We start from the raw sequence: 72,089 nt of genomic DNA, 5'->3' as shown, positions 1-72,089 counted from the left end.
TTTTCACAGCATAGAAAAAAAACACCTATGGGAAGGCAAGGGAAAGACAGGACATTAAGCAAAGTTAAGAAAAGTACAATCATAAATAGGAACCTGGCAGGGAACACAGTAGAATAACTGAGTTATTGTGCTGATGCCAGAGAAAAATAGCAATCAAAGAAGAGCTGAAGAGATCAAGAGCCAAATCCTGCCAATCCTTATTTATTGGTGAGAGTGATATCATTGGCAGTGGGGCTGCCATCCGAAGAAAGGGCTGGTGGGGTATTAAAGTACAACCCCATTCTCACCTGATTCCCATTATGCAAACATGCAATCTTAAGTGATGTGAAGGGGCCTGGAAGAGAATCTAATACTGAGAAAGCAATACAGTGTGTAATGACTTACCATGTTATTAAAATAGCTATGTGCTGAGAGAAAGTAGAAAGTCTGGCAAGTAGTTTAAATGCACATTTTAACTTGGTCCTATGTTGAGGGTTACTTTGGTCAAGATTTAGTCCAAAGGAAAGTTTCACAATTCAATTATAATACCTTGAAAAAAAAGTTCCTAGGGGAAATGTTGACATAAACGTGCCTATTATAACATAAAGACTGCTGCTGTAACCTCTGACTGATATATAGCACAGGAGTCTAGACTGTGATGTATGATGAAACTGCTCATAAATTAGTACCTATTAAAAAATTAAATCTGCCAATTGAGCAGTGTTGTTGGTGTTGTTTAATTATTCATTTATTTCATTTTCTGGCAGTCATCACCATTGTGTCTGAGTACCTGTGTCTAGATCCTCAAAGGTATTAAGGCTCCTAACCCAGTGGAATTGCTGTGTCATGGGTACCTAAACACCTCTCTAATTCACCAAAGTTATGAAATCAATACTTCTGTACTATCTCCTCCAAAGAACTGATTTTCCTATTAAGGCTACTGTTTCCTTTTTTTTTTCTTTCACAGTACTAGCACCACTTTAATAATGGATGCTGATAGATAAGCATTATTGAGAATTATTTCCAATGTAAGAGAGAATTTTTTCCTCCAAAACAGCTTTTTTGCTATAAGCTAGACATTACTTTCAAATTATTTACCTCAACAAATGTTATTTATGGCAATTATCTTTTCTCAAGGGATGCTGACCTAGATTTATCATCAAGTGCTAAGGGGTTATGTCCTTGGTGATAGGAAAGGTTACTTTACTTCCCTTGTGAGGGAAAGAGAAACAGTCTGTGCAATGTCTTCTATCCTATTGCATAACCTGCTGCTAATCACAGAGCAGCTTAATTGTCACAGTGAGAAAGCTGATGCTTTTAACCCTAGCATCATGGACTCTTTGCTGTCTGGAAAAGCTTAGGCAAAGGATTTCTAGAGATTTAAAACGATTACATTATAAGGAAGCTATAACACACTTTTAAAAATCAATGTTACCTTTTCACTGTGCAAAAATACATCTATACAGAGGGGAAGTCGTTCATAACAAACTGGAAAATAACTCATGTTCTAAATTCACTTAGACTATGAATCCTGGAAATAAAGGACATCAGCACTGAACTTCCTCCCTTTGATTGTGGGTGGAGATTACATAAACAGATTGAGAGGTAGATAGATGTCTATGAAGATTTAGCGCAACACAAGTATTTTCTGCAATTAGGAGTTACTTTTAGTTTTAGAAAGGACTTGGCATAATAGTGGAGAAATCTAGCCCTTCACCACTTGAATCATAACTTAATCTGTTTAAGGCCCTATGGCCTCAAACCTGTTCTTAGCAAAGATAATGCTAAATAACTTTCTTTCAAAGCTTTTAACTGATCTCATTGGGCCAATAGCTGGAGACAGTAGATTGGGGCACAGTGCTGTATGAATTATGTCTCTAGTAAATATTGACAATCTCTTTTAAAACCAGTCTTTTAAATATTGAGGGCCTGATTCTGCTCTCATGCTGGTTTTACACTAATGTAATTCCAAGAGCTTTTGTGGAGTTTCTCTGCGTTTATCTCAGTTTTAGCAAGATCAAATTGATGACATTTTACTCACAGTTCAGAGGGGAATATTTGAGTCTTCACCAAAAGAAAGAGAAATCAAATTATTTCTCCAATTATTTTGGATTGAACTTTTGCCTTGGAATAAGTAGTAAGGGCCACACATGAAGGGTTTACAAGATAATCTATAGAGCAGTTTTGTCACTAAAGCCCCAGTCTCATAAAGAATTACAGATGGGTTTCATATTACGCACATGAAAATTGCTTCTGATTTCAATAGGGTTTCCTACATATGTAAAATGAAGCATATGTATATCTCTTTTCAAGTCTGAGGCACCAAATTGCCTATTTGAACAACTTCTTTAAAAGGAAAGAAGTTGTCCCAAATCCTCCAGATTGCTACATGGCTCTTTTCATTTCTCAGAAATGTTCTGAGTTATTTTTAAGAAAAGATAAAATTATGAATGTTGTGCCATATCTTGATTATTTATCCTGCCCTTGAATTCTCTTGACACAAGGAATTCAAAAACCTTTAAATGGCTCTTGGAAGATTCTGATTAAATATCACATATTTTGTTACAGGACCTGAGGGGACGAATCATGCAATTCCGTGGAAAATAAAAACATATAAAACATGAAACTGAGATTCAGAATTGTTTTTATTTTAATGTTTATTAAGGTGGTGCTGAGTCAAAACGGCTCTGAAAAATATTTTCCCAACTGAGAAGGATGTACATCTTTTTGTGTTTCTGCTTTCTGCCAGCCACACTATAGCTGATAGCTGATTAAATCAGCTTTAGTGAAAAGGTCCAAAAAGCCCTGCTGAAGTGCCTGAACTTTACAGATGCTGCAGAGCTGGGTTGAAGTAATGCCTTGCTTCTTCCAGTAAAGCATGTTTTATTTTGTTTTTTCACATCTGCAAACATAAAATGGCTGTGGTTTGTGGGTGCTGATCACCTACTAATTTTTTTTGGTGGGTTCTTGTGCCCCAGAGCACCCACGGAGTCAGCGCCTATGGAAGGCAGGGCGTAATTAAGATGCACAAGGACTCTGTAAGGGGGTGGTTAGAAGGCTGAACATTGTAAACAGAGCCATTTGCTACATGCCTTGTTTAAATGTGGTGCAATGGCTATACATCCTGAAATGCCATGAAAAAAAGTGTCAGTAGTATACAGTTTCACTGGCTTCTGAGGAGCTCATTCTCAGCTGGTTAACTCCATGCATGTAGAGGTAGTTTGCAACTCATTCAGGGTGGTAAGAACAGGGTAGGTAAAAATTAACTCTTTGTAGATCTGACCTAAAAATTTATGGAGAAGTCCTTTGGAGTGGAATACACCCAATACCAATATGAAGGCAATAGTGAAATTTAAAAGGATTCTAATTAAATAATTGAAGGAACCTACAGAATTTAATAGAACGAATATATTTTCCTAACAATCCTACAGGATTCGATGGAGAATGGCCCAAAGAATAGCCCAAACATGTTCAGACATTAATGGTTTTTATAGATTTATAATGAAGGAGTGCTGAGCATGGGAAATTTTCATCCAAGATTTGGATTATGAAAAATCATATACAGTTATACCTGTACTTTGCCTACAACTTTTCCTCTGTATACACAGTGGCAAAACTGCCATTAACTTTGATTGGTAAGGATTACACCCTACCAGCATACAATAGACTGGACAGATAATTTGCTTCTGATGCAAATTTGAAGACTTCTCTCCTCACCAAAGCCTGAGACCACTATATTTTGTCTGAAGTATAGACATATTTGGCATAATAAAAATATTCATTTATGGTTCCATGTAGAGGATGGCAGACTGGGCAGAAAATACTTCTGTAAATGGATAGGGGAATCATCTAAAATGTATTATTTTGAAACTCTTGCTGTCCAGTATGACTACTTCAGGATAAACCACGCTTCTCCAAAAATATTTGTTCTTACATGTAATAAATTAAGTTGTTTGAACTAAATATGTCCCTGGAGTAACTCCATTGATTTAGGTGGAATTAGAATAAGCATGAGCTTGGGCCCCTATGCCATATAAATCCAACCCATATTTGGAAATATCTAATATATGTCAGCATCAGCTGAATTGTATACTGTAAAAAGGCATAAGACCATTTGGCAGATAACCAAATTACAACTCCACCAATGAAATTTAATTAGAAAACAGATTGTTTTCTAATCTATCTGCAGTGATGCACTAAAAAACTGACACTTCCTTTAGGCTTTAACAATGTCTAAATTATAAGTTTTTTATTATTGTTGTTATAGTAACAGCTTTAACGGATACATCTGAATGGGGAATTAATTATTATCATTGTGTCACTGGCTTGAAATTCTGTTAATTCTCTAGGAAGGATCAGTTTTGACACTTGCTGTACCACTGGCTAGGTAGCGTGTGTTCAGTCTGAAGACAGACAATGTTCTTTGGGTAAATCCGATATCTTTTATTAAACCAACTTGGTCTACGTCCTTAGACCAACATCCCTGAAACAATCTGAAGACAGTCACCTATCATTTAAAATAAGATTAATCTGTTGACTAGCAATACATGAGTTCAGGGTCAGGGATCTGAATTAAATGATTCTGATGCAAAATCATAATACAATTCATTTCCAGTTAATTTTTCAAGAGGCTAAAATGATAAGTAGGCTTTGTTGTCAGACTTGACATTTTATTTAATTGGTTTTAAATAAAAAGTTACCTCGCATAAGTAGACAAACTAGCTAGCAGCTTTGAATTTGTACCGGTTTTATCAGTGAGTGCAAGTGAATGCCTACAAGTGAGTACATTATTGGAGGATGCCAGATGAAGAGGGAAAGAGAATAAATGTCTTGAAGGAGATATACAGATCTGGAGGTTAATTTTCAAGAACAGATTTTAACACCTGCTTTCTGATACAGTTTAGCCCATTAAAAGACTAAATATTTGAGGTGAACGCCTAGGTCCTATAAAATTAATAGCCACATTTCCCAGAATTTCACCTTTGCTCTTTAGAAATATTTTTAGGACAATTCTGTAACCACCCTGGATGTGGTGACTATGCTCAATGATTCCCAAAGCTATGTTTGTGGTATAGATCAGGTGACTGGCATACATTGTGACTTCAGTGGGAGCTGAGGATGCTCTGTACCTCAGACAGGCGCTTTATACAGTCAGTCAAGCCTATCCAGGATTCCTTAGGGATTACTAGTGAAGAGCCACTACAGACCAGAAAATCCCTTGGACTCCTCTCTCCAGTCCAAATGCTTATGTCTAGGAGCAATGGAAGTAACACTTTTTGCTCCCTGTCACATAACATTTTCTTTAAAGCTCCTTTTTTGAATTTCTCATTCATTAAAAGGAAAATGAACCAAACAAAACATTTACTTGGTTGGTTACTGGTCTGCTAATGGAAAAGATCATAGGACAGCAGCACAGTGAGAAACAAGGAAATAAAGCAGCCCTGCAAGGAATAACAAGCAATAAAATGTTCCTATTGATTTCGTAAAACAGTCCTGATTGTTCTTGGAACCTGATTCGGGGTCGATGGTGAGTTATGGGAAAGGGCAAAAGGACACAGTCATAGTCACAGATAGACAAATGTTTTAAATACAGTCTTTAAAGCCTGGGAAAAGGCAGAATATATTCTGGAAGCTGAGCAAATATTATGCTCTTTTATATAAAGGAAAAATAGAGTGCACAGGACTCATTATTTGTTTACATCATCCAGAAAACAGTCCTCCAGATTTTTCAACTGGGACTGATCCAATAGGATTCTAGAGATGCTACTCTAAAAACATATACAATAGATATCTTTGGACTGGTTTATACTTCTATAGAAATCTTGTTATTCTGTGTTACCTTCTCACGGGCAACTTTTTTCAGATGTCCCCATCTGGAACAATTTTCATAATTGCTGTCCTTTTATTCTTCCTTTCCTAATGCCCTGTGCCATATATCTCTTTTAGGCTTTGTTTTTACTGACAAAAAGCAGGCATTTTTAATGCAGGACAATTATGGCTTGTTGTAAAATCCTAAGTAGTGATTACTATAAAGTAGTTAGATGAGGTCAAACTACACTGCCTACCTAAGGCTGATCTTGCATAGTTTATCTACAATGTAGTTACAATGTTTTGTCTCCATTATCTTTCCTTATGCATTAGTTATCTTGTGGTAAAAGCACACCATTCTGTCAGTAAAGACCTGGCCATTGGGTTTTGTCTACCGCTCCAATATCTGTGCATTTTCACCATGAGGTGATGCCTGTTCTCAGTGAACACCAAAGTTGTGATTAAAGTTCCTATGAGGTATCCAGTATATTTTATGACCTAAATGAGGTCTTCAAGAGGAGGCTGGATAGATATTTGGCTGGGGTGACATGATTTGGCTGGGATGATATGACTGTGGCACCCGCTTCTGCCCTGGGCAGGGGGTCGGACTGATGATCTGTTTAGGTCTCTTCCAACCCCAAGCACTATGAAACTATAATATCCAAAATAATTAGGCAGAAAAGACCCTTATCCACCTCTGTTGTATTCAAATCCCCTTATCTAAGAGGAAATATCAAAGCAATATCACTAACAAAATTCCTTGTGGACTTCACATAGCCTTTTCTCCTCCTCACTTTAAGTTTAGATTGGGCTTTCCTCCAAGTAAGGGCTGTCCTTTTACTAACTTTACCATGTATATGTGGCTACCTGTGCAGGAGATGTTGTTGCTCTATTCGGGCTACATGCTAAATCAGAAGCAGGTAGCTGCAGGTGGACTGATTAGCTTGGTGACAGCTAACGGGCTCTGTCATGCATCAGCGCTGATTAGCCTACCCAAGTCACTGTCTGGACATAGTTATCCTACTTCTGCTTTAGGAGGCAGTCTGCCTAGAGCAGCACAGCATGTTTGAGGGTTCTGCTGCTTGGCATAGCAAGTCTACTCCGTAAAAGCCTTTCTGTGATGACTTACATACTTCACAATGGCACCAGAATGTGCATCACCATTCAGATCACTGGAGCATAAAGCCCCATCACACAGGCTGCTGCAAAACATTTCTGAAGTAACCTTCAGTCTCTTCTGAAATCCATCTAGGTAACAGGGGAACTAATGCATTAGGATGTGCATCCCTGATTTTAAAAATAATTTCTAATGAAACTGTGAAAAATGTTTCCTGGATAGTGTTGCTATTATCCATGTCAATTCCTAACTCTATTGTGAATCTTACTAAACATTTTGTCTCTATTAGAAGCTAGATTTGTTTTTTTAAAAGAGGCAGAAGATTGGTAATATTAAATTCTATAGGAGCTTACCAAAAGGGTAAAGTCAAAATATTGCCTGTGCACTTTTTTTGCAAAACAGGCATATTTATGAAGATGAACACTTTATTCCCAACTCTGGGAAGGACTTCCAAACCAAATTTGTTCCAAGGACTGCTTAGCCATGTTTAAGCCATGCAGCTAGTTCATCTACTGTAAAAAATCTGAGTGTGGTGGTTATTACCTGGGGAGAAGTGGGCAGCGGAGTCCCCCAGGGCTCAGTCCTTGGGCCCACGTTGTTCAGTCTCTTTATCAGTGATTTGGATGATGAGGTGAAAAGCACCCTGTTTAAATTCACTGATGATACCAAAATTTGGGGTGGGGTGAAGTGAGCATGCTAGTAGGGAGGGAAAGACTGCAGCAAGACTTGGATAGGTTACAGGGATGGGCTAGCAAAAAGGATGTGCTTCAACACTGACAAGTGCAGGGTGCTGCACTTGGGCAGTAATAACCAGCAACACACTTATAAGATGGGAAACTCCCTTCTTGAGTGCATGGAGGCAGAAAGGGTTCTTGGAGTCATTACTGACTCCAAGATGAACATGGGCCGACAATGCGAGGTCACGGTTGGCAGGGCTAACCACACCTTGTTGTGCATCCACAGGTGCATCTCTAGCAGGGCCAAGGAGGTGATCCTCCCCCTCTATGCAACACTGGTCAGGCCACAGCTGGAGTACTGAGTCCAGTTCTGTGTGCCCCACTTCAGGAGAGATGTGGACAACATTGAGAGGGTCCAGAGAAGGGCCACCTGCATGATCTGGGGGGTACAGGGCAGACCCTACAATAAGAGACTGCAGGACCTGAACCTGTTCAACCTCCAGAAGAGAAGGCTCAGGGGGGACCTGGTGACTGTCTATAAACTCACTAGGGGGGACCAGAAGGGTTTGGGAGACACCTTGTTTCCCCTAGTGCCCCCTGCATAACAAGGAATAATGGCCACAAGTTGTTGGAGAGTAGGTTTAGATTAGACATCCATAAGAACTACTTCACAGTTAGGCCGGCTAGGATCTGGAACCGACTTCCAAGGGAAGTGGTGCTGGCTCCTACCCTGGGGGTCTTTAAGAGGAGGCTTGATGCCTACCTGGCTGGAGTCATTTGAGCCTAGTTTTTCTCCTGCCCAGGCAGGGGGTCGGACTTGAAGATCTATAAGGTCCCTTCCGACCCTACTTCTATGATTCTATGATTCTATGATTACATCGCTTGATCCTGGGAAGTGTTGAACACTTCCTCTTCAGTGCCAACCTCAAGTCTTTCAAACGGATTTCAGTCCCTTGAAATGCAGAATTTGGGGTTACCAGTAACAGTGAAGACTACTCTCACTTTCACCAGAATTCAATGTGACTGCTTCACTTCTGTTGGACCTCATGGAATGCCGCTCATTATATCATTCCATGAAAATAAAAACCAGGAGGCAGACTTTAGTAAAAACACTAACATTGATAAGAGGTAACAGTGTGTAAAATGGGACCAGAATCTAGCTAATATATTCATGCACATTTAAGACTTCTTGGCTAGGGACAGAAGTTACACATAAACTGGTTTAAATGATCAGAAATTGGTTTACACCTATAACAGAATAGAATTTCAGTGCTCATAAACCAGTTTCAAAATGGCTGAAACTGGTTTAAGCATAGGTGACTGGTAGAGGGTGCACAGGGGTGCATGTGCCCCCCCAGTGGAGCTGGTGCCCCCCGCAACAGCTGACATCAACACTGTCAGCAGGGCTAGTGCCCCCCCAGTGGGGCCACCACTGTCAGCAGCTTCTGCTGATGCCCCCAGAGATTCAGGAGGCACCAGTCACTCATGGGTTTAAGATAAACCTGGTTGAATGTAGTATCAGACTTAACTGATTTGGGTCAAACCAGTTTATGAAACTTGTGTCCCAGACCCCTTCCTGGTTGAAGTTAAATCACAGTCCCCCAGCATGCTTTCCAGCCCTGGGCTGGGCTATGCTTCTCCAGTAGAGAAGGGTTGAGGCAGGGAGGGGGAGGCAAAGACTACCTCCACACCCCCTCCCCAGAAAACCCTGGCTGGGGTTTGGGTCCAGGGAGGGGGGTTAAACTTCCCTTCCCCCAAGTACAGAGCTGCCTTGCCCTGCTAAAAATGTACTGCTGCCTGTGACTATGGACTACAAATCCCAGAGGTACCTGGAAGTAGGAAGAGAAAGTGATGAGCAACTCTGCAGTCTTGCTGATATGATTCTGGACTGCAAATCCTAGAGACTTTGGGGTAGTAGGAAGAGAAAGCAAACACACAGTCCATGCTGATTATGTGCCAGAGAGCTGTGTTGTAGTGCTCCCCCAACTTCTGGCGCGAGCCGCTGCAGATATTTGGCTGCATTTCCTGAATCAAAAGTGAAAGGCTGTCCAGATGTTTCTCAGTTTAATCTCTGCAGTTTAGACTAACCTGCAAAGACTAAATCGATTCAGAGGCGGGGTTGGGGGGAAGGTATGGAGTTTACTGATTAACCAAAAGTCTCCATGTTCTGTTTCAAAAAAGTGTATTTGCATTGCAGAAATACAGTAGAGAGTAGGGGTCTGAACCCCAGTATAACAGATTGTGCTCAACACAGGACTCAGGGAGGCATAGAAGATACCTATGAGTCATCGGACTGCTATCAGAACCCTGCTCTAAACAATAAGCCAAAAGATCCTCTCACCTACTTTAAGCCACTCTAAAGATTGCCCTCTGTTATACCAGCTTGAGCCATCCCCCCTGGCCTGCCCTCTTCAGTAGGCAACAGAACTGCCTTTACCTCTTCCTGCCCCTTTGTGAGCCAGGAATGTCTGCTGGGTGTGAAGTGAGAACAGGGGCACACAGCCTGCTGTACCCATATCAAAGATTTCCCCTGTGTAAGGTGAAACTGACTGTTTTTTCTTCTTGGCCCCTGTAGCACTGAGTTTGCATAAGAGTGAACCAAAACCATTTTAAATTACTCATTTCTCACTGCTCTATATTTATGTGCTAAAATACCCTATCTCATTACATGCCTGTTCAGATGCAAAATCCGATGCATTAAGAGTCAGCCATTTTCATCCCCCACGAAATGTAGCCTGGAAGGTCACATATCACTTTGTGTTCCACTGTCTTGTTTTGGTTTACAGCTTGACACAACAAATGGTAACTGAACATGCTGTCATTTAGCACAGAGCTGAGAAACCAAAAATAAATCTGCAAATCGGAGCAACCCAGGAAAGGAATATAAAGCTTCATTTCCAAGAAACAGCAAGGTAAACATGAATAGGGCCAATGAGTTGCTAAGTGCCCTTTGGCATGACTGTGCAAAATAGCTCTGCTTGCTGGCAGTGTGCAACTTGCACATGGGTCTGTTTGTTAATGATAATCCAGAAGTAATTATTGCAAGTTCCTGTATCATTCTGACTTTCAGTCTCATCCTAAAAGACTGTTCGCCCACACCTTCCACCAAGTTAATAGCAAGTATGGGTGTTGGGCACCTCTTCTGAATCAGGTACATCACCTTGATTACAGTAAAAAGGTTTCGGAAAAGATATCTTCATTTTAAAAAGAGCTTAAAATATATATGAAAAACTCAGTCTGCATCCTTAAAAATAATTTCCTACTTTTAAAGCACAATATTGCAATCTAGGGGCTGTTTTCCCTCTTCCCTTTGTCAGCATGCACCTGCCTTTCTGCTCTGGCTGACACAGATAGCCTTTGCTCTGTTTACTTTAAAGAATAAGCCTGTTTGATTTGGTTTTCCTTTTTAATATGCAAACCCTTTCTTGATCTTGCCTTCCAGCAGGAAAGGAACACAGTGTCTTTAAATATCAGGAAGGATGTCTTCAAAGCCAGAGTTGTAGATTCAGATCTCCCCAGCAATTTATATAACTGAGATTTATGGAATAACTATATGAGCACCACGCTGCAGTGGCAGCATCAATGTGACAGGTGTACTTCAGCCCAGCCAATCACTTTTCATTTTGCTGTCAGTCCACTTGTTTGGCGTTTCCAACTGCATTGCACCAGTACAGCTTTTTATGCTAAAGGTCAGTCACCCATGCAAGAGTTCAAAAAAACCCATTTTTTAAATTCAAAGGTAGCCTGGATCATAGCTGCCTTAACCCAGCACAGGGAGACAAGCTTCATTAATAAGCGGGTTCTATATTTTAAGAACAAACTGGCAAGTTCTCGCCTGGTGCATCTGAATTGCAAAGTGAACAAGATACAAAGAACAAAATTCTCCTCTCACCTCTCTGCAAACCACTGAATAGGGACGTACAAAGCAGAATTTAAAGTTATGGCTAGACAGAATTTGACTTACATATTCTCCTTAGGGAGAAAATAATTAAGGCCCTCCGTGCTGTTGGCAAAGATGGCAGGGAAAAGGTTTGAGTTTCTTTTTGGCTAGGGACAGACATTCAAAGTGCTGGAGCCTGAATTGAGTCAATCTTTGCAGGTCTAACTTGCCTAGATTGAACCAATTTGCAAGTGAATAGACATTCAGGAAATGCAGGCACATGCCTGCAGTGGCTCAGGCCAGAAGCTGGGAGACGCTAGAGCAGCCCGTAGCTGTAGGAAAGCTGTGCTGTGGGTTGTGGCCAGTCCAGGAAGCAGCATGGAGTGAGGTTGCCAGTGAGGGGTTTTCATTCCCCCCTCCCTCCTGTCCCACTGGCACAGACCTGAGCTGCGGCCCATGTGGCACTCCCCCCTTGCTGCTGCATTGGCAGGCCCAGGTCTGGCCAAATGCTGGCTGGCATGGCCCCTGAAGCAGAGGGAACAGGAAGGAGGGTTTTTTCCCCACTCTGGCCCCTCTGTCCCTGGAGGACTGCTGCCAGGGTCTGTCAGCCCTGACTATTGCCTTTGCTGATTGCTTTCTGTGTGGTGCGAGCAGCAGGATAAGCTTCTTCCCTGCCCCCTCCACCAGATGCTGGAGGAAGTGGGGAAATAACCCCCTCCCTTTCCCCTTGCCTAAGGTGGTTGTTCCAGCCAGCCTCTGGCTGCACCTCCACCCCTGCCACTGGAGCAGTGAGAGGTGAGGGACCATGATGGGGGTGGCAGCTGCTGTCACGGTTTCCCAGGGAGTGCAAGCCTCTTCCCGCTGGGGAGCCATGCTGCAAGCAGGAGTGGGGCGGTCAGAGCTGCCACAGACTGAGTGGGGTGAGTGGTGACACCGGAGCCATAACCCCCCAACCTTCCCCCAGTGCCACCACCACTTTCCCTGCACAGTCTGTGGCACCTCTAACCACCCCACCCCACTCTGCTTCTGCCTGCAGCGCAGTCCTCCACTGAGAAGAGGCTTGTGCTCTCCGGGAAACCATGATAGCAGCTGCCACACCCATCAGGGTCCCTCCTCCCTCACTGTTCCAGGGGCAAGAGTGGGGCTGCAGCCAGAGGCCGGCCAACATTGCCCCCTTAGGCAAGGGTGCAGGGAGGGGGTTATTTCCCCCACCCTCTGGCATCTGGCAGAAGGCACGTGGAAGGAGCTTATCCCCACACTTGCACTGTACAGAGAGCAGAGGCAGTGGTCAGGGCTGGCAGACCTCGGCTGCAGTCCCTGGGGCAGAGGGGGGGAATAACCCTCCTCCCTGCCCCCTCTGCCTCAGAGACCATGCCTGCTGGCCTCTGGCTACCCCCACTGGTGCAACAGCAAGTGGGGAGTGCCCAGTGGACCCTGGCTAAGGTCCATGTTGATGGGACAAGGAGGGGAGAATTAAACCCCACCCCTGGCTGGTTCAATTGAAGCTACTGCCAGGGCTGGCTATGCCACTGGGACAGCAAGTAGAGAAATGCCTGGCAGGTCCATGCTGGTGGAACAAGGGAGGGAGCAGGGAATAAACCTCTTCCCTGCCTCCTTCGCCTTAGAGGGGCCAGGGGCTGCCCACGCCCCTGCCTCTGCTTTGGCTAAGTATCGGAGGGGCGAGGCCAGCCCTGCTCCATTGCAGCAGAGAGTGCAGCCCTGCCCAGGGCTGCAGAGCATGCTGGGATGCTGGGGGACTCTGGTTTAACTTAAACGACGAAGGCGTCTAGGACACAAGTTCCATAAACCAGGATTGAGCTCAATCAGTTAAGTCTGATACTACATTCAACCAGGTTTATCTCAAACTGGTTTTGGCCATTTTTAAACTGGTTTATGTGCACTGAACTTACATTCTGTTACAGGTTTAAACCAGTTTCTGATCACTTAAACTGGTTTATGTGTAACTTCTGTCCCTAGCCTTTATGATCACAGGCAGAAACAAAAGGCTAGGTGAGACCTTAAAGTCTAGCTAGTTCAGAGAGACATAAACTTTCATAGGCAACAGCTTCCTTCCCCAGGTGCTACCTGTTGAAAGCTCATGCCACTAAGGCATGAGCCCTAGTTTCTGTATGACTTACCACCTCTCTTTTTATAATAGCACAATCCTGAGATGACAGTTTCCACTACAGCTGGGCTCCAGCATAAGTTAGGTGTTCTCCAAGGCATTCTAGGGCTCATGGGGCATCCCACATGGACCTTTTTTCTTCAGCACTTCCATCTGGGATCAGAAAAGAGGAAGCACAGGAACAACTTCAGAAGAATCACAAAACCTGGGGATTCCTCTAGGCAGGGGATTCCTCTTCTGGCCAGATGCACCAGCTTTCAGACTGTTACAGGCTGCCAGAGTAAACAAAACAGTCCCTGTGTATGGGAGATTGGGGGCAAAGTAGCAGATGAGAAGGTTTTTTTGGTTTTGTTCTTTTAAAACACAGGACCTGAAAGCAGCAGCAGCTGCTTTGGATATAAACACAGTCCTTTTGAGCATGGAAACCACTTATTCAAATTGTTTGTTTGATTTGGCTGGTCCTAAGCAATGGAAAGAATATGTTTATATGAATTCTACACTTCATCTGAGCTAACAGTTCAGCAATCTCTTAATCCAAATGACACCAGGTCTGATCCTGCATGTTTATCATATGAAGGGTTTCTATTGAAATTCATTCAGAATCAGGGCAATTGTCTGTTTTTGCACTTCCTAAAATGGTAGTGCCCAATAGCAATTACCCAAAGCAAATGCATATATTTCTTCACCTGGCAGAGCTGGTTCTTAGGCATTAAAATAGATGTTAGGACCATGCAGTTTCATCCTGTCTCCTTGATGCATCATTCAGCTACATGCTGCAGACGCAAGAGACATGGATCTGAATCTGCTAATCATGCAGCAGCATGTGCATGTGCCTTGGCAATGTGCAGTTTGGAAAGTAGGTGTCACTTGCTCCTGCAAAGTAGGTATCACTTCCACATCAGAAGCTAGAAGAGCCCAAAACATGAAGTGGAAAATTTAGCACTATCTGATATGACTCTTCTGGCAATGGAAAATCAGGGTGACTCTTGGAACAAACATGTAAGATATTCTTTCTGATCTGTTTCGGTCAAATCTTTCAGAACTGCTTCAGTCAGAGGAAGTGGAGGGGACAACAAAACCAAATCTCTTTTCCTGTCATTTCTAACTTGCATTTAGGAGCTGAACAAAATACATTTAGTATTTTCTGGAATTTTTTTCATTTTGGGTTCAGGTTTTTAACTGAAACATGCTCTCTCTCTCTTTGTTAAAAGGAAGCAAAATATTCCTAAAATTTAAAAAAAATGTTGGTGCACTTCTCACCTGGTTTTCTCCTTTCTTCCTCACTTTTTTATATTAGAAGAAGGAAGGAAAAAGGTAAATAAAACTGTTTTATTTTAATTTTAAAATATTTTCCAATGTAATTTGGATGCACAGTTGCAAAATTTGGAATGAAGTGAAATACTTGTGTTGTTTGAAATGCTATTAAAAGTCCTATCAATTAAAATGTTAACCACCTTTCCCTAAGTCCCATTTCCTTATAGGCTGTAGAGATTAATGTGAATATTAAAGTGTATTCATATTTCTTGGTTACTCTGGTCAGTGGGAGTATTCATGGACTTAAAGGTAATCATGTGCTTAAGTACTCTGCTTACCAAGGCCACTGAGAGCTTGGTGGCTGTATGCATTGTAGTGGTGATTTTAAATCTGGAGGGAGGAAGTCGATTACATACAAAAGACAGAATTATATTGGCTACTTGAAAAAGCATAAGAGCAGGGTTTTTCCTTGAATTCTAAAGACATAGATTAGTGGCCATCTGCACAAGAAAAGAAAGAGCAAGAAAAATGATGGGGAAAAGTGAACATCATAAGTAGATGCCTTTCTTCCTACAAGTTATACTGAAACGCTTACAAAAAATTGCCTTTGCACCAAGGAGAAGTCCTGAATGATTTCCAAAAAGGGGTAGGATTGCAAATGTAAAACAGTAAAGGCGATATTTTCAAATGCAAAATTGTAATATCATTCTATGAGTGTTTGTGAGGGGAAAGAGCACAGCTTGAGAGAGGCTGGGGAATGGAGAGGAGAAAAAACTAGAGAGGAAGGTCTTTAGATTAATGGAGATGCTTTTCAAAAAATAAAAGCATACCTATTTCTTTAAGAGGAACACCTAGAGTCTCCCAGTGTTTCACAACCTTGGACAACAATGACATGGTCTGTAGGTGAATCTTTATTTTTGTCTTGCTGCTGCTGCTATTTTACATATCTAGAATGCCTCTAGGCTAATACAATACTGCAAAACCAATCCCATTCTCTTGTTGTACATGCCATCTACAGCTATGTATGCAAAATTCAGATTTATGGTAAACCGTGTAATACATCTCCAGTGAACATATTCCCCCCTGACACCTGTCATCTTGTGCTGAAATGTCTCTATGTCTGTTAAACAGGTTATTTGTTACTGTACCCTGCTCCCTACTTCCATTCCATCTCTCTGGTTTGTCCACTTGTTAGGTTAGGTCCTGTCTGACACCTAAAGTATGAGCTTTCTGGGATGTCTTCTTTGTTACTTGCCTGAGCCATTATTGAATCCATAAAGTCTCTGGTAACTTTGTCAAATACAGGACTGTTAGTTTGTGTGTGGAGAGAGCTGATCTTTTTTATGTGATGGATTGTGCAATGTTTGAAAGATTTCCCTTTTTGTGCAGAGCTACACATATTTCACTTAGAACTAGTCTTCTAAGTCCTTGCCTCATATACAGTTACCTCATTCATGGAAGTATTGTGCAAGCAGCCATCTAAAAGCTTGAAGGGAAAAATACGTTTATCACAGCTTAAATGTTACCTTTGCAAACAAATCTAGTTTATGCGTGTAGTAGTATTCCAGGATATGGCAATATTACTGCAGGCACAGGAACTCTCACTTATATAAGGAGAACTTCTTAGTTCTCTACCACCTCCAGCAGATGTAGATAAAAGAATCATAGCCAGGTCATTTCTATGTCATAGGACCATCCAAACAGAGCACAAATTTGAGTGACCATAGCGTTGTTATGATTTCTGAACAGGGTCAGCTCAGGCCTCAGCCTTCTTAGCACAGTGGAGGGACAAGGCAATCCCTTCCACACTCTTCCTCCATGCAGTAGGTGGACCACTAGTGGTGGAATGAATTCTCCACTCACTGCTTATAAAAGCAGTCAGTAACTTCTGCAAAGACCTGTTGCTTCCTTATGCTAATACAGTCCTAGAAAAAAGATGTCAGGACAGGTGGTAAAATTAATAATAATGGAATCTAGCAAAGCATCTGCATGAAACTGTTGCACTAGCAGCATATGTCTTGGAAATAATGTACCCCAGGTACTTCTAGGACAAAAGAGCATGAAGGAACTTCCTGAATGTGGAGGCGAGAGACACTGAGTTTTTATGTCTCTCTGCAGTAGCCCAGAGATACAAAGATGGATTCAAAGAACTCATTCCTTGCTGTGGGCTACAGCTCTCTTGGAATTGTTTTCTCCAAAATGCCTTGTCACATAACATTGATCAGTCAGTAGTGATCAATCATCCGGCTCTCCTGAGCTAGATCCAGACCACAGTGCTTCTCACAGGGTAGATCCAGACATAGGAGCTGCAGTGGGACAAGCAGTAGTGGTGGCTGCAGTGGTTGCTGCAGTTGTCACTCACTCCATACTGCCAACACATGTCTCCAGTAGGACCCTATGCCCTAGATTTTAGTAGTGAGCCTTGCTGCTGCTTGTCCCACTCCTGAATTCCCATACCCTCTACAAAGTCCATGGGCCAGTTAACATGGCTGTATGGACCATGGAAGCAAATTTGTTATTCCCAGGTAAGTTCTCAGTGATCTTTAATAAGAAAAACAAACATTTCCTAGGACCAGAAAGCAGCAGATCAGCTGCTTTTTCTACAGGAATCCATGCACAGTATACAGGAAAAGAAAATGAGGAACTAGGCTAAGATACTTAAAAGGTTGTTTTGACTGATTGTATCTTTGTTCACTAAAATATGGCTTGTTAATACCGCATATGTTTGTGGCATGTTAATACCACATAATGTTGCATGTGATACCTATTCACTTTAATATCAAGAGCTTGTTCCAGATCTTTGTGCTTTGATAGTCTCTGGGTCTTATTAGTACAAACTGTGACTACAGTAGGTAATAAGTACTCCTAATATAAATTTTCATTGCGCTCTCCCCACCCCCACACGCACTTTTTTTTCCTCTCTGTTCCACTGGTTGATGCCACCATGGTGTGTTAAATGCTGAACTCTTAATTAAGCATATGAGGGCATTACTGTTTTCAGAATTCAGCCCAGGGAAAGGATTTTTAATGCGGTGGGCAATTCTAAGCAGGGTGTTCTCTTGCAGCCCACCAGTACCCCACCACAATAGTTAGTACGATAGACAGACTTCTCAATTAACTGGAAACCACAAGAATGCATTAATATTAATAGACAAGAAGAAGAATTATATACAACATTATATACAATGGTGAGCATGAATGATGCATGCCCCCAGCGGCTGAGGGGGCATGGTGAGCTCCTGCAGGTAGCAGCAGTGCTGTCAGTGGCTGGAGCATGGCAGAAGCAAGTGGGGAATTGCTGCAGGCAGCTGCACCATTGTCAGCGGTGGGGGGAGGTGGCAAGTGCTGACCAGTAGTCGGTGACCACCTGCAGATACCACTGGCAGTGTCAGCGGCAGCCAGCAATGATCGTGGACCACCCACAGATGTGTCAGTGGTGGGGTGGGGTGGGGTGGCAAGTGATGACAGCCCACAGTGCCGGCAGCGACTTTTCAGGGGGGGTGCACTGCCATGCTCAGGGGGTGCACGTGCACCCACATGCACCCCCTACGCATCACTAATAATGGTGAGCAAGAAAACAAGGAGAGAGATAGAAAATGGGGCTGTGCAAAATGGCACTGTTCCATTTTGCCTTGAATTTCAACACTTCGAATTTCATTTCTAGTTGAAACAGCTGTTCCGTTTCGTTCCATTGAAACAGAAAGGCTGTTTCGCCACTGTTTCGAGTTTTGCTAGGAATGGGAAGTCAGACCAGCTGGGCTGACTTCCCATCCCCAGTGCTAGATAGCCCAGCTGGGCTGGTTTCCCAGTCCCCGTGTTTCACTATGCCAGGGTAAGACAGCCCAGCGGGGCTGCTTCCCCAACCCCATGCTTGATTGTACCAGAGGTGGGAGGCAGCCCAGGAGGGCTGCTTCCCTGACTCCTGCACTTCATTGCGTTGGGGCCGGGGTACATTCCAGCTGGGCTGCTTCCTGGTGCCTGGCACTAGATCACACTGGGGGCGGGAGGCAACCCAGCAGGTCTGCTTCCCCAACCCCCATGCTTCATCACACCGGAGGCAGGAGGCAACCCAGTGGGGCTGCTTCCCCAACCCCCACACTTCATCGTGCTGGGGGTGGGAGGCAGCCCAGTGGGGCTGCTTCCCCATGCTTCCCCAACTCCTGCGGTTCATCGTGCCGGGAGCAGGAGGCAACCCAGTAATGAAGCATGGGGGTTGGGGAAGCAGTCCAGCCAGGCTGCTCCCATCCCCAATGCAATCTAGTGTGGGGCACCAGGAAACAGCCCCACTAAGCTGCCTTCCACCCCCTGCCAGATCTTGCGTTGAGGATGGGAAGTCAGGCTAGCCGGACTGACTTCCCATCCTCAGCCTATGGTCAAAATGTTTTGACTTTCAAAATGTTTCAGTCAGTCTCATTTTGTTTTGAAGCTATTTCAATGGCCTTTGTTTCTTTCCAATGTTGCTGTTTTGACCTCAAAATTGGTCAAAACAGTGTTGGAATGAAACAGCCAGATAAATTTTGCAGAGCCCTAATAGAGAACAGAATGCAGACCCCCAGTCTGAGTACTGGAAACAATGTTCCAACTTTACTTTAACACAGACAGCTTAGCTGCCAGGTACTGCAATTTCAGTGAGAACTGTATGAATTCCCCACCTTTCTCGGATATTTTCCCCTTTCCAAGGTACTCTTTTTCCTTTAATCAAGGGAATGGGTGATATGGCCCTCTGGCACCTGTCCTGGTTTGTGGCCTAATCCCAAAGTGATCACTGGGAAGCCTTGCTTTCCCCAGGATACACACACAATTCAAATTCTTCCTCAGACACTAGACACTCACAAAACACCCTAAATCTCAATGTCTCAAATTAACTAGACCCCTTCTCGAGTCACAAACACCAAATAAATCTTCATGAACTCACACAAAACCCACTCAAACTCAATCTCACATGTATATACCAGAGTGGAGCTCAGGCCTTTTTAAACCTCAAAATCACCCCACATTCACAGTCTAATCATATATCTAGGGCACATGTCACTCAACAACCACTCATTCAACTGGTGCATTTGTCAATCGTCACATTGAAACAAACATCACTTTTCACTCCTTGGACCAATTGTTGTCCACTTTGCCTCAGGAGATAGTGGTCACTTTTTTGGCACCAAAATCCCTGTTACCAGGTCTTCACTGTGCATGCTTAATGCATGCAACTAGATGAGCCGCTTCTTAGAAGTAGAGAGTTTGCTGTTTCTCAAACCTTCCAAACCTTGACCTACTACTCATGAGCAGGACTCAAACTTCTTATCATTACATCACTTGCAGGTAGGCCAGGGGTTGTAGTAGCACCGTGTACTCTACATCTACCTCAGGTAGTCCAGTCCTGGGTGTATACATATGTACACTTTTTGGGGTGTGACTTTTTTCCATCTTATATCAACTGTTCTTTACACTCCCGTGCTCTAAGCAAGCAACATTCACAATACTACTTAAGGCCATGCCCGGAAATAAAAACTGGGACTGCTGTCTCTAGTACTTTGCCTCACCCTAGAGAAAACATGACATGACCAAGAAAGAAGGAAAGGTACTACAGGAAAAGTAACTGGTGTTATAGATACTAAAAGCAAGACTTTAAGATACAGATCCCAAGGCTAAATTCAATGGCATTTTTAGGTGACAAAGTAGGATCTCTAAGACTTGGGACTAAATTCTATTTCCCTTTATATACCCAAATGGCAGGTACACAGCCATCTAACTACAGTTTGACATTCTGTCTTGGGGATGGAAGTGACCATGGAGCATGCTCACTAGAGCTGTACTCTGTCTAGGTAGTTGAGTGATGAAAGAGAATTATTCTGGTATGCAGATAAGGCTGGGTGAATCCCAAAATTGTAGTCACAGAAAAGCCATGACTAGCATGTGTTAGAAGCCAGAAAAGGCTCTCCTGTCTTTCAGAACAATAATATAAGGGTTAGGGCACTCACACAAGGAATGGCAGACTTTGGTAATGCATCCTTCCTCTGTAAGACAAGGTTTGAACGTGCTTCTTTCAATATCACAAAATCATCATCCTTCTGATGTTCCTAGAGTTCCCTGGCTCCCTCTTCTCTGTAGATTCCATAGTGTCTATTTTAAAGTCTGCCTTTGACTTCCTTTCCACCTCTACCAGCTTGGCTGTGCTCTGAATGCTCCTTAAATGCTGCCCCACATAGCAAATGTTTACTGTAGAAAACATGTTGTTTTTATTTGGCCTTTTCCCTCCTGAAGAAGTTTGCTTAATATTCCTGATCAGTTCATTTTCCCCTCTCCAGTAATTAGCAAATCATCTCCATCTTTTATCCTTTTTACACCCTCTATGTCCATGCACTTACCAATTCTTCAAAGGCAAAAGAAGCGACTAATACACATCTGTTAATCCTCTCCTCTTTTTCTCTCCCTCATACAAACTTCATCCCCATTCAGCAGCCCCTTTCTATTCACCCTGGTCTCAGATTCTGCAGTTTCTTCCCAACTCTGCTTTCCTAATGAGTCAAATTGACTCTCTCCCAAATCTTAACCTTTCTCTTACTCTCTTACTCTCTCACCATTTTTGTCTGTTATCTTCAGGTATTTTGTCTTACCTGGCTCATTTCCTTAGCTCACAACACTCCTTTCTTTAAAATACAGCTCTCACCAGAAACAGTTCCTTTACAGTTGAGAAATCTGGGTCTCATCAAGTAATCCAGGTAATTTCTACTCAATTTGGTGGTAAAAATAAATATTTCACTATTTTGTACTACTGGGAATAACCAATCCCACTAAAGGAGAATGACCACTATCCCTTTCTGAGCTCTGCTTCATAACACTGACTTTTAAAACTAAATTCTAATAGCAGAATCTTTATTACTAAAGATAAAACATGAGCCAAGAAGAAAACAACTTGCATTCCAGCTCCCCGTTGAATAACAGGGGCAATATTTTAAATAAAGCTTACAGGACTTGTCCAAAGTCCCACTTCCAAAAATGGAACTTACATAGAATACCATGAAATTTAAACTCCAAAGGATCTAAAACAGTTTTGAAGATGGGACTTGTGCTCCAAAGTCACTTCAATGCTTTTAAAAATTAGCCTTGATTCTTCAGTGTCAGTGCTTCCTGCAACACACTGAATGGCCTATTTCCACTGACTTTTAGTAGTTTGTATATTTTGAAGGGGAAAATATAATACTGGGATTTTGTTTTCTGGTAAATAGCTTATTTCCTGAAAAAATGCAGTTCAGATTGACCTCAAATTGTTTCTGCCATTTAGGATTGAATGCAGTGGATATGTTTAGTCAAATAAAGAATGAGGGGAAAAAAATTGAAATGCCAACATTTAGATTTTAAATGGCTGGATTCACAAGGACACAAAAGCACCATTCACAAAACAGCAACAAGGCAGTGACGATGCCTGGTTATACCCAAAAATCTAGTCTAGGATACTCTTCTAAGAGTTCATGGTCTCAATCTCTATCCAGCAGTCAGGAAGATGTTTCCAATATCCCAGATGAGCACCAATACCATTTGTCTGTGTAATATGGATTTCCTTTTACCCATTGGTTTTGGAGTGGATCCTATGTCCCCTTACAAATCTAGCCATTTCTTATATAAAATAGCAAGAAAGTAAATTAACTAATACATTTCAAGTCACACAAAACAATTCATATGACCCAATATCAATGTTTTTCACTTCATGGAAACTCAGAAAATATCATGTTTGGATCAACCCAAAATGTTTTCCCCCCTTCAACTGGGTCACTGAACTTAGCAGGGGAGATGGGGAATTATTAACCCGGCACTAGTTCAGCTGTATGACACTGTTTCTTTGGCACCTGGCCTCTAGTTTAGTAAATTCCAACCAATCAGCATGAAGTTGCTTTTTTCTGAAGTTACATATTTCACTTAAACCATACTAAGGACACTTAAAATGCAATCATCTGCAGGTTAAAGCTCATTAACTCGTGCTAAGTGCCCTCAGAGCATCTCAAAGTTACGTCACTTCAGACAAAGGTTAAATTTACCATGACACCTAACTTGTGTTAGAGTAACTTCAGTCTGCTCCATGGAGATAAAATGAGCCATTTGCAATCCTTCAGCATCCCAGGATGCACTATTCCCAAGCCATTCTCCCCCACTAGGCTTAGAGCCCAGGTGTTCTGGCTTCTGGCCACGCCTGTGCTTGCCAGCCGTCTAGTGGCAAGTCAGAGCTGTACAGACAAGAAACAGCAGTAATCCTTAACATGCAACTGTTCATAATGGACACCTATACCATGCTGCACATCTGCTCTGCTGCATGCTAATTAGCATGCGTTGGAGCAGACTTGATTAATTAGTATGCTCCAGCAGCCTCCGCATCATGTGTATTCAGCATCCCCATGCTTCAAAATGGAGGCAGGGGTGCTTTAACTAAAGCTTATTTAGTTAAAGAACCCTTGCCACCTTTTTGAAATGTGGGGCACTGAATACACATGACACTGCGGGCACTTTAATTAGAACATCTCTCAGAGCTGCTCTAATTAAAGCCCCCCCTCCCACTCCAGAGCATTTGTAAAGATGCCCAATATGTTCTAACTTTAACATTGCCTGTAAAGTTAAAGTTAAAGTTACAGTGGGGAGAATTATTTTGGGTGCATGACAGGCAGCCAGGGGCAGATAAATATTAATTTTCTTAATTTTGCGGAGGGCCCACAGGCTGGATAGAATGGCCTGGTAGGCCACATCCGGCCCCTGGGCCGCATTTTGCCCACCCCTGCTTTACAGTCTACAGATTGAGTATAGTCTGGGTGTAACATGTAACTTCGCCCTTATATTTAAACTTAAAGCACAGGTAACAATCACAGCAATGGACCAAAGTTTCTGCTAAGGTAAATTTAATAGATCCAGAGTCTGTTATTCTGAATGAAAGGAATGTGCTCTTAAAGAAAAATAAATTGATGAACAAAGTGATCTCACAAATGAGACACTTCCTCAGTCAATCTACCTTCACACCCACTGACTCCAAGGTAAATGCAGATTTTTGACAGAGGCTTGTCAGCACTTGTGCAGCTGACACTTCAAGATTTGGATTGTAATGGTTGTAGCTGTGTTAATACTTCTTCACTGCTCCGTCCCATAGCAGCTACGAGAAAGACCGCCAATATTAAGCGTTCTTATCTCTGACTCTATGCTTAGTATAATCAGGAAGGATTTCCCAGGCAGACCAAACAAACTTGTATAGCTGTCGTGTGTGAAAGGGGAGTGAAAATCCCTTTATTAGCCTGGTGGAGTTATGTCAGTTTGGCTGACAGCTCACTTCTCAAGGCACGTGCAATGTACATGGGTTGTGTTTTCTCATCTTCACCCTGGCACATCTGCCACAAGCTTTTCTCCATATAAAATAACCTTTTTGATGCTCTGAGGGGATGGGGTGACTATTACTAGCAACAGATTTTTCAAGTTGAGTACCTGAAGGAGCACAGCTTGTTTTAATCGTTGCTAGGGTTACTCCAGAACTCTATAGCTTCCTTTCCTTTGCTTCATGTATCCTTTTCTTGGTACGTAAGTGTCAGCAGTTGTAAGCCAGGCAAAGAGGCATCTGGCAGTCATTGCTATCACAAAGGAGCGGGTTCTTGTTGAAGAAATTCTGCCAGCAGTATTATAGCCTCCCCTTCTAAATTCACATGCTCTTGGCACTTAAACCCTTGTCTGACTGACTTTTAAATGGGCATAGAATCAAGCCAACAGATGGGCATGATGGCAGACAACCAAGACACTATGAATGTGCATTGTCTGGGTGTGTGAGAGCCAAATTGCCAGTTAGGAATATCCAAACGGCTGCTCACCAGAAAGTCACGTGACTACAGTACAAAGATATGCCATTAGTTGTCTATTTTCACATAAGATAAAATGGTTAGGAAGAACAGCATTCACAGGCTAGAAGCCAGTTAAGATGGCACTAATGTTGACAGTACATATGAATAAGTGAGGGTGAAAACCTAGGAAGGCTGAAGGAAAATAGATGGAAACTAGAATAAAGATGATGGGTGAAAATAGATAAAAGAATATATTCTATAACTACAAAGCTGTCACTGATCCCACCATAATTTCTTTTAAAGTTGATTAAAAAAGAGTTTTTTCCAGATTGAATTGGACAGGGACAACATCGGTAGTGGAAAATACTAGAACCTTTATTTTCAAAAGAAGCAGGTTTTAATAGTTAACCATTGGCAATCAGATAGATGGTATACATTTTCATTTACATTTATACATTTGCAGAATGTGCCTTCTTTGTGTGCAAAGGTATGGTAGATATTTGTGACAGATGAATGTAAATGGACTGTTCAGTTTGAGCAGGTTGGAAGATGCTAAAGTTGATTGTGTATTTTCAACCTGAAATCCATTTTGGACTCCTTAATTTGGTAAACAGGAATTGGATTAGGAAAGACCAGGGTATGTCACAAAATAAGGGTTTGCCATTAAAAAGGAAGCAAAAGTAGACATGATAATTAGACAGCCTCTCTTCAAGGAAGTCACACATTTAATATGTTTCTTTCTTGCATAAGAAGTTCTGAATAGGTACATTAGAACTCAGAGTACTGTATTAGGAGAGGGGGAAGGAACCTGATCACAAGGACTTGGTTCTTCACTGTGCACTATGCTTAAATATGTTTCTTCCTTCACTTATTCTGAAATCCATTTCCCATTCTGATTTTGAAAGAATTTGCAAAAATAAAGCAACTTCTTCCCAAGATGACAGTCTGTAGAACAACTTAAGCTCTGGGATGTAGGGATGGAATCCCATGTGCTGCGCCTCTTCCTGTATATGAAGCTATTCTTCTTAAATGATCAAATGAAAGCTGCAGTAAGCCTCCACAATATACTGGCCATCTGGCCTCATAGATCCCTACCAACGTGAGTGACTCACCAAAAAGAGGGAGCTACAGGTTGCTTTTGAGTAGAGTGCACACTGCATAAGCTACTACTCCCTGCTCCAAAACAAACTAAATACTCACTGAAGGCAGATTCAGTTCTTATGATATTCATGCTTTAAATCTCATCTGGGAATCTACAGACTAATCACAGAGCAATTTAACCCCAGGGGTTGGGGTGGGGGGAGTATATTTGTGTGCATGCGCATGCATGTACATATGCATGTAGAAAAAGACAGAGACTCCTTTTATTTTTTTAATTCCCATCTCATCATTAACAAATGTGTCAGTTTTGTGTTCTACAGGGGGAAAATGTAAAATGGCAGGGGACAATGCTGCAAACTGCTCTACAATATCTCCCTCGTTTATTTGATTAGCCTTTGAGGCCTTATCTATGCCAACAGAAATCAGACCTGCAATTCTCCAATAGAGCAGCTTCACTGGTTATAGAGAAAGCATAAGTATGAGAATAAACAGCGTTTTCTACCACTAAGTCCAAAGCTGCCTGGGTTATCTTATTATCATGACCCTACGAAGAGTCCAGCCTAAGCTACTGGCTGGCCCTTTTGAAGGTTCACCATTACTGGCAGTTTCCAAATACCAGATACTAATTTGCCCGTGTAAACAAGGCTAGGAGAAAGCTTGAGAGAACAGTTTAATATAGTGGGTTTAATACTGTCCTCAGTTACAACCATGCAACTCTGTTAACTTCAGCGAGGTTGCATAAAAATAACTATGAGCAACATTTGGTCGACTGACTCCTAAAACCACAACCAGCATGTTGCAAACAATCACAAAGCCACCAGTATATTAGCAGTAAAAGCAGCACCTCCCCAGTGTATTAGGAAAGCAAAATTACTTACACGGGGTAAACAACGCACAAATAAAGTAGAAAAACAGGAAAAACAGATTAATGAAGCTTCTTTGAAGAGGTAAACAAAAACATTGGCTTCTTGCCAAGGAGGTATAAATTGAAATCAAGAGGGGATCCTAGAAAGCACAGCAAAGCAATTGATAAAGCCTCTTTAGGGCTGTAAATGAGGCAGACACAATCTGAATGATTGCTGCGTGACACATTATCAGCAAGTGAGCTGCCTTGGAGCCACACACAGCAGGGGAAGCTATATATGCAGCCTTGCCTTTTCTCTCTGTGAGAGGAGAACTGTAAGTGGCTGGTTTACTTTCCCAGTTTCCTTTGAGGAATGCAGTGAAATACCTCAAGGATTCCTTTCTTGCCCTTTCAATAGGTAGCGCACAATGGCAGAAAGAATCAGCCTAGGTTGAGTTTGATGTTTTGTGACAAACCCTACTACCACAGTTCATTTGAGAGCAAGCAGCTTGAACTGAAACAAACAGATGATGCATCCCATTAGCTCTGAGTCGCAGTGGCTGGACGGCCCAGGGCTTGTTTATATTGTGCTGCTCTAGCCACCAAAGTAAAGGCTACGGGGGTTTCTTGTATAGTGACGCATGCCCTTCTCTTTGGAGTTGGTTTTTATTCCACAAATGAAAGCTTTATGAAAAATGAGAAATATGAAGGGAGATGTAGAAAAGTTGCCCTTTTCTTCCCTCAAACTGCACAGATGACAGAACTACCCTGCAAATTAATGTAGTAAGACAGGAGTTCAAAAGGAGCTTTACAGAATGGTCTCAACCACATGCAATACAAAGCCCTAGTCAAATGAACTGAATATAGTTGGGCCAATAAAAGATATCACCGTAAGAAATCCTTGCCTCTTGCTTAATACACTGATGACCAGGGATCCTGGTTGTCTCTGATAAAAAAAATCCCCAATTTTCAGATTTAAAGAAATAACCCAGAAATCCATATTTTTCCATGATTAAAATGAAACACCACTACAGGAAACCCTCACATTCACGGTTTCCAACATTCACGGTGCAACGTGATGACACTTTGTTAAAGCGCCGGCGGCATCTCTGGGAGCTCTGTGCTTGCTGCCGCCGCTGGGATCCCACCACCGCACTCCCACCGCCACCAGTACAGCTGTGCCCCCCCAAGCCACTGGGGCCATGCGCAAATGCAGATGACGTTCATGAATGCAGTACAGTATTCGCGGATTTCCCCGTTCACAAGGATCTCTAGAATGTATCCCCCATGAATGGCAAGGGTCTCCTGTGTATATATTGTGGTGTTTCATTTTAATCATGGAAAAGTATGGATTTGGGGTAATCTTTTATACCTGAAAATTGGAGATTTCTTTTAAATCAGAGAAAACCAGGATCCCTGCTGATGACCATATGCATGAATATACTGACAGAAGTGCAGCAATAAGCCATTCAGATTCTGAGGGATGATCCAAAATCTCTCATCATTGCCAAAACTTAAGGGTCTGTTTTACACCATTGTGTTCCTTCAAGTACACAGCATGGCTTTTTAGCCCTGAGAAACTTTTGTGTCAGGGAGGGAAAACCAATATATTAATTATGACATGACTGGTGAAGATTAGCATCCAAAATACATGACAATCTATACACTGACACCTGCCCAAATGGACCTGCCTTGACTTACTTGGATTTCAGGTGTGAGATCAAGTGTAATGAGGCACTTTGCAGAATATTCAGAAACAAAGAGTTTCTGTAACTGTGGAGAAGACAGGAACTGGCTAGTTTAACTGAATTTTCTTAACAGTGGAGAGATCTTCAACAACAGCCTTGTATTGGCAAGGCGCTGTTCTGTCAAGCTTTCTCTTAAGCCTTGTTTATGCTGAAGAAAAATAAATCACCATCCTCAAATGATAGAAGTACCAAGGCTAGTAGTCACTATTAGTGTTAATTGTTCTTTGGTGGAGGAGAGTTGAAGGCAAATTCAACAATAGATGCAATTTCTGTGGTTCCTGAACATTACCACTGATCTCCAGTCCTGTGGGATGGGTCATGAGGAATGAAGGCTGTGGGATGCTCTTTGCATAGTTCACAACAAAGATATTCATTCCACAATAAAAAATGCCTGAACATTTTCCCAAGTGAAAATGCCAATACCTTGTATTCCTTTGAAGTACAGCTGTTCTCAACTGCACCCAATTTCAACTGCCCAATTACAACATTTCTTGCGAGAGCAACTGAATTCCCACTTGTTCTTACATGTTTAAAATAGACAATGTGTGGGTTTGTTTGCCTTTCAAGATAAATGAAGTATAGATATTGTCCAGCTACTTCCTGAACCACATGACCAGTAAATATTGATAGTTGAAGATGACCCAAGTATGGGATGTTTATGTTGGCTAATTAATCCAATCAGGCAGAGATAAATGGAGATTATTCCATATTTTTATTCTGAAATTCAAGGAAAGGTAGACTAGTTTCAGGATTTCCACTTTAGATAACTTAGATGAAATTTGAACCACTACATATTTAAGTTCCTTGGGGAACATTCACCCATCCGTGACTGAACTTAATAGCAGATTACTTTACTGATTCATTAGCTAAAAGTACTACTGCAGCTTTACCCAGCTTTATGTAGCGATTCCTCTACTGTTGCACAGACACATTGAACAGAACAGTTTGCTTCTTTCACTATACCAAAATAACATCTAAGAACAGTACAGCTTTGGGGGCTATGGGCAGCCTTGGCCCCTTAATGCGAAAGGTTCTCAGTGGCTGAGTTTAATATGAGATATTTTCTGTGGAGTAGACTAATTAGCTGCACAGATCTAAACATGCCAGGTTATTAGGCTGGAGTAAACTAAACCTCTGCTGCAGATTTTATTTTACTCTACAGCACCACATATGCAGATGCTGATGCACCTGGCTGGGGCATGATGGTTCTTCAGTGCAGGGGCTGCCTGCCAGCTAGCCCTACGCTGGAACACCCTTGTGCCCCAGCCAGCCCCTCCACAGCATGTTGAGCCTGGCCAGAGCAGCCCCAGGCTGACAAGCTGACTCCCTGGGCCCCCTGCCAGCCAGGGTGCACAGACAGGCTGTGGTCCCAGGCGCTCAGTCATACAGTGCGCCCAGGAGCAATAAACTCCAATGCAATACATACTGTAGTTTATTGCTTTGAATTAATTGCACGTGTAGATGCAACCACTATACCTCATTTAGAAGGATGTTTCTACTAAGTGAAAGAATAGTTTTTCACAGTAAGTCACTGGCTGAAGTTAATTTTCTCTACTACTGCACAAAGATAATGTAGTACCCATTTACAAGCCTTTTAAACACCTAAGGATTAAAAAAAACAATACTTCATTTAGGTCAAAACCTTATTCATAGTAAATCAGCAAGAATCCCAGGGGCCCTCAGAAAAGCTAGGCTGATTTTCACCAGCTGACATGCTGGCCCTGTAGAATGATCATTTGGCAGCAGTGAATGATATTTCAAGTTTTTCTGATTTGCTGTCTGTTGATTTACAGCTGTTCGCTGTGAACGACTGTCAGAGATCAGTGACAAAAGAATGGCAAGAACCATAGCATTACAGGCTAAACTAACAAGAACTGGGCAGTATATTTGCCAACCACTAGTTCCTGCCTGTTTTCAGGATAGCAGTACTTGTATCTTGGAAGTTTGCTTTGTCCAACAAAATGATGAAACATCTGGAGAATTCAGCGAGAGAGGCCTTTCTCAAGCTTTTGTAAAATTCCTCCACTAAGACCAGTGGAAACTAGGGACAAGCTATCAGAAATCCCCACCGTGAATTTCGGTGTCGTCCATGCTATTCTTCTCCTGTGAACTGAAATTTCAGTTTTTTTCTGTTATTTGCTTATGCACTCTGTTGGGATTTTGTGATAGGAGTTGATGTTATATATAAACCTGATAAAAGGTTATTAAGAGTTTGCTTCATTTTGTTTTTTGTTATATTTGCTGCTGCTGAATTAAAAGTATAGTCATGTCACCCTTATTTGGCTAACAGTTTCTTGCTTATATAATCAAATGCTTCCAAGCGTTGTTGAACACAGAACTGTGCTTTACTTGGATGTAAGCAAGCTAACTGAATTTCATTCTCTTCAATATCAACTTCTAAGCCAGGTTAATAGTCAGTTAGAAATTAATATGATAGAGACTTTAATTTCTTTTCAAATATTAGCTGCTCTGTCAAATAGGATTTTTTAGATCTTGTAGTGTGTTACATTACCATACCTTTAATGTATGCCTTAAAGGCATCCCAGATAACGTCTAGGAGTCTTTTCCATCATCATTCAATTCAAATATTGTCAAGAGAGCCAGTATAGCACTAGGGGGGAAATTATTTTAAAAAAGGAATTAGAAGGATTAGGAGAAAGTTTAACATAAAACTCTGATTTAATGTCAAACTCCATAAGTAAAAATATTCTCAATTTGGAGTGTATCAAATGTTATCCCTTGATGTGCATTCTTTTAAAACTGATATTGCTCTTAGGGATGGTTTTAATTACACTCTTTTATGAAAAACTAGATAACCAGATTGCCCGAATAAGGAGTGCAGGATGCCATCCAATGACAAGCTTGGCAAAGCAAGAACTGTAGGACTGGATGTTTGCTTCAGCAGCTGAATTGCCTAAGTTAACGGATGCACAAGGAAGTGGTAGTTCTAGTGGCTTTGAAGGCTTGGTTTAGATTTTGAAACAGGATTTTTATCTAATGTTTAAGATCATTTATTTTAAGTGAGGCAACTGAAGTCTCCGGAGTGAGGCTTCCAGTGGAATCACATAGTACCCTAGCAGGTAGGTTTCATTTCTCCAGTTTATCTGTAGTCCATATGGTTCACACTTGCACCAAAAGTGAGACTTATGCTACTAAGATAATTTTCCTTTGTCCAGAGTTCCTGATATTTGTATTATGGATTTTTTTTTTAAAGGTGTGTGTTTCTTTACTTTACTCTTGCAATTACACCTACTCGTTGCTTTGAACACTTCAAACCTTTTAAAATGCATCTTTAAACTCAGTATGTTTCTATATTAAGATTAAAAATGCATTTTAAAATTTTTCAAACATTCAAAGCAATGAGTAGGTGTAATTATAGCAAAACAAACAAAGCAAAACAAACAAAGAAACAGGGATCCACATTTCAGAAATGACTAGTGATTTTGTTGACCTCCATTGTCCAGATAGTCCTGGATGCCTATGCTGATAATATCAGTCTGATTTTTTGAAAGCTAACTGCCATGAAGCATTGTTCACTCACCTGTAGCCTGAAGAAAGGAATGGGTATGGCCTTTGACAGCTCTGATACTTCCTCACTGAGCATTCCCAGAGAATGAAGTAGTTCATTTACTTTTTCTTTTCAAGGATGCAGCTTAGATGAGTTTTACATTCCACAGATACCTGACACTGTTAGAAAGATTATCAAGTAGGATCAGCTGTGAGTCTTATCATCTGGTACCCTGTGTCTCACCTGACTCTACCAGGGTAGCTAAATGGATGGTCCAGTATTTTCTGGTTTTCAAAGCACTGTTGAGCACTAGCTGGGCCAAAGCTGCATGCATTGAAAACTGAAGGTGATTCAGTTAGTAAGGAGGAAACAAAATTGAAGTTTTCACAGAATATCTTTTGGAGATTTTTGCCTATTTCTGATCCGTATCCAAAATATAGGCTACACTGGCTGTGTCTACACGTGCCCTTATGGTGCCATTGTTACTGCACCATCATTTAGTACTTCCTTTAGGTTTATATACAGCATCAGGTCAGGTTTATATACATCAATTATTTTAGGAAGTACTAAATGATGGCATGGTAACAACCATTACTGTGCTGTTCCAGCCGTGCATGGTTATTTTTAGCTGCTATGTTGCCGTAGCAACATACTATAATGAGGGAGCATATCACTATGGCGACATAGCTGTGTCGTCACAGTCTGTGCTTGCCAATGCTATGTCACCATATTGCATTGCTACAGAGACATAGCGTCATGTGTAGATGCACCCAATTAAATTCAAATTGCTGCTACATAGCCAGCAGTAGTGTCCAGGAATACTTTTTCCACTTGTGCTTTGATAAGACAGCATGACCATTTTTAACTGATCTTGCTACCACGATCCATGTCTTCCTCATCTCAAGACTGGGTTGCTGTAATATGCTATATGAAAAGCTATATTTTAAGCCAACTGCAAAACTTAAGAGGTGGGTCTTCTAGTGAGTGGTTGATCTCATCAAGAAGACGTGACACAAATACTCCAAAATCTACCCTGGCAGTCTACTGGTTTCCATGTAGAGCTTAAAGTCCTTTTCTTAATACCTACAAAATGCTAACTGTCTTGTGATTGCTTACTTGAAAAAAGCGTCTCTCTCCTCAAGGCCACAGTTGCAATAAGCAGAGAAGCTCAAGCTGGAGTCTCTTCTAAGAGTGAGAGTTATCAGTAGCATTCTATGTTCAGATTTTGGAAACAACCTTCACTTGTAATATGACATAGCCTACACTTGATAACTTTTAGGGCATACTCAAAGGTCCACTTATTTGTTAAGGACTAAAGCTTATGTTACATTTGCATGCCAAACTGGTACTTGCGTTAGGGCAATTTTTGGCACTTGCACACAGTTTGGAATCTATTTCTACCTGGGGCAGAACAGGATGACCCTGCATGCATACTTGCCAGAAATAAGATGGAGAAAAGGCCCCCTATCTTTTAGCTCAATTACCTAGATAATGATACAGTGCCCCACCCCTAAAGGGCATTATAAATTGACATTTCCCTCTTCCCAGGAAAAAGTAATCTAACCACCAAGCATTGCCAAGACCCCTCTGAAACCCTCTATTTGGAGCTAATCCACCAAAACTTGCATTTAATAATCAGTGCATAAATAACCTTTTGGGAGCGTGGCTCCTGGACACAATCCATGGCAGTATCCATCTCACTAAGCCACACGCTCTCTGGCTTTTTCAACCTCCTCCTGGCCTGTGCATCTACTCCTCTTGGCTGCCTAGCCTCAAAGATCCTTCTCCACCAAGGCTTTCCTGTGACTTGCAGGGTGTTATGCGATTCTCTTCCCCTCTGGCACCTATGCAGGCATAATGCAATCTATTGAACATGCTCAAAAGGGAAATACAGGGCTTGCACCAGTAAGTGGAATCCAAAACTTGTGTAACTAACTGCCAAAACCTGCAATTACTCAGCTGTGTAAGTACCACTTGGGCCAGTAAAAGTGAAATACGATTTAGCCCACAGGCTTTGAGAAATCAAAGGTTTCTAGGAATTGATGTCAAGAAAACTTTTGTTTTCTTGGGTAAAAGCTAGAGTGCTACTCTTGCTTTTAAAGCAGATAGCTTGATCTATTATTTTTGTAGTCTAGGCAAAGGCTCTCAGAAATTGGTGCTTATGTGGCTGGGAGTTTTGGGTCCCTGTCTGTCTCACAGATGTTTGCAGAGCATCTCACAAATTAAGGCCCTGATCTTGGTTGGTGCACTGTTGTACACAAGATGACTGAGAACACCTTACCACAAATCCTGGTTGTTTATGGGTCAGACAGCATCTTGCACAGGTTCAAGTCTTCCTGAACACTCACATACTCATAAAATGTGCCATTTGCAGTTTCACTTCTTGCCGTAGGACAAAGCAGGGACACCACTCCCTTCTGATCAACCTGCATAGCATAAAAGGAATTAAATTCCCTTAAAATGTGCCTGCATCTCTCTGAAGAAGACAATGGAAGGTGAGCCAGCACTAACTGGAGTGCTCCTGAGGCATTTCTGTACTCCCAAGCCACTGAACACATGCCAGAAAATACAGACTAGCTCCGGATGTTTTACAGGCAATTTGGATGGCTGTAGATCACGGGTTGGCAACTTTTACCACTGCGTACTGCTGGTTGTCACCCAGCTCTCGCTGTCGGCAGCAATCCTGTATCCTCTAGCAGTCAACAGATGCTGTGAAGGGAATCAATTGAAAGCAATCCTGGGGGTGCCTTCTCTGCTGCAGCAGAGAGAAAACACTGAACATGGCAGGCATGGAGGAAATTTGATAGTGTACACTGATTTCCCAAGCTGCTTCCGACTGGATCAAGCCTCTTCATGGGCCATTTCCGGCTCACAGCCCACAAGTTATTGACCCCTGCTGTAGAGTACTACAAAAATGTAAAGTAGGTGATACCAGGCCCTATATCTGTTCTTAAAAAGATGTTCAGGAGCTCACATGCTCTACCACCTCCCAGGTGGCTCAGGCTCTTTGAGTATATGTAGACTGCTCAGGTACTCTAAAGTTAAAAGCTAAGGTCCAACTTATGCCTCTTATACCCCCGCCATAGGCCAAAGATGCCCCACTGAAGTATTAAAAAGTTGAAAGGAAAGTTGTATAATTCAAAAAATTGTGCCAAAGGTTAGTTACTAGAGATTTCGTTATCGTTGTGTGCATCTACACGTCACAATATGGCAACATTGATATGGTGCTGTACTTAAGTATTTCCTTTTAGTAGTACAAAATCTTGACTCAGTAATTGCCCATACTGCACCATGCACCTGGCACATGGTTGGATTATGCTGCTACATCACTGTAGTGGTGTGCTAAAAATAGGGGTATAAGCCACTGCGGTGATGTAGCTGCCAATCATGTATAGACCCACATGCTCACTACCTTGCCGTACCAGGCCATATAGCATAATGTGTAGACATGCCCATCATTATGCCATTAAATACACAGGAAGGGAATGACTGCACAAAAAGATTAATTCATAGGAACCGTGTTTCATGTTAAAGGAGCAAGAATAAAAGCAAGTTCATTTCACTAACGAACCAACCTTCCCTCCCTCCCTCCCAAAAAATCCTACAGAAAGCAGGCCTTTAAGACTTTATTCCTTTCATAAATAATGTATTTTATTGCATATGGCTATTAAGGAGAGCATCCATGATCAATACAGACTAAATACAATACACTACTCTAGTTCCATTTATTCTCGTCTCCAGCAGCATCACATTTATCCTTATATACAGCGTGTACATTGGAAGACACAGCAAGATAAGTTAAGTCTCTTGTCATATCACAATAGCAGGAAATATATTTAACATCTTGATATCCAGAAACAATACGTACCCAAAAAGAAAACACTGCTTAATAACTGTTAAGATTATATAGCAAAAAATATTTTAAATTTAAGGTAAGTCAGGCAAAATGTACAAAGACCCAATATACATTGTGAAGTTTTAGCAAACATAACATTTATACATTTTGGTTCCATTCTGTAAACTAAATTAAGAATGTAAATATTGCATATGCCTTTTGTGAAATATACAGAATAGAGGAAAATTGAGTACATTATCAAGTTTCTTTGTTTTGAAGTTGCTATGTGACTATAAACCATTTTTATAGTGGCATGATTTACACTTGGTAAAGAGAGGGCTACTTCAAAATAGAAGTTAAAATATTGTATTCAGCAGGTACCATGTTCAGTGCTATAGTTAGGTGCGGGGTTCGGACAGGAAATGTCAACAACCATTTTGTTTTCGTACCAAAATTGAAACAGTCATATCTTAGAACATTTTACAGTTTGGGATTATTTTAAGGTGAGAAGTTAGACATTTAAATTGATTTTAGACTAAATATTGTGCAGTTTGTATACTGCTGTGTTGTGAGACCCCAGAAAATTATACAGAAAGGAAATGTTACAGGGTGTGGAAGGAATTTGTTTACATTCATCTTTGTCTTGTAATACAATCCTCTGTTTTAAGAGTTCAGCACGTAAGCAGGAAGACTTTGCATTGCCATTAGTTATAGTTGTAAGACATTGATTCTAGTCTTCCTCAAAAATACGTATATAATGCATTGTGTTTATAGTGATGTATAAATTCTCCATCTCACACAAAGAATTTTCATAAAATCTCACACAACTCAAATAACTTAGTATAATACTTACATGACTATCAGAGCAGGCACTGGGGAGGTACCTTTAAAATTTTATATAGTATTCAATAAATTCATCAAAGGAGCAACAAGGTGACATAACATTCTGCTAGTCTGGTGCAACAGTTGTATGTGATAGCTGTGACACTGTCACATCATCACTGGTATTTTCAGAATACTGAAAATGTAAAAATGGGTACTCTTGTAAAGAACTCTGGATAAATGACAAACTCTTTTTCCCTACAATGACACCTTCAGTTGCAATGCCACTTTTCAAGTCAAATATTAGGACTTCCCAACAGCATGATAATATGGTTTTTAAATTAACATTTCAATCTGCCCAATACCCATTATCATCCTTGCATTCCTAGCATGCCTATGTCAATTTTTGGTTATGAGAAATGCAGCTAAGAACAAGGTTAGCTGACAGACATGAGCTTATAAATAGGAGAAAAGGCTTTTGCAATTCAAAGTACCTACATAAACACCTACATAGAGAGGATTAAACAAGTGTGTTAAAGATAAAGAGAGATACCCCCAATACAGTTAGATGATTTTAACTTATGTTGCTTCAGTTACACATTTTATAACTATTCTGAATCCTTCAAAGTCCAATCCACAAAGTTTTATCTCATTTTAGACTTTTCAGTGCCCACATAGAGCTTTGTCTGATAAGTAAACACTGCAGCTAGTGATGAGAACCAACCAGCAGCTGTATACTTTAAAAGTTCAATAAGGCTGATGACTGTTCTTGAGAGATACTCAGCATAGAGATAAAGGAGGTCCTGGTGTACACCAACAATACAAATCCGGCTTTACTTTGAACTGAGGTAGTACTGCGGTAGGCTTGAAATTATGCCAGTAAATACCAGATTTTACTGTTTTAGCAGGTGTTACAGAATCCCCTAGCATGCTGAAGAATAAATACAGTTCGTCTTTGCAGAAAAAGGAAATGAAGGCATTGGCCATGAGTTAAACAGGCCGGCAGAAAAGTTCCGAATTTTAAAGAACATCTTCAATGTCTGTCAAAACAGCAGCACAATGTAGATGCCAATGACAAGAAATGTGAGGCAGGTTGCTTTCCCTTCCTTGCAGATTTGTTGTCCAGTATAGTCCATAGCAGTTTGAAAGTTAAGTAACCACCCGGACCAACAAAAAAAATAAAACAAAAGTAAACCTTAAGCAGCTTCATATTTTAGAAAACAGGCCGAGCAGCTTCTTTGAATGTTGTATTCTGATTTTTTTTTTTTGAGGTGATAAAAGTAACTCCTTCACTCTGAAAAGAAAAAATAAAAGGAAGTCAATGAACATGGCCACCAAAAATCAAATTGCTGTTTTTAATAAAGAGATTAATTTCGCCTTCAGATCGAGCTTTAATGAAAACAAAGTATAATTATTTTATAAGTAATTATGTTAACGACAAATCACACATTATTACATAAAGAAAGAGAAAACAAAAGGAGCATTTTCCAACCAAATACTATATTATTTTCATGCAGTTGTCCAACTACAGGTATTTAAACCATTAAGCAGGTGAATTAGAGCTGGTCAGAACACGAGGAAAGAAACAATGCAAATGCCTCCTAACTTTTCTGACAAAAATATTTAAGTTTTCTGATCCTCACCAGTTTATACTATTAGCAAGGTGTTAGTCCTTGAATGAAAAAAGTACAGACAACAGCTTCCAAATAAACTGAAGATCTCCAATGCAAGCTATTTCCAGCTATTACACAGCTAGAATTTCTAGTGACTATCTTGTACAAAGGATAAGTCTCAAAAGAAACAAATGCATAATGGATAACTATCTGACTTGTTTCAGTTGCTAAGAAATCTACCATTCCCAAGGCATAAAATTTGGGAGAGAAAGATGGCAAAAAAATACCATATTCCGTCGTTTCTCTTATGCAGAATGAATGCCTGTTTGAGGCAACAGCTGCCCAAAAAGACCGAGCCAATGTCTACCTTCAAATACAGGATTTTAGTATGAAGCGAGGCATCTTAAAGAACCCAGCTTACCTATCTGATGTTTTCTTCTCTATAAAGAATTAATGGCAGTTGTGTACCACTGACATAAAAGGACACAGTCATATTGATTAACTCACAACTTTGAGATGGTTTGTTATTGTGGTCATTAAAAACCACATTTAGTTGGCATGTTGCTTTTTATACAGATATTTTTCAGCTTTCAATAAATTAATTATCTAGTACTATAGTATACACAATAATAATCAGAAATCTGAGACCTTTTAAGTTCTACTTTTCAAATAAAACAAGGTACATACGGGTAAAAAGGTAGAATGAGGGTAAAACTGTGGTCAAGTACCTCTATGCTACCTATTTAGTTTTTGGTTTTTCTTTTTGTTGCTGCAAATATGAATTAAAACTCATAGGAATCTGAAGTTTAAAATGAGACAATTTTTTTAAAAGGAAAAATAAAGTTACTTGTTACATTCCAGAAGAAACAAAGGATAAAGGACATGGGCAACAGTGTCTTTTTTTTTTTTTTTTTGGTAGCATTTTGCTTACAGTTGGGATGTAACATGAATTTAAAAACTATATACAAAGAAGATAACCAACAAGTTATAAATCCTGCATAGCAAAAATGTGATCATGGCATTAATAACTGATTTTTAGTTAGTTATATAGATGCATAACGATCCAAACACAAACATTTTTTCCCTCAGAACTCTACAGAAAAAAATTTTTTTTAAAAAAATGGAAGGTGGACGTGGTTGCCTCTGCGTTATCAAATTCCTCTGAAAACATATCACTATTAACGTTTATCCAAGGAAAGTTTAAGCCAATGGGAGTTGCAAGGTGCCCTGGTACTTTTCAAAGTCAGCCTACTTATTTAGGTGCATAAATAAGGACTTAAGAGCTAGATCCAATCAAGGACTTAAGGTATGGGCATGTGAGCAAGTTACCATTAGGTAAGGTAGGGAGGGATCTTACGGTGTATCAGCTACTCTGTGCTAAGTGCCTGAAAGCACAATCTTTCTTCATAGTAAAAGCAAGGTAGCTCACCCCACTTTCACCGCAGATTAAGCTGTCACTATACCACAGGATCATAACATGCATACAGATGGTTACATGAAACAGCTGATCCATTAAGTTTGTACCTTACCTTATGACAGCAGGTTCATGTGCCCATACCCTTAAGCATCTAAGTCCCCAGCATGAATTCGATGGTAAGTGCACAGGGAAAGTTAAGTACAACAAAACAGTATCTAAACCAGCCAGCACACCGAGTATGAAATAGCTCAAAGTCAATACACACAGGGTGGAAGCTATGTACCAGCCAGGCAGGTACACGACTATGTACGTGCATACCTAGGCGTAAATGCCAAGGGGAAGCCTTACTAAAATATGGGGATGTGGAAGACCCAGAGAAGACCCTACACCTCATCCACGTTTGGACTTGCTTCTCTCCAACTTCCTGGCACAAGGCTCTAACCACCACGCAACGCATCAGGCATTATCCAGTTTCCTCTCCTGCACTATTTATCTATACGTGGATCAAATGAAACATCATGCTGAAAGTAAACTTAGAACCACATTCACATCAAAATACAATATCTGATGCAGGTTTTGGTGCTTTTGTTTAAAAAGTTTACTTCAAACAGTGATACGACTCATTATGAATGACCTCCTTAATTACAGATCACAATTTCTAAAACTACAAAAGGAAAAACTCTTCTAGTTTTACTACTGGGCCTCAGAGTGTACAAGGCAATAAATACTTCCAATACTGGGAACGTGCAACAGGATCACCCACTGGCTGGGAGCAGGGCTCTGGGGGTCCCAGGCGATGCTGAGCCACTAGCTTGGGGGTCTCTGCAGGCCAGGGTGTGGGTTTAAACCCCTCTCTAGTCACATTCAGCCTGCTGGGGCCTGGCCAGACCCCCACTCAGTTCAGCTTCCCTCCAGCCTGAAGGGAAAGGAAGGCTTGCAGTAGCACACCCTGGCTTCTAACCTGAGGTACTGCAGGCATGTGCCTGCATTTCCAGAATCAAAAGTGAATGTCTATTCACTTGCAAATCAATTCAAGCTATGCAGGTTAGACTAAACTACAAAAGTTACAATCTAGATTTCTTTATTCTTTACCCCTGCTTCACCTGCTATAAAAACCTTTATCTAACAAAAATAATGCTACAAAAATTGGTCGGATGTCAAAACAGGAATTTTTAAACGCATCTTATTTTCATGATTCTCAAATGGTAGAGAAAATACTGGTTTAATGTAGATTTGAGGTTCGCATACAACTGTTAAAGGGAAAGGAGTTGAGGCATATTTTTTATATTAACAACATAAATATCCATCTGCATGTTATACCTGAAAAATAATTGATATTCAATTTGTAAACACAGGCAACAAGCTGGTGAGTAGTTTAGAAATGCAATATCAATCTTTGAAATCTCCTTCTTTATGAACACTTTGTAAAATTGGTGTTCAAATGCCATTTTTTAATCCAAAAAGTACTTACAAAAAAATAGACCTGTTTGTTACTTGCACATTTCACTTTCTCTCTCAGGCAAAGAACGTAAGTTGTACTGAATGACTCAAAATTACTCCAGCTCCACTGCATGCATCTTGAATTCTCTTATCAAATAGCTTCCTGGAGAGGCAAGGTGAAACAGCCTACTATATTCATTAGCTCTGCTAGATCACATAGATGCTAACCTTTCACAAAGGTAGTTAAGGAATGCAAATATAAACTGCCAAGCTACATACCTTAAGGAGCAATGACTATGCCCAAGTCAACTGATGAATCAGTTTAGATCAGGGGTGTTCAATCCCTGGCCTACACAGCCATGTAATCCATTCTATGGGCCTTCCCCTGGTTCTGGAAATTTGGCAGTGGATGAGTGGTGGCTATTAACACTGGCAGCACTACACCGCTGCCAAATTTCTGAGCCCCATGTGGCTGGATCAGCCCCATGCAAAAGGCCTGTGCCCTGCAGAAACAGCCCAGCCATGCCACAGACCAGATCTGACCTGTGGATGGACCAAGCACGTCTCATCTGATCCTGAAAAGTTTGGTCACCAATGGTTTAGAGACAACAGCTCATTATCTACACTAGTTTTCAGCTGTGAGATGTACAGGTTAAAACCAGTGAAGTGCCTTGGAAGGAAAAAAAAGCATGTTGTTTAAATACTACGTTACTGTGCTCTCAAGGTACAGTATACTCTCAAATTGATGCTCACAAACCTTCAAAGTGATTTAAAGAAAGGTGAAATTTATTTTACAAACTACAGAACCTAATATCATGTTCCACAATGCAAATCCCACATCATCATGCACTATTTAAATTATGTGACTGTCATTATGTGCTTATCTAAAGAATAACTAGGGATCTCCTCAAATTGCAATTTCACAAATTTTGCAGAAACCGCAAAAAACAGCAGTTTCCGTGAATTTGGGCAGAACCACTAGAAAAAGAAAAACCAAACTTAAGAAAAATAAAATGCTGGCTCCCTAGTGAGAGCCAGCGAACGTTGCAGTCCAGCCTCATAGCCCGTTGGCATACAGGGGAGCACTCCCTCTGCTGGTGGCCACTCCCTCTGCTGCCAATTGGCTGAGTACTGCTTTTCATGCAGCCCTGCCCCTCTCCACCAATCAGCCATGAGGGGCAGGGCTGCACAAAGGGTAGCCCTCTCAGCCAACCAGCAGTGAGGGGTGGGACCACCAGAGCCCATCAGCTAATCAGCAGCAGGGGGAAGCCAGCTGTGAAAAGACCACAAGAATGGTGGCCAGCATCATGATCAGTCCATAAAATCACCTATCTGCTGCCTCAATTTAGGTCGGATTCCAAGAATAACCACACACAGTATTTATGGGTCATGTACTGAACTCTCTCAGCAGTTCCTCTCTATAGCTAAGGGCCTTCTAGTGTTCCCTTCCCCTTGTTCTCACACAAAAATCTAGCTACTGTGATTTGCTGATGAGTGAAGTATATTCAGAAGATAGCAAGGTTCAGCTCCTTTTAAAAGATGCACTGAAGTCTGACCCTACACTTTGACAAAATGCTCTATTTAACAAGTCTGCCTATAAGGTTACATTACTAGGACCTTCTTCCTCCAACATTTTGTTACTGGGAGAGTATCCATGAATGGACAAACAAAAATAAACTTTCTGGTTTAAGGCTTAGTCTCCAACCCCACAAGTGCTCAGCACACACCAAAATACTTCAAACCTCAGCATGAGATGAAGTATTGAGCACTTACAAGCAAGCACTCATTTTCTCCTCCTCATGACATCCCATCTAGTCAGAGCTTTTGGGTCATCACATTGTTCTTGGGATATCAAAACCAAGGAGTACAATAAATACTAAAGTAATAGATAGCAGATACAGTCTTATAAAAGACATGATACTGTTTAGTAAATCTTAGCAATAGTGTTAAACCACAAAAAAGGAGAATAAAAACCACAAAAATATATACCAGGAGACAGTGCAAAATACAAGTGTTTCTCAGAGGTACCCCTCTACCGTGCCAGGTGCCACAAGGCCCTTTCCAAGTTCTAAGAGCATGGCATCTTTGCATGCTTCATGTATTGTGACTGACCAGGAATGATATTGAAGAAGGTGCAGTCAACAGTGCAGGCAGCTGCACAGCCAGAAAATACACAAATCCATTTTAATTTCACATTTGCTGAACAAGCACAATACCACATAAACTAACTAGGGGAAGTACAGTCCAGGATAGGCAGAAGTACTTTGTTATCTTCAGCTGATGCAAATATGCTACAAACCCATTTCAAGTCCTTTAGCTTAAAACAGGCACAGTGTCAGCAACTAATCTTTATTATAAATGGTGTAACTGAGCAAAGTACATCATATTTACATGTAAACTGATTGTGTTCCCCAAAACCAAACAAAACCAAACCCATATGTATATATATTATTGGGAATATACTGGGTAAGGTGAACTAATGGATAGTAGTCACTTTTGCTACGAATTCACAGATCAGAACTCATTTAATGCCAAAAGAATTAAATTGGCTTCATTCAATTTGGAAATGCACAACTGTTTCCCTGGAAGAAAGTCTATATTAGGCTTCCGCATGGTTTTAATGTTACAGTACTTGGTTATACAGAAATCTAGATCAGAAGGAAATTTGTGTCCATCAGCCACAAATGTGTGCACAACAGAAGACATAATAGGAAAAAAATGTGGCTAACTATCACACTGGTGATGGTCTCACCTTGTTTGTGGGTAATCTTACCCTTCCTCTTACTGCTTTTCATGACACTGAAATCTCAGCGGCCCATTCAACCCCTTAAGATGCCCATTCACAAAAAGAGGAACAAAATGAAACAGAGGGTGGTACAAAAATTATAAGTTCACCACTGAATGTCTCTGAATGACTTAACCAAACAAGTCAGCCATAAAAAAACCCAAAGCAAAACATCAGTTTAAACTGTTGGCAACAGACTACAGAAACACCTTCCAACATTAACTGAATACAACTGAATACAAACCTGAATGAATTCTCAAGCGTGAAAAGCTTCTCCCTCCAGTTCATATGCAATATAAAACACATAAATTGGCTGAAATAACAGGCATTTCCTGTATCAAAATTCTGTCCACAGACCACTGAGAACATACTAAAAGCTAGTTGGTCACTCATATTATAAGCTTTCCTTATTTTCAGTTAATAAATGTAATTAAAGCACTTAGAAACAGTGTCAGGAAAGTAAGCGATTGCCAGACATCCTGGTTGTCTCCAATTCAAAAATTGTTTTGTTTTGGTTTTTTTAATTAGAAAAGTAACCCCAAATCCACATTTTTCTGCGATTAAAATGACACATCACTATATATATTTTTTGGATTTTAAGATTCTATATATAAAAATAAGAGAGAATTTTGGGTTACTTTTTCAAATCCAAAAATTGGTTTGGTTTGGGTTTTTTTGCCATAGTTCCACAGGGATGTTATATGGTTAAAAACAGGACACGAAGTGGCCTTAATCTTCACGCATATAAGGAGAAATGGCCCAGATTCTATTAGCATATGGTCCATACTATGAAAAAAACAAAAAAACAAAAACCTGAAACCCTACCAGACCTCAATTAAAAGTATTTAAATTAAAGGACAAGGAAAGTAAGTATAGTAAGAAAGACCTCACAGTCCATATAGGGGACTTTCTTCCAATATTAGGGAAGAAAGGCTCTGTTGGCTGCTGTCTCCATTGTACCCAACCTAAGGAAGAAGCAGAACTCCAGAAGTATAAACCAGAAAACTGAAGAGCAAAGCCTAGTTATACTAAATTCTGACCTAATTTACATGCCACAATTACCAAATTCTATGGATTAAATAAGGAAAAAAAATTGACCAAATATTTTGTTTTATTGAATTACCTGATCATTATTTAGCATAATTCAATACGGCCATTTTCTTCTTAACAAAAGAAAGTAATTGTTGTATTTTATTTCCCATTTCCAAATAAGAATTAATTTTGCTTGCACAGTGTGGATTCCTGTTCATTTTATTTTCTGAAACTACTATACATTTTAAATTAAAGAAGCAAAAAACCACAAAAAATAATCTAAACAGATAAACCTAAGAATGAGAATAACTTGGGAAAGGATATTAATAAAATAATAATTGGGGGGAGGTTTCACCATCACCACAGTACAGACAGCTCAGTTCCCCACCACTATGCATGTAGCACCTGATACAACACTATAAGTCATTACTAGGGATCCTGGCTTTCTCTGGCAAAAAAAAGCGCCCCAATTTTCAAATTAAAAAAAAAAATAACCCCAAATCCACATTTTTCCGTGGTTAAAATGAAATGCCACTATATTAAAATAAAAAGCTACTTTCACAGGCATTTAATCTGATATTAAAACAAAACAGTGAAATAAGTTTTGTTGTTACAAGCAAATACAAAGAAATACCATCCTAAAGCTCATCTGTGCGTCCTTGAAAGGCTATTTTAATGCTGTTTGTAAGAGTAACTACTCTTAATAGTGACACAGTGGACACATCTACATGAGATGTTAAATGTGCAGTAGACTAACTCTACTGCGCGTTAGGGCGTCATGGCAAAAGCTATGCTATTGCACTAATGCACAGCAGAATTAGTCTACTGTGTGTTAGCGTAATTAAAAAGGTGTCCGTCGGCACTACTGCACAGTAGCACCAGTTTACTGTTCATTCAGTAAGTACCTGTTATTACAGGTACTGCACTTAATGTGCAATACCTATGGCTTATGTGCCCAGTAAATGTGCAAGTACATCCCTAAAGACCATATTTCCCTTGATGCAGTACATTTAAGGTTCCTTCCCTGTATTTTGTCATATTTCTCTAGACCATGTCATCTCACATACATACAGTTAAGCTATGTGTTTATAATACATGACTTCTGTGACAAAACCTGAAATCAGTAATGCTACCTTCAGTTTTTAAGCATCTCCTACATACCTTGCTGGAACAGACCTTTATATTTAATAGTAAAACAAAAACAAAACAAAACAAGCCACTAGCATCCAAAAACTTTAAAGCTTTTCCCTCCACTAAAACCTCATATCCTTTGTAAGTCTACCCTACTCACTGGAGGCACACTCCTTTCCAAGTTCTAAGAAGTCTGACTCAAGCTTCAAACATTATATTTAAATATTAAAAATTAATAGTTTAAAAATGTTTTAAAACAGCCCAAACGATTTCATCATAAAATTTTTTAAAAATTCTCACGTATAACTTTGTTATTAAGCAGATCATGATGAATTTTCTGTCAACTCAAATGACAAAGCCATGAGCTTACTTTCTCACCTTTTCAAATAGCCATTATCATTATAGTTAATATTTAATCTGTATATATCCATTATATAGCAATTTTAAATTTGATCAGAAACATTTGTGCAAGACTGAAACTTGATGTGAAAGGTGTGGGTCTATCTCTTTAATAAAACAAGTTATTTTAAAACCTGTATATTGTAAAAATAGATAAGACACAAAACAACTACTTTTCTCAGGTATTACTATATCTGTTTGGGTTCTCTCTCCCCAGCAAGAAAGCCTCTCTCTGACATCAGAGAAAATGTTGTTTATATAAAGAAATCCAAGTTTGGATCCACAATTTAAAGTAAAAAGAACAAAACCACTACTTTTCTTTCACTGATAAAATCTTGTCCAAGAACACCAACAAAAAAGCTCACCTATCTCTTTCTTACCTAACATAAGAGGTGTTCATCCATTTCAATTATCTACCCTGAAATGTGGGCCAGCAAAAGGTCCATCAGGCAGAGACCTATTTAAATTGACACTGAATATTGCAATCATGTGGGAAAGGGTCTCTCACTGGCAATTGTTTGGGGTTTTTTAGTTCTAAATCAGGAGATGAAAGGAAATGGACAGCAGTGCCCTACCTGTAAAATTACTTTGGTAAACAACACAAACCCCCATTAATCTGAATTGTCAACATGTTGTTGAAAGTGTTAAGTGCAAAGAAATTATATAAAGTATTGTATGCTTCCATGAGACAATTTTAACCTTAATCCTTCTTGTTAAATACATATTAAAATACAAAGCTGTCAATCAACTATTTTATCAATATTTTCACTCATTTTGGACAATTAAACTAAGTCAGATTCATTCTTTATTTCTCATTATCAAGTAAAAGCACAGCAGTTTACACCTCTAACCTGAAGCAATTACTAAGTTTCACCTTCTTCCCAAAAGTATTTTATTGGATTTTTTAAAATTAATTACCATCAGGTTATAAAAACACCTCTTCCCAAATAAACATCCTATATTCTCACCCTACCTAGTTTGCCAATACCATTACGTAGCATGTTAATCTAGACAGACTGACTGCATTAGAGAATGTTTTTAAATAATGCACCACGTGGAATTTTCCTGCCATTACTTAATCAAAGAAGGAAACCTCAGACTATTTAGATTTTATTCTATCCCATTAAACAAATTTTCACAGACATGGTTTTGCAACCATTACCTGAATGTCTTAATGATCTGCCTGTAGATCCACTTTAGATTGTCAGTATCTTGACACAGATTAGGAAATTAACACTGCATGAAAACAGAACATGGTAAATTTCCTATTTTGTACTCATCACCATAGTACTTAATCAAGTAAATATTTGTACAGCACTACTTGAGAAAGTTGTTCAGAAGGGAAAGTTGGCTATTATGTACTACCATTTCTAAAAAAACTTCTGTGGTTTCTGGTATCAGTAAATTTGCTATTTTGGCATTACACTAAAACCCCTGTGCCTCCATTTCTGACCCCTTCAAACAAAAACAAGCTGCTCAACAATGTCTAATCCATGCGTCGTGTAATCCTGCTTAATACTCTCAAACTCTGGGTAATATTTGGGTAGTTTTTAAATTTAGCAAGAACATCCTGGCCTACATCAAAAGATGCCCCCTCCAGCTTTGGGAAGCTGAAATGTTCCCCCTAGAAATGTTTCTGACATGCAAACAAGACAAAACAACTCCTTCTATCACCCTTCCCCTCCCCACAAAAAAACCCCAAACCAAAGCAAAACAAACCAAAATATGCAAGAGAACGTAATAAAGGACTAATTAAAAAGCTGTCCCAAAACATGACTACAACAGGTGAGACTGTAGCTCAAAAGACTCAGAATTTACAGTCACTGAATACAGCATCAATATATACTAAAAAAACCCATTCTGACTTTTAAATGCACCTTTTGGACGTGTGTAACTGAACCGTCATGGGTCATGCATAAACATTGTCAGGGCAAGGAAGCTGAAAGATGTGTCCAACAGCTGCTGAAGAATTCCACACAGAAAATCGCTTTCAATGGAAAAGAAACCCACTGCAGGTAACTGAAAAAAGACGTTGCTACTGCACATTTATGTATGTTATGTGAATGTTTTAATGACAACCACATAGCCATTTGATTCAGAGTGGTCTATCAATCTGTTGGCTAAACAGAAAATCCCTTTGCCTGTGACACAGTTCACTTTCTTCAGTTATAACTTATCTTATAGCTACTTGCTACAACATCCTCCAAACTAAGACTACATTACACTTCAAAACAATTCTTAGTCTACCATCTCAACTGTCCTTCCAGAGATCATTCAGCCCTTTTCTGAAGGACAAGTATGTTCCCTATTTTGTTTAGGCTGAGGCAGTCTCCAATCATTAGCCTATTGTCAACATTGATCCTGGGATAGATTACCAGTGTGTATTGCTTGTAATGGCAGGTGCATGGCCCTGGGGCTACCATCTGCCAGGAAGGAAGTGTTCTCCTCTAGGATGCTGAAGAGACTGAAAAACAAATGTAAACAAAATGCTGGCTTACTCTTAATGTAATAACTTGATTCCACAGTTTACTATTTTGCAAAATAGATATTATAATAGGGCTTTTTATTTGTTCAAACTCTTTCTGTGTATTGTTCATTGAGAAAAATACACATATAAACTATTTATACTGGAATTTAACCCAGACAAATAAGCCAAGTTTTTAAAAAAGTATCAATAGTTTTTTGAAAATTTGTATCAAATATATTTATTTGCATCTGGAAAACACCTCTCAATTGAAATTATAAGCTGCTTCCTTACAAGAATGGATGTTCTCATTTCTTTATGCAAACACTGCAGATTTTGTTCATAGTGCAGGGCTGATTCTATTGTGTTAGAAAAATTTTAAAAACTACTTTTGGACTTAACACACTGATATAAGTATGGGGAAAAAACAAAAACAGGATCAGGATTAGTACTGCACCGTTTATCCTTGGTTGTATTTCTTTAAGAAACAACAGTCTGACTGGAAATTTTTTTATTTTAAACTTCAGCAGTTTAATTTTAGCAGCAGATTTTTATCTATAGTAGTAACAGGAAATACATTTGAATGCAACAAATAAATATGTAATTTAACAAGTTAGCCTCAATATATTAAGTTTGATTATAAACGTTGACTGGGAAATATCCATTAATATACTATGCATCAGTACACAGTGTGTGATGTCCTGCTGTTATGTTTCAGCAAAACCTAAAATATATCATAAAAATGGATATATTTTCTACAGGCTATCAGCTAAGTAATCAATGAACTACATCTATATTTTTACGTAGAATCCATCAGCAAGTGCAGTCAATTCTACAGCTTTCAAAGAAATCTGAATCAGGCCCCGTAGAGCCTAATCCTGCAAATTTTGCCTATAAAATAAATATCACTTAAATCAAGAGAAATTTTGCCTTAAAGCAAGAAACTAAGAAATTCTGCCTCAAGGGTCAAACCATCTCTGTAAGACTTGTCATAGCAAGACTACTACACAAACAAATTCTGCTTTACATAGGTGTATTCTGCCATTATTGACTCACAAACATACCACTGACAAGAAAATAGCAACAATAAATCCTATATTGACTAAGGAAGTGATCACTATGTGAAGTATGTGAAACTTGATCAAGGGAGGAGCAGTTTCAGAACCTCACATCTGACCAATATACAACTTAGTGAAGCTAGTAGTAGGTGGCACTGACTTCAGTGGGTATGTAATCAGATCCAGAAAGTGTTCAAGCAACTGTGATAAATTAAAGAATTACAGGGAAACATCTAACCATTCATAATTAAAATCAATTTATATAGAGATCATACCAAATACACCATTCTATAGTTGTTTTAGATAGCTTATTTTGTTCACCTTATACATTTATTATTTTAGACATACACACTTCAAGACCACCAAGTTTTAAAAAATACACAAATTTCCAAACACAAAATAGATATTGTCAGGGACACAAATAAGGTACCTGTATGAAGGATGTGGGCATAACTATGCATTACACTACGTGAAATTAAGAAATAAATATCTAGATAGATAGATAGGAATTGTTTACCAGATAGTAACAACATTTTAAATGATGTTCCCACTTCTGAGAAGATTCAGTATAAACTGAAATACCTATATTGTGTATACAGTATCTTAACTGCCTAATGGGGGGAAAGATCCAGTATTTAAACTGACTACAGTGTAATTTTTCTGTGCATCTATGCCACATTTTAACCTAAACCACTTCAGCAACCTCAACCACTTCAAGGTAATTAGTGCTATTAAAAAATAATAGTAAATTGAGTCCAAAGTAACTCACATTCTTTGCTCCTTATTAGAAAAAGCCCACAAAACATGCCCTAATGCTCTTCCTGTTCAAACATTCTTTTATGCAGTTTACTTGCAACACAAGTAAAGGTTAAGCTCAGTAGGTATCTTGAAAGAAATCAAGTAATCAGAAGCAATCATCAACATAAGAATTTCCTCTGCCTTGAGCAATGACTGTACTGGTTCACTTTAGAACAAACCAACCATTCAGCTTACTCCATAACAATTTATCTTAAATGATTCAAAGTAACCATGACAATCTTTAAATGAATACTGCAGTTAAACATATTTTAAACTGTAAAGAGAAATACATATCCAATACATGTTACAGAGTTTTGGTATTTAATCTGCTTTTAAAATTCTGACATTCATATAATCAAAATAATTTGACATGAAATGTTGAAAGTGGAAAAGGTTTCATTTAATGCTGCACACAGTTTTAGACTGCAGTTTGGGCTTGGTGGGTTATATTGCCAGATTTCATACTCAACCATTTTGTTTTGACCTCCACCAGAATGCAGTCTAAGAGAAAAGAAGTGCATTTTCATAAAGTTCCTTCGGGGCATCTGAGATTTTTTAAGTGAAGAGATTTATTATCCTAGCCATATCAGATATAAAAGGTTAACCAGTTTTTTAGTCTATTAACTGAAGCATTCATTCTACCCTACAAAACTAGGTCAGTAAGAGGAAAATCCTACATTTTGTACTACATTAGTGTAAAAAACAGGCTTTTCCCTAAGCTTTAAAGCCATACGTGTTTGTAAAATTATATTAAAATATTTCAATTAAAATGCATTTTTTGAAATACACAATTAAATATTCCGTAAGTTTGTAACCAAAATGCCATGGCAATCTGCATATCAGAAGCAAAAAGTGAGAGAAAACAAGGGTAGTTTACCATTCAAACTGAACAAAAGCAGGGAGAAAAAAAATAGAGTTTCAGTTTTCACAATCCCTGTTACAGTAGCACAGGGAATTTTTTCCCCTAAGATAAGATCTTTGTACTGCTTATGTATAAATCACAAATCCTTACAAATATTATGAGCTAAATCACCACGATTTTTACCTACCAAAAACCACCACCTAACTGCCTTCAAAGAGAGAGGCATCATCTTGGAAGACTTTTTAAAAATAAATCAAGACAAGAGAAAAGTAAGAGAGGGAAAAATAAAAAACAGTTTTATGTAGCTGTTGTTTAGTTACACATGAAAAACAAAAAAGCCAAAAGATAAGGAGTCTAATGCTAACATCTTTAATCAAGAAAAATTTCCAAGTCAAAATACAAGTAAATCTACCATTGAACTTAAAGAAAAATTTGAGTAATGAGTGAAAGATTAAAAAAAAAAAACCAAGAAGAAATTCTGATCCCACTAAAATCATTGGAGAACCAAAATCATCACCCAAAAGGTTATCACCCAGAGCTGGTATAATTCATCATTAAGTCTATTACAATAAATAGCTTGCACCAAAAAAGTAAATGGACTGTCTACATAGATGGGGGGGGGAGGGGTAAACTGAAGTATGTAAGAACACACACTTTAGTTCATACAAAAAGTAGACAACAGAGGTGCTATTTCATAGTTTGAGAACTGAATGTTAAACTAATTATCAGCATGCAACAAAAGAAATTCCAACTGGCTAATAAAGGCATTACTTTATTTACATTTCAGAAGGCAGCAACTACTTAGATTTTCAAATGCTCACACATTTCCAGAGCATAGACCTAAATAAAGTGATAGATTTTGAATGGCCTTATTTTTCTGTTTTGACAACTCTTTTGGTTCTTCTAACTTGCTCCTGTCATAACAGGATTTATAGGGATAGAGAATTCCAAAAGTACCCAGTTCCCCAAAACTAAAAAATACTGATGAAAGTCAATGTACCTTAAAAAAAATTTAAGTCAGGTGATTATTTCCCTTTGTTAAAACAAAACTACTTGGACAATAGTTACCTGCATGATGGCATTTAGACCTAAAGATAGAAACATGGGAAGTATTTGAATTAATTCTGGTTTACATTAATTTTACATAAACTAAAACATGAGTTACCTGATAAATCAAGTAGAATCAACATACTTCTCTACAACATACCTATTAAAAAGAGATCTTTAGATCAATTCTTAACAAAAATGTATACATTCCACTATTTTAAAATAGCTACAAGCTTCTCCTTGGCTTTGAAAAAGACAAGGCTAGTTTCCCTCATAATGGCTTTAGCAATCCAATAGTACAAACAGCAAAGTAAACAGTACTGATTACATCAGATACATGTTACGTCATGGGCAAACCCATACATAGTAACACCAACTGATTTTATTAAACATTTTGTCCCAGATCAAACTGAACTACCACTTTACTAAAACAGCAAACAAATAAAAATAGTTCCTGGTACGTCCAGAAATGTATATTTTCCCTCTATTGTGTACATGTGTTGCATCATAAAAATGTCAAAGTCCTGTACGGCAGACTAGGCTCTTTGGGTAAATCTGATGTCTCTTATTAGGCCAACTCAAATAGTTGGAAAAAATTCTTCTTTGCAAGATTTCGGGCCCAAACACTGGTGTAAAGAAGAATTTCTTCCAACTATTGAGCTGGCCTAGTAAAAGACATCAGATTTACCCAAAAAACCTGATCTGCCTATGTCCTTAGACCAACACAGCTACAACCTATACCCATGAAAGTCCTGTAACAAACTTTACATTTCTTCAAGCCCTGTATATACTGCAACTAGTGATCATGAAAAACCAGCAATAGCAGTAGCAGTATCAGTAGCAACAGCAGCTCTGTAAACAACCCTTTGTGTGGATATGTAATCAAAACTAAAATAGAAGCTCAGGAGTTGTAACTGCTAATGGCTTGGCTCAACAGCATACTACTTATGCCTTACACTGATAATATATTCACACTTTCTTAATCTTCTAGTTATAGTTCAAGACAGATGTGTATTGCATAAAGCCTTCTCCTCCAGCTATGACCAAGAATACTTCTGACAGTTGGCTGGGCAACCTGTTTCCTACCTATACACTCTGAAATTGGGGATAGTACTTCTTGAGCGGGTTCAGTGCAACTATATGCAACAGATCCAAGCATTCCTCAGGGGAACACAGTGATCAGCCTTGCCTCCTACACGCAGCTCAACTTGCAAGGGATTTACACAGAACATTTATGATTTTGGTTTTCACTGCGCATTCAAAACCTTATCGGGGCACAGGGAAAGGAAACCTATACACAGAAGGAAATATTAACATTAGCAAGTCTCTTTCTTCACACATTCTATTAACTACCAGAATTCAACTCTTCCAAGCACACACTGGCAATTCATGTTGCTATATTTAATCCCATTATCTTTTTCTTAACTTTATTACAGGGTCAATGTAATGAGTACCTCCTGCTTATCTGATTGAAAGACTAGTTTATTTCTACTCTAGCCTAGGTGGCAGAAGTACTTTACTCCAGTCCAGGTTTTTCCTGTTACTGGACTTCCTCCCCCTTCTCCCTCCTTCTTCTCCCCACCCTTAGCCTCAGGGTCAGCAGTTTGGAGGATATTGTGGAAGTGCTTCTTTCCCAACATGGGTTTGTTTTGCAGTTGGGACTGAAGATGGTTCAAGCAAAATTCAATTATTGTGAAACTCGATTTATAACAAATGCAGAGGACAGGAGAGCTCAATTTTAGTGGAACATAATTCCAGTGTTTCACTATGGTCTGTATATGCCAAAGTTTACATAACAACATAAGGCAATGTAACCAAAAATTGTCGTTAGTCACATTCATTTAGGCCAAACCAAGCAAATCAAGAAACCTACTTCAGCAAAACTACAACCAACCAACAACTCATGATCTCTCCGTAACTCTCCAATCAGACTCAGTGTTCATTTCTGTTTGACCTTTCAGTCATCTATCCATCCCAGCTTAACTTCAAATTTCTCTCTGCAAAGGGTAGATTCTCTCAATGCCTCTTACTTCCTGTATTTCTTTTCTTCCAAATCAACTAGCTAGTAGTAAACAAAAGAAAAAGAAGTCTGCAAGTGGCTCTTAGACATGGCCCTTTTTGCTCAGAACTGATGGCCTGTATCAGACATATATACAAAAACAAAACCTAGATGCAATTTAGCTGTACTTCTAAGTCACACATCAAGTCTGTTTGTTAAATGCATCACCACAGATGACATCCATACATATGAATAGGTCAAAATGCCCTAGCTATAGAATGGCAAGAATGAGGAGGGTTCAAATAATGCTTTTAATCCTGGGCTGACCGTCTGTTCTCTGCCCTCCTCAAGTGTACTATACAATTTCCCACTTGTGCTTAAAAAAAACCAAGAGGTTTACTGAAAAACTAGCACCTCAACAAAGAACAGCTACAAGGGAAATTTCCTCTCAAATTAAACTTGAGGTCATCTGGGCTGGTTTTCACCTGCAAACTTTGGGCATCTCTGCAGCCCACTTGAAGAGCAAGCCAACCAACCGTTCACTGCTACTGCCACTGAACTGCAAGCTGGGATGCAGTTACTTGCCACTTTAGGTCAGGCCTTTAAAACAAATGTACCAAACTACGGGCAACAGGGATGCATAGAGTGCCCACCAAGTGACTCCGCCTGTATGTTTGGCCACGACTGATTCCAGGACTTTGGCAGCGGGTAAAATATTTCAGAATCAAAGCCGTTATAGGAACCCTTTCTAGGGGGGTGATGGCAAAACACAGCATAGGTAACTGAAGAGCAGGGAGTCAGCTCTCAGTTCACTCTCCTTCAGGTTGGAAACCTTCAGAAGGAAACTGCATCGCTGTGGTTTACTTTCAGTGGGTGTTAACAGCAGATCATTTGGGGAAAAGAACATGAAGCCAGTCCCGCAGCAGGATGGGGACAGCAATATTAGTTCCTGCTGCTGTACCAAGAGACTCAATACCTTAATGCAACAGGATGTCAAATTAGCCAGGAGGAAATACTCAAGCTTTATGTGAGGAAACAGCTTAAAAATAAAAGCGGGGATATCTAGGGGAGGGGGAAAGTTGATAGCTGTGTCTTTATTTGAGGAAGTTCAGGAGGGGCAGGGACAAGCAGCTATGAGGAAGGAGGAGAGGGAGAAAGGGGCAGGGACTCACCTTTCACAGCACTGGCTCCTTTGAGGTTGTGCGAGAGGAAGTCAATGCTGGCGTAGGTGCTGGGCTCCCCGCCCCCCAAGCCAGCGCTCAGGGCAAGGCAGGCCCGGGGCCGGCTCTGGTCACAGGCAGCCAGCAGAGGCCCATCCAGCACATCGATGGCAATATAGTTGAGGCCGTTCTGGAAGCCTGCGGAGGTCTGGCGGCACATAGGGCTTGTGCCCTGCTCCTCCTGCAGCCCCTCGCTTTTCCTGAGCGACACATTCTCCACTGATGCCGAGTTGTGCCTCTTGGGGGTGTGTGCGAAGGAGGGGGACACAGGGGTCACAGTGGTGGTGGACGAGAAGGTCTCAGAGCTGTGGCGCCGCCGGCCTTGAGGGTCAGCACGGATGACTTTGGCACCACGGTCAGGGTCCGGGGGTGGGCTGGCCAGAAGGAAAGCCTCCACCCCAGCCAGCGTGAGGCGCTTTACACCTGCTGTGGGGCTGGCAACTGTCCGGGCGCTCTCAGGCTTGTGCGCTATGGGCTGTGGTGGTGTGGTGGCTGTGCCAAAAGCCATCTCTGTGTAGTCTGCACCATCCGACGGGCTGCACAGGCATGAGACCCCCACGGCTGCTGGCAGGTAGTGCCCACCTGGCTGGCTGCTGCTGCTGCTGCTCCCCGAGCCTGGAGACAGTGCCTCATCAGGTGATGCAGCACCCGAGCGCCCTGAATCCAAGTTCATATAGTCAGAGAGAGGTGAGCGCTGCCGGCCAGGCCCCGAGCCCAGTGAGGAAGCGGGGCTGTCAGCAGGTAGAGAGCAGCCACCAAAGTCTATGTTGATATACTCGCCAGGGCTTTTGGGCTCAGGCGGCAGCGGCGGTCGCTCCTGGATGTTGGGTGGCAGCAGCGCCCGCACTGGTTCCAGTGACAGGCGGCTGGGCCGGGCCACTCGCGGGCCTCGCAAGCTCTCCGGCCGGCTGTGGTGCAGGCCTGACGGCGTGGCGGGGCCCACTGGGGCACCTCCTCCCGTCACTGCTGCCTCCAGTTGCCCTGGGGAGCTCATCAGCACATACTGATCATTGTCCTGCACTCCCCCACAAGAGCTGCATGAGTAGCCTGGCTTGGCCAGAGGTTCGCTTGCCCCTGGGGAAAAGAAGAGGTCAGGCAGGGTGAGAGCTGGGGTGGTGGGCCCTGATGGCAGCGGTGGTGGCTCACGGGGGGACATGTTGATGTAGTCGCCTGTACCCAGCTGCCCATCAGCACTCTCCACTGACAGCTTGGAGCCACACCACATGCGCATGTACCCACTATCGTCTGGGGAGCTCTCTCCCGGGGAGCTGGTCTTGTAAGAGGAAGAGGAGCCGCCACCACCCCCTAGCCCAGTCCGGGGCTGCAAGATCTGCTTGGGAGCAGACACACTAGTGGGGCTCATGGGCATGTAGTCATGGCTGCCCCGTGCCAAGGCAGCCGCCACCCCAGGGGTCATGGGCATATAGCCATCGTCACCTCCTCGCCCAGCTGCTGGCCCCACATGGGTGCCACCACCAGAGCCAATCTCGATGTCCCCATAATCTTCAGGGTAAGGGGTGTAGGTCACTTTGGGTGACACCCCTGCTGGACCAGAAGGGAAGAGGCGGCTGGCGCTACCAGCAAAGGCAGCCCGCATGAGGGTGTACTCGTCCAGGGAGGCAGAGGAGACATGAGGTGGGGCAGCCCGCTGACGACATGGCGTAGTCAGCGAGTAGGTCCGTTTGCGATGGGCCTTGTCAGCGCTGAGCTCTGGGCAGGGCCGGCAGCCAAGCCGGCCAGGCTGTGGCCGCTCCATGGCCATGTAGCCATAGAGCTCTACAGTGCCACTGGCTTCACGTACCGGGGGGGTCTCAGCAATGGACTCAGGCGTGTTGCTACAGTTGCTGGCGGTGGAAGAGGAGGAAAAAGGCCGCATATCACCGCCAGGGCTGGAGCCATACTCATCAAAGGACATGAAGCCCGGGTCACTGGGGGAGCCTGCCACAGAGGTGCTGCCGCTGGATGGGCGCAGCGGATGGGGTGGCTCTGAGCCCAGCCCACTGCTGGACGACAGGCTGACAGGGCTAGCGGCAGAGGGTGGCGAATGAGACACAGGCATGGACATGGACCGGCTGCTTGGCACTGGCACCAGCCTAGCCACCTGCCTGCCGCTGCCACAGTTGCCACCCCCCGCCCCCAGCGTATGCGACCGGCTCAGGGGCGTCCGCACCGGCCCAGGGCTCATGGGGCTGCCAGCCAGTGAGCCTAGGCGGCAGCCGTCTCCCTCACTGGCTGTACGCACCCGGCACGGCATGGCCTTGGCGCTGCCAGCCGCCAAGCTGTCAGTGCGGGAGCGACGCAGGAGACCAGTCTGACTGGGTGGCAGGTTGACCAGGTGGTGGTGGTGGTGGCGGCGGCCACCAGGCACAGTGATGGGGTGAGTAGCCGAGGCGCCGCCGCCACCACCCGATGATGAGGATGAGGATGACGACTGGCTCTTGCTGCGGGGCCGGAACTCAGACAGCTCCTTGAGTGCTTTCATGGCCTCCAGGATGGTCTCGTGGATGTTCTGTGCCACCACCGAGTCGTCCGCCTGCATCCACAGCTCACCAGGCCCCGTGGCAGCTGAGCGGCCCACTTCCATGAAGAAGAAGCTGTCGGAGTGGCCGCAGCGGCGGATGTTCATCAGCTGCAGCGTGACGGCTGGCAGCTCACAGTTGAGGCGCACAAAGCCGATGGTGCGGGCAGACAGGCAGAGCCGGTGCACGCCCGTCAGGTTCTTGCTCTGCCCCAAACCCTTAGGTTTCAGCGTCACCTGCCAGACCTCCCGATAGGCAGCAGTGGCTGGCGTCACCAGCCCGTAGTTGAGATCCTCGGCGGCGGGCGCGAAGGGTGAGGGGAGGCGGTGGTGTGGGGAGCCCTGGCAGGCAGCTTTGCCCTCACTCAGGAGGTCAGTCAGCGCCCGGTACCAGCCCTCCTGCTCCTGCTCGTTCTCGGCAGCCACTGCGAAGTACTCGTCCTTGGTGTAGAGGGCGATGAGGTACTTGTGCTTGGCATCCGCCCGCTTGTTGATGTTGAGGCAGGAGTCCAGCGCGATGACCCGCTTGGGCGCCGCCGACTTGCTCTTCCACTTCTTCTCGCTCTCGTAGTACTCGAGGCGGGCACCCGCCGCCTCGTCCCCGCCGCCGCCGCCGCCCGCGCGCAGCACGAAGAAGCGCTTGTGGCCGTGCTTCTGCTTGCGCAGGTAGCCGCATTTCCGCACGCCCTGCTGGTGGTTGTTGTTGTTGTTGTGGTTGTGGTTGTGGCCGGCGCCCGGCGGGGAGCAGCCGGCGGGCGGCAGCAGCCCCGGCCCCGCGGGGCTCGCCATCCCCAGCCCCACCACAACCTGCCGCTGCCGCTGCTCCAGGCTCCTCCGGCTGTGGGGAGAGCCGTGCGGCGCCTGCCCTCAGCTCCGCTCCGCGCCGGGTACCGGTGCTGCTGCTGCCCGCGGTCCTGCCGCCTGGCTCTGCTTCTGCTGTTGCTGCCGCCTGCCTCGGTCCCCGTCCCCCAGTAAGTAACACATCGCGCGGCGAGTGCCTGAACTAAAGAGCAAAACAACACGTGACCCCGCAGGATCGCCCAGGAGCCGCACGCACCGGCACAGGGCCGAAGGCGGGGGGGCAAGGCCGCCCCTGTTGCCAGCGCCGCTCGGCATTGGTCCCCGCGCCGGTAGACGGGCGGCGCCGAGCGCCAATTGCCCACTGGGGCGGGCCCCGCGCGCCGGGCCAGCCAAGCTGCTATTGGGCCAGGGCCGCCTCCCTCCCGCCCCGGGGCACCCTCCCCCGCCCCGCCCCGCGGGGTCTTTTCCCGCCTACGCCCTCTCTCCACGCACGGTGGAAATTGTACGGGCCCTGGTCCCTCGCCCCCCGCTCTGCACGCACACACACACGTGTACACAGCTCTGCGCGCCCGCACACACGCACATACACACGCTCAGCTTTGCACACGCCCGCACACAGACTCACGCACAGCTCTGCGCTCCCACATACAGCTTTGCACACTCTCCCGGGGAAGAAGGAGCCCACGCGCGATGGCGGAGCCGTGGGGCACCACAGCCGCCGGGGGCAGCTCCCCCCCCCCCCGGCCTGCGGGCATCCGCGCGCCTCTGCTGGAGGGGGAGGGGGCACGGGGCAAAGCTGAAAGCGGCTTAAGTGGGTCCTTTATTCCGGCTCCGTTCGCGGAGGTCGTCTCCACGCAATTAAAGATCGCGGGTGTTGATGCCGACGTGCTCGAGAGCTCCCCGCGTGCGTTTACTAACGCCAATACCTCGCCCTGGCTGGGGAGCTGGGGCTGGCCCCAGACAGCCCCTAGTGCGTAACCTTGACCGTGAGGCGGGCTGCAACTCTCCACTCCCGCGTCTGACACGCAAGGGCTGGGTTTCCCCTCGTTAGCAACCAGGATTGCGCCCCCCTCCCCCCCAAGAAAAGCACAGTGCGCAGCGGGTCTGAGCGCGGGACAAAGACGCGGGGCGGCAGAGATCGCCCCTCTCTGCGCAGCCATCTGGTGTGCCTCCCGCTGGGAGACAGCCAGAGCAGCGCGCGCACACTACCCCGGGCAAGCCCCGGTGGTTCCGGCCGCTTCCCGCGGCCACAAAGTGAGTGACCTGCCTGGTGCTCCGCTGCCCCCCCGGGCACAAGAGCTTCCGTCTGCTTGGCAGATCCCCCACCCCACGCGCGTGTGTCACCGCGCCACCGGCCCCCTCGCAGCCTGCCTGATCCCTCTGCTCGCGCCCACCCGGCCGCCCACGCCTGCCTCTGCTGCCTGCGCACCCCCGCGCCGCAGCTTGTCGCACACACGCAATAATACCCTGATACATAGATTCACGTCCACACACACACGCGTGCCGGAGCTGCCCAAGCCTCAGGTCACTCCCACCCCGCAGACCCCCTCACAGCATCCGGGGAGGAGGAAGCTCAGTCCGCTGGGGGGGGGGTGAGCCCATGAAATTAAAAAGTCTGCTGCGTGGATTATTATTATTTTTTAATCCTCATAAATGGCATCTCGAGTTATGAATGGCAGCTGGAGTAGCGGCGGACACGATTGTGCAGCCCTTCGGCTCGCCGCCTCTCCTCTCCTCAGGCGGGTTGTTCCCAGTTCTCCGCCTCGCATCATTTCTTGCTCCCTAGGGAGGGAGACAAAAAAAAAAGAGAGAGCCCACACTTTGTGCGCCCCCCTCCCGCTTCCCTGCCCCCTTTGCTCGCCCTCCTCCCGGCCCCTGCACTGAGGAAGCCGTGGGTGCTGCAGTTTCTCATTAATCAGGGGCTTGGCCCCCTCCCCACACTCGTGCGGAGAGGAAACGCCACCTAGAGAGCGATGAGGGGGAGGGGCTCCTCGTGCGTAATTAAATTAATTAATTTCCCTCAGTGTTTTTGCGCGAGGTGTGAATAAAGGGCAGCGCTCGTGTTTCCTTTGGAAATAAACGCGCCCGCGCTGGGGGACTGAGGCGCGTCGACGCAATTCAGTAATGAGGGGCGAGGGGCCCTCCCAGCCCCCTGCCGCCAGGGTCACTCTCCACAACTGTGCTGCGGCGGGGTTTGCTGCGCAGCCTCCTTGCCTGGTGACGAAGGTGCGCACGCGATTCCCTTGTTGTTTTCCTTTCTTTTCTGCCCCCCTCCTCCCCCCCAACCCCTGCAAACACTTCGTCCCCCGTCGTTTGCCCCTCTCCAAGAAGTCGATGTTTCCCTGTTGTTCTTTTTTCCCTCCCTGTATGCGCAGATGGGGTCCCAGCCCGAGCCCCGCTTTGGTAAAGCCCCTGCTCGGTAAACAGCTTTCAATGAAAGGAGGTCCCAGCTTGTTTACTAGGAATTAGTCATCTCTGGCTGGGCTTGAAACGCACAGAGCAAACAACCACCTCCGGGATCAATGTGCCCCTTGGTTTGCCTCAAAAACTGGTCGGGGGGGTTTACCATCGTTTGCTACTAGTAAGCGAGTGAAGAGGAAGGGGCAGAGCTGGTCCAGACAAGGGTGGCAGGGGGGACAGTCCTATCTCCACTATGTGGTGGGAAGTCTGGGACCAAACAAGCTAGAGGGGAGGCTATGGGTGAAGGAAATCCTCTCTCTTTCTGATGCTGCAGCATCCAGCTGCAGAGAGGGGAAGTACTGAGTGTGTGTGTGGAAGTGGGGGGTGAAGGAAAAAGGCTGTTTTTAATCACAGCCCCAGCTCCCTCCCCACAACTTGCAGGCTCTTGCAGATGCCTGGGAGGAGGATGGGGGCTGGGTTGGGTTGGGTTGGGTTAGGGGGAGTCACACAAACATACTTGCTTTGAATGTTTGCTGTCTCTGATTGTCAGGGCACAGGCATTTATCAGTATGTGATGGAGCTGAAGTCATGTGTTTTGAATGTAAGGTAGAAGAAAAATATATGTGTATATATAGTTTCCATAGCACAAGGCAAGAGGGCGGCACAAGCAGCAAAAACAACCCAGCATGTTCCCCTGCATCAGACCCCACTGCACACGTACACACACCAGGGTACAGCACTGAGCTTCTCCAAACACACAGGCTGGAGCTGAGCCTCTCTCCTGCTTGAAATTCTCCTTGGTTTGCCCATAATAACTCATTCAGAAATAAACAGCTTTACCTGGAAATATAAAGGCTCCATTACAATTACCAGCAAGTTGAAGCCAAGGTAGCTTTTTATCAAGAACCAGCCCCTCTCCCCTGATAGCTGAAATATTTAAGTAATTACCTAATTTTTAACTTAATGCCAGATTAAATGGGAAGTAGTTGCCAAGAATCTGAGGTACTGACTTTAATGGAAGCTTGAAAGTCTCTGCCACTGCCTCACCATATAGCCTTAGGCAAGGCACTCACCTGTAACACTGATGTGCCTCAGTTACTCACTCCAGAAAATAAAAATAACCCTCATCCTTTTAAATTTACTGGAGCTCTGTCATACTAGGGAAGTTAAAGCTGTTTTCGAAGAGAAGTCAAAGATATCATAGAGAAATAGGGCTGGAAAAGCGCTCCAGAAGTCATCTAGCCTAACCCTGTGCTAAGGGGTGGGGGAACCTACTTAAAGGGATCTTTTAAAATGTGTATATTGTATATCATTCCTTAAGGAAGAAAAATTAGGAATGGTGGGTGCTCCAGATTCAAGCACTGTGGGACAGAGTGTGAATTTTTTACTCAGTTTGGTAAGGCATTTCTCAATGAAAATAACTCGGGTGAGTAACTCCTTGCCAACAGAAATAAAGAGTTAATAACCTGGGCCTGTAAAAATATTTCTCTGGCAAATTCATTCAAAGTTTAGAACATTTTTTACAGAAAGTTGTGAAATATTTCTTGTTTGGGGGATCTCAGGCAAATCTCTTTTTGAGTTGAATTTTTGTGAGTTCTTCATTGGCCTACTACGTGCATGTTTTTATATGTTATTCACTGATTCATAGTTAATAATGGAAGTTTTAATGTATTAATTCCTGCAGTAGAATCAGAGTTTAACATGCAATACAGGTGTGACAAAACAAAAGAGACTGAAATTCAGAATTAAAGTTGACACCTTTCCTGAATGCCACGGTAAGAAAATAAGTAGAAGAAATGAATAGACATTGTCTTCTCTAACTTCTAATTTCTTAGAACTGATTGATTTGTGATACACACTTAGCAATAATTAGTATTTCTCCACTTAATTATTTTGTTTTTTGCTTTACACTTCATACATTTTACTGCAATCATCAATATAGAGGTTGTATAATTTCACCAGTTATGCCACTCTAATTATATCAGTTGAATTAAACCACTATATTTTTACTGGTATGTCCCATGTGACTGTTGCAAGAGTAGAGTTTCATTGCTTAGCTTAAACTGTTTCCAAAGCAACATAAGCTAAATTGCAAAACAGGCATTCTTATGCTTAAGAATATCCATATATGGAGTTACATCATTATACTGCTTTGGTATAGGGAGTAGGCACACAAAAATGACCATGAAGCAAAGTGGGGGCGGGATCTTTCACATATGAACTGCCCCATGCCTACCTGTGAGCACACTATTACTCTACAGTTTGTGAAATCTAATCCATCACAGTTTAGCCCTCACTGAAATAAGGCTAAACTGCCACAGGATTAGCTCTCATTTACCACAGGATAAGTGTGTACAATAGAGAGTATCTGTGAAGCAAATCCTACTCCTTGTGGTGACTTGTTTGCATGCTCGTGCTCTTACATTTATGCCATTCATTGTATCAGTTTAACGTTCTCATGTAAACAAAATGTAAATGTTACGTGCCTTTTGGCACTCCCCTCAAGCCAGAAGCTGGGGAAAAATGGTAAAAGTTTTCCACAAAAAGATTACCTGAACATTATTTTTGCTATTTTTCGTTGCAATTTCAAAATTCCCAAATAGTTCTTCCTCAAATCTCATTTTTTTCTATCAACCAATAGTTAAGTATTAGATATTGTTTACTTTCATTGTGGTAGCATCTAGGAGTCCAGTCATGGACCAGGACTCTGTACAAACACTATAAAAAGATCTCTACCCCTATTGCAATCTAAATGTAAGGCAAGAGACAATAAAAATGGGTCCATCTGGACTCACAGGGCAACACAAGTAAACTATGAGTCAGTACTGGGCTGCACAATAAGCAGTTGCTTCATTGTGGGTGAAGAACTTTTAAGTGCCACACCTATGCCTGTGATCCTAACTTGTATTTACCTTTATAAAAGAAAAATAATACGTATGCAAAGCAGCTCAAAGTAATTCACTGATAAAGAAAAGAAAATGTGCTCTTCCTTTCTTATCTCCTTCTCTTTGACATGTCAGCTGTGACCTATCCATTCATCCCATGGTTTTGCCTAGATTATGGCCAAATATTCCATAGGCACACCACACATGTATAGTATTATCAATAAAGTAATCCTAGCGTCAACACAATTTATACTAGCAAAAATGCTTTTGCCAGTATAGTTTATTGTACTCTGCCCATCCCCTATTTTCTCCAAACAATATAGGCTATACTATCTAAGGCACCATTTTGTCAATATATTGCATCAATGCTAGGGGCTTTTGCCTGCACAGTTATGTCTATCATAAATTATATTTTATCACACCTCTGACTGGCAAAGTAATGCTACCAAAAGTTTATAGCATTGACCTAGCCTAAGAAAAATGGCTTAGTTCAGCTAACAATCTATGAAGACAGATCTTCAAGCCAGCATGAAGTCTCTTTGACTGCAGTGGCCTTCTTTGTGTGGAAAGAGATTTCAGTACAGCCAATACCAGTTTGGAGCCTTATGGCACGATGCGGCATAGTTCCCTTAGTCTGTTGGCTGTTGTACCAAGTTGGTGTGCCAGAAATAAGGATGTGACAAGTTCTATTTTATTTAATTGTTTAGACTGTATATCAGTTATTGTCCCCGCTATAGCTCTGGGTGACAAATAATAAAAAATATATAATCAATATCTTGTTTTTCAGGCAAACTCTTTCTGAAGTGAATGGTGAACTCTGTCTAGGAAGGGTATTTACATGAAGCATAATGAAATATTCTCCCATGTACTCATTCAGAGAACATGATGTTAGTCCTATATAAATATCCCTTTCTAAGCACATGTGGCTTCTTTTAGTTGTTTGAGAGCTTGATTTTGCTGGCCCACAGTATGCAGAACTTGACTTCAATTGGAGTTTGGCCAACAATTCAACCAGGACCTAAGTATACGTAACTACATTTAAATATTAGCTAAAGGTCAAACCTTGGCTATTCCAAATACTTTTGTGAAGCTAAGTACACGTACATGTTGGATTTCAATCAGATAAATGTCACATCCTTTGAAAACATTTTTTTTTTTTTTACTGTCCTCACAGTCAGTCCCTTTTTCTATAGTCAAGAATAAGAAACAACACTTGAAAGGGATGAGCCCAGTGTTTAGCTTGGCTGGTGCCCCCAGCTTATTGCTGGGGTCATGAAGGTGATGGTAGTCAGGATATGAGAAAAGGGGTGGGGAATAATTATGTGACATTCCACATACTGTGAAATGTCACATACTGTTTCACATACTGTGACATTCTCTCACACTATGCAAAACACAGTTGTATGTTCCAATCAAAGAATAAACTATTTTTATTTGCTGTCCTTGAACTTCCATATCACTGTGTAGTCAATTGCAACTCTTTATAAGAACTTTATTTCCACTTTTTTGAGATAGTGAGATTCAAGCTTTTAAATCTCTATCTTGTGCGTGTGCATGTGTGTACACATACTATCTCATTCATTTGAGCATAGTTTTCTCTTGCCAACTTCTTTCTTTATTCTGTTTCTGACCATTTCAGATGTATATGATCCTAACTCATTGTACTTCACCAGTACTGGACTGCATATTATTTCTTTGGGCAGGCCATTTTAAACAATGACACTTTCCAGCTAGTTCACTAATTCTCCACTGCTGCAAAAATCAGCTACTGTCAATATATTGTAAGCCACAGTAGTGAGACCTGCTCTAAATGCATTTTTTTTTCCTCTTACTTAACATTATTGGTTGGTAACTCTTTTTTCCTATTCCAGGGTTAACATTTACAACATGATTTTTTACTTTAAGCAGAAAGACCCTGAACTTACAGGGCCTTCACATACATTTTTTTTGCCTGAGGAAAGATTACTTGGCTAAGTAAAAGTCTGCAAAACCATCTTTGTAGACTCCTACAGCACCCTCTTGGATAAACAAATGCTGTGATTTCACAACACTCTTGCTTAGCACTTCCAACAGTTGATATGGGCTTGAAATTCCATTTTTAATTGATTACATTTAAGTGTATAAAAATAATTTCAGTAGTGCAACATTTGCCTTGAACTTACTATAACAAAGAAAATCCATGCTGGAAAATGGAAAGAAAACAGAGAAATCAAGAGCATGCATTATTTCCCTCTTGTTGCTGAATAGCCATTTAGATAGTGCCCCGTGTTTGTGTGTTATCAACCATAATACTATTTTTTAACTAGAAAGTTCATACTACCCTGGAGATCTTCAAAAGTAGACTGGACGCACACCTTGCTGAGGCTATTTGGCCCCCGCAGTCTTTCCTGCATAGAGCAGGGGGCTGGACCTGATGATCTCACGAGGTTCCTTCCAGCCCTAAAGTTCTGTGAATCTGTGAAATCCATGATCCATAGGCAGATTAGTGCTGTTGAGTATTTTTGAAGAAAATAATAAAAATATAGTCTCAAGTTTTAGAAGTATACAGCTTTGGTGCAGCAAGTGGTATATTTGTATCAAGAAAAGTATGTTTTGAGAATAGTTTTCTTGATGTGAACCTGCTCAAAATTGGTGCCATACATACATAACTTCTCAAAATTATCACACATCCATATATACATATTCATCCATTGCCTGAGTCTAAACTCATGCAGGTCAATGGAAAGACTCTTGAACCCAAACAAGACCCTCAATGCAAGCTGTTGATTTTTTTTAAGTGAATAAATGTTGTGTGTATGGTGTTCGCTGACTGGGACAAACTGTAGAATCTAAAATTTGTATTTTATATACTTGATTCCATATGGGTTTAGTCTCCTGGGTAAATAACTCATGTTATAACACTTTGTGGATGATTTTTGCTTGCTCTCAAAAATACAGACGTAAAATGAAATTGACCTAAGGAAATTCACAAGCGCTAAGATCAAAGCGTGCAAACACGCCAGGCAGCCCAAGGACAATAGCGAGATTGTCGTCAACCCCAGCAATGTATGTGAGCCTGTGTGTGTGTGCGTGTGTGTGTGTGTGTGTGTGTATCTTAACAACTATATAGCCCAAGGTGTGTTGTATGCTGTGCTAAGGCAGGACCTGTTCCACTCCAGCCTCCAGGGCTGCTGTGAAAATTACACACTGGAGCCTAAGATACGTCAGTTCATCGTAAACACCAGGATTTTCTTCCTGGAACATTTTTCTTTTCTTTTTTGAACAAACGTCCTCTGTAATTTAATATGCGCACGTCTTGCATGACCGCATTGATGCAGTGTATGCGGTGCTGCTGCTGCTACTGCTGCTAATAGGCTTCAAACTCGCTGTGTTGGTTGGCTCAGCCCAGAATAGTATTTTCCTGCCTCGGTGTCACTGCAAGGAATTAAATGTGCTTCTATAGTAACCTGCAGCCAGACTGACTCGGGGCCAAGGGGGGGCTGTTAGTGTAAACAGGGACAGCAACACCTGTGCCGTGGAAAGTGCGAATGAGGGGGCTGGTTTTCAGTGCCTCCTTTGCATCTGATCACGATCTGCCCCCCTTCTGCCCACAGTAACGTGGAGGAGGCAAGGAGCAGAACATGTGTCGCCTTGACTCTTGACAGATGATCTGGAGTGTGTGACTGAACTGGGCTGTAGCAGGAAGCCTTTAGCTGCTCAGAAGGTGTTCACGTGGAGTTCCCAGACCTGCCTTATTTTGTAGCTATGTTCCAGGGCTGTTTTCCCAGTTTAACCTAAAGATAACAGAGGAAATGTGATCCACCCTTGTGAATGCTGCCACCAGCTGGCAACGACTCTTTCAAAAGCGGATCGTGCTTTTTATTTTGCAGGATTCTTTCCAACTAGTGAAAGCCTGACTTGGTGTTAGAAAGTCAACATAGTAAATTAGACTTGGAAATAAAAGGGGAGTGTGGAGAGTAAGTAAAGAAATGCAGTGCCCCGACTTATCCCTTATTTGTGAGAAGTCCGTTACCAAAACACCAAGTAGGTTAAAAATTATTGCTTTCAAAAGCACTAATCTACTTTTTAGGGATTTTCTGTCTGGTCACATGAGTACATACAAATACTGATGTTCAGGGATTTAATCTTCAAGGAAAAATACTATAAACAAACATTATGTTTCTAATAACATGTTTAATGAAACCATGGAACAAAATGTTTTTCAAGAACACCAAGTTCAAGTTTATGGCATGCTTTTAGGGCATGTTAATGAAGGTCAACAAGAACATTTAAATATCAAATAATAATTTAAAGCATTACATAATTTTCACAAGAGGTAAATATTGTAGTCACAGACCTTGGAACTTAGTATTGGTATCCCTTGTGATCTGAGCAGTAAGCCAGTATTCAGGGTACTCCAGGTTATTCCTGTTTGGAGGAAAAAATGAAGATGAAGTCCAATAATTCTCTGATGCAATCTTGGTTATTTTCAAATAATGTAAAAAGTCCTTCCCCACCCAAACACTGTTTCAAACCACCCAAGGCAGTTTCTTTGCTCACAGATCTAAGTCCTTTTTCAGCAATCTCTCCGGTTAAAAGGCTCCCTCTTTTGCTTTTTCTGGTCCATGTTACCAATTCTTTTCTTGCTTTTTGCCTCTTGGGTGCTTCACCTAAAGCAAACAATATCAAGGTTCCTGTCCTTGCATTTTGCCCCAGCAGAGCTTCTCTGCCCAAAATGTTCTGCACGTGACGTGTTTTAGGTAGTGCCTGGTATTGTGACAACTATCTACTCTAAAAGGAGCCTAACTGCTTCTTAGGATTATCCTGAATGCAAACCAGCCATAATACTCATCAGCTTCACTGAGGGTTCATTCAAACTCCATCATAATAATATCAGACTTTAAACATTACTGGTATCCATTTTTATTTTGAATAATGTGCTTAATAGTTAAATAATCTCTCAGAAATCAGCTGTTGCATCTATACATTCATTCTGGAAAAATTAATCCACTTCTTCCTTCACTATGTACACACCTCTCATGCTGCCCCAAAATGTATCAGACTACCTTCTATCAACATTTCCTTTCCTTTTAAATCCTTCTTTAAAACCTTCCTCTGCCAACGTAACTACAAACCACTGCTTCTGTCATCGATTAGAAAAGCAGCAAACCAAGGCCCCTGCTTTTCTCCTACATACTATTTATTTCATTGTAATTTCATCCTCACAACAAGCTCCACCTGGTTTTGTTGGTTTCTGGTATCTTCTTCAACCTGTAAATTATAATTTATCTGGAGCAGGGACTGGCCTAGTATATTTTTCTGTACAGTTGCTAGCAAATTGAGATCCTGAGGTTTGACAGAGGTTCTTAGACTCTGTCTAAATAATACATAAATAATAATATATTATTATTATATTATACATACATAATAATATATTATTAAAGTCACTTTGCCTAGTATTACAATAAGGCATGCTCTTCTCATCCATAAAACTTAAAGTTTTGTTTTGACTAAAACAAAAAAGATTTAGCCCTTGTTTTCTTTATGCACACATAACTTCCATTTATCTCACTGAGGGTCTTGGTTACACAAAATGGATTGGGCTGTGGTGCACTGACACCACAGACAGTAGATTACAATAAGTAATTATAATTAATAATATTCCATGCTTCATTGTGTGGCTAGAAAACAGCAGACCTACAACAAATACAAACTATTGCTAAATGCAAAGAAACCCAAACAAACGAAAAAAATAAAGTTGAGTTTCTTCTAATCTCTTTCAGACATGAAAATCCAGGGTATAACTTACTAAACTGATGTACAATGGGTGTGTATATACGTGCAAATACTGCAGGGTAGGTTTACTCTAAAGTATGTTACTCCAGTAAACCTGCCCTGGGCAGGCATCTACATATGTGGAGATTTGGAAGCAGATGTGCTGCTCCTGGCAGCAGTCAGTGCCTGCCCTGCACCAGCCCCCTGCAGCAGCCAGAGGGAATTCTAGACTCCCCCGGGGTACTAGTCCAGGAACTGGCAGGGAGCACAGGGCTCGGAGACAGCTGTCTCGTGATGGGGCTGGGAGATTGCTCTCTATCCCCAGGATCTACCTGCTGTGAGGCAGGCTCTAGTGGCAGATCCTAGGCAGGGACAACATGCCCCTGCCCTGGCAGCAGGAAGCTCCTGGCCCCAGCTCCCTGACTGGGGGCAGGAGACTTGGAAACAGCTGCAGGGGAAGGGCAGGTCCCAGTCCCCTGTCTTGATCCATCAATGGGGCAGCTAGCAGCAATCCCCTGGCTGGGTGGGGAAACCCTGCCCATCTGGGGGCTCACTGTTATCTGCCCAATGGTGGATTGAGACAGGGGCCTGGGAGCTGCCCCTTCTCTGAAGCTGTTTCCAAGCCCTGTGCCTTGATTGCCTGATGGGGGCACAGGGCTGGGACCTGCCCCTGACCAGGACAGTTCCCAGCCAGCCCTGACCTGCACAGGGAAGTCTGCACCTGCAGCCTGAAGCTGGCTGGGGACTGCCTGAAGCAGCCAGGGCCTGACTGGGAACTGTCCTGGTCAGAGGCAGGTCCCAGTCAGTGCCAGGTTGGGCAGGTATTCTCCCCTTGCAGGGAGCTCCTAGCCCCTGCTCTGTGATTGTAGGGCAGGGGCTGGGGAGCTTGTTCCTAGCCTCCACTCTGCAATCGCAGAGCTGGAGCTGGGAGCTCCCTGCTGCTGTGGCAGGGGGACATTGTCCTCACTGGGGCTCTGATGGTAGAGCCCACCCTGGCAGCAGGCAGCTCTGGGGGGCAGGGAGCTATCTCCCACCCCCTGCTGCCCGGCTTACCAGGAGCAAATTTGCTCCTAGTTGGCTCTCTAGACATGCCATACTGTGCAGTAATTACTTGGCAGTTAATTTGCCACTTGCATTTGCCGGTAGCAAATTAACTGCCAAGTAGAGGAAATTACCACACAGTAAGGGTCAGCACATGTAAATGGTGATGCTTACTATGTAGTAATTATCTGTACTGCTCAGTAAAGAGTCTCATGTAGATATGCTTACCAGATAAGTGTATAATTCCTTTAACTGTGTAACAGTGCTAATTCCAATTTGTTACATATTACTTACATTATAACAACATTATTTATCAGTTAAATGCATAAATTTGTTCAAGAACTCCCAGCTTAGCTGTCTATTTTGTAACTTAGTCATATGTTTTAAGTGCATAATTGATGACACTGACAAGGATCCTTCAGTTGTAGCCCTTAAGGTACTAGGGTCCTGTCAATTTCAAAGCTTCATCTAGTAGAGGCATAATGCACTCTAAAAAGCAAGGTAAGGAGCCTTCATGAATTGTCAAAGTTTAGCAGCCTGTTTTTGGAGTAACTGACCATTGTTTACACTGAGTTGGAGTGAATGCATACTTGAGATTAGACATAACCTTTTCACGGTTTAGAATCTATGCTCTTAAAGAGTGTATACAATTATCAAGTCAAAGTGTAAGTACCATTTTGATGGTGTTGCTTGGAACATAAACTATTGATAAAACTCAATAGTGTGAATAGTAGACAATAATATCAAAATCTTATAGTGTCTCATATTCCAACTTTCTTTCTATAAATAATTGTGTACAGTAATAACAGTAATAATGCTGTTATGTAAATGCAGCAAACTATATTTATTTACAAGTTTTATGTAAAGTACATCATTTGAATTGGTAATAAAATATTATATTGTTTAAATTACAACAAATATTTGTCG

General features: G+C 42.0%; 1 protein-coding gene across 2 annotated transcripts; it reads right to left on the bottom strand.

The window, feature by feature from the left end:
• Positions 1-35,470: 35,470 nt before the first annotated feature.
• Positions 35,471-59,370, bottom strand: IRS2 (insulin receptor substrate 2). Of its 2 annotated transcripts, none has more exons than XM_019529668.1 (2): positions 55,716-59,370; positions 35,471-37,792 (listed from the first exon to the last, which is right to left on the bottom strand). In XM_019529668.1, exons 1-2 carry the CDS (start codon positions 59,068-59,070, stop codon positions 37,788-37,790), a joined length of 3,360 nt encoding a protein of 1,119 aa, XP_019385213.1. In that variant the 5' UTR covers positions 59,071-59,370; the 3' UTR covers positions 35,471-37,787. The 2 variants fall into 2 exon arrangements, with proteins under 2 accessions (XP_019385213.1, XP_019385212.1); XM_019529667.1 differs by lacking the exon at positions 35,471-37,792 and adding an exon at positions 53,228-54,606.
• Between the last annotated feature and the right edge of the window lie 12,719 nt (positions 59,371-72,089).

Source organism: Crocodylus porosus, unplaced genomic scaffold (assembly GCF_001723895.1).
Source record: "Crocodylus porosus isolate Cpor-Errol unplaced genomic scaffold, CroPor_comp1, whole genome shotgun sequence".
In the NCBI taxonomy this organism is placed as follows: Eukaryota; Metazoa; Chordata; order Crocodylia; family Crocodylidae; genus Crocodylus; species Crocodylus porosus.
Note: the sequence above shows the minus strand (reverse complement) of the source record. Positions and strands in the feature narration are given on the sequence as shown.

Coding starts and splice junctions, on each gene's coding strand:
- IRS2 (XM_019529667.1), bottom strand. CDS start 59,070: ATGGCGAGCCCCGCGGGGCCGGGGCTGCTGCCGCCCGCCGGCTGCTCC.